General features: G+C 36.3%; 2 protein-coding genes and 3 pseudogenes across 3 annotated transcripts; 4 read left to right on the forward strand and 1 right to left on the reverse strand.

Annotated features, from left to right (window-relative positions):
- Positions 1–5,134: 5,134 nt before the first annotated feature.
- On the forward strand, positions 5,135–9,857 carry LOC149001469 (beta-glucosidase 12-like). The gene is made up of 13 exons (XM_089137724.1): positions 5,135–5,386; positions 5,475–5,544; positions 5,929–5,987; positions 6,071–6,146; positions 6,255–6,332; positions 6,452–6,539; positions 6,846–7,101; positions 7,633–7,748; positions 8,344–8,570; positions 8,811–8,842; positions 8,933–9,035; positions 9,129–9,237; positions 9,469–9,857. The coding sequence occupies exons 1-13, from the start codon at positions 5,228–5,230 to the stop codon at positions 9,635–9,637; spliced, it is 1,542 nt and encodes a 513-aa protein (XP_088993850.1). The 5' UTR covers positions 5,135–5,227; the 3' UTR covers positions 9,638–9,857.
- Positions 9,858–12,294: 2,437 nt separating this feature from the next.
- LOC149001470 (beta-glucosidase 13-like) lies at positions 12,295–20,137 on the forward strand (annotated as a pseudogene). Its single transcript, XR_016170295.1, has 13 exons — positions 12,295–12,491; positions 12,602–12,671; positions 13,099–13,157; positions 13,246–13,321; positions 13,407–13,484; positions 13,558–13,645; positions 13,909–14,166; positions 18,792–18,907; positions 18,984–19,207; positions 19,305–19,336; positions 19,429–19,531; positions 19,627–19,735; positions 19,951–20,137. The product of XR_016170295.1 is annotated as a beta-glucosidase 13-like (transcript).
- A 13,275-nt stretch (positions 20,138–33,412) lies between these two features.
- Positions 33,413–37,288, forward strand: LOC149001471 (O-fucosyltransferase 20-like). The gene is made up of 6 exons (XM_089137722.1): positions 33,413–34,308; positions 34,507–34,675; positions 35,241–35,330; positions 35,469–35,752; positions 35,835–36,093; positions 36,479–37,288. The coding sequence occupies exons 1-6, from the start codon at positions 33,692–33,694 to the stop codon at positions 36,713–36,715; spliced, it is 1,656 nt and encodes a 551-aa protein (XP_088993848.1). The 5' UTR covers positions 33,413–33,691; the 3' UTR covers positions 36,716–37,288.
- Positions 37,289–38,047: 759 nt separating this feature from the next.
- On the reverse strand, positions 38,048–40,708 carry LOC149001472 (linoleate 13S-lipoxygenase 2-1, chloroplastic-like; annotated as a pseudogene).
- A 6,118-nt stretch (positions 40,709–46,826) lies between these two features.
- LOC149001473 (beta-glucosidase 12-like) lies at positions 46,827–51,253 on the forward strand (annotated as a pseudogene).
- Positions 51,254–60,948: the final 9,695 nt, after the last annotated feature.

Genomic DNA, 60,948 nt, shown 5'->3' on the forward strand with positions numbered 1-60,948 from the left:
GTTTTGAGTTTTCCCAAAATCTGAACGAATAAAGGTCGAATTGATGGGTAAAGAGGATGAATTCATTGTGTGCGGGATATATAAAAAGGAGAAGCCAGCCGCGGAAAAAAGAAAGACGGCGAACATGGATCTTGGCTTTCATCTCTCTCTCTCTCTCTCTCTCTCTCTCACATTGTGCAAGAAGAAGACCACAACCCTCTCACTTAATTTCATCTTTATTTGTTTTATGAGGTTTGTTATAATGAGTAGCTACTTCCTTTTCTTTGGGATGTAGATGAACCATTGTTGGTTTCATTAATCTGATTCTTCTATGTCTTCTAGTTGATGTTTCTAATTTTGTTTGACTCTAGCCAAAGATGCTCTATAGCTAAGCAAACTAAGTGTGCCAAGTTTCAGCGAATGACGATAGTCTTGCTAAGATAGGGCATATCTAGAAAGATCATCCTTTATTTTGAAGCGTAGAGTTATATCAATTAATGAAAAGAATTGGAGATTCGAAATCCCAAAGATCTTTATGTATTCATAGTTAAAGTTTTTGCATTGGTTAATAGTTCATTTCTTTGTGTTTTTCTTGAGTAGAATAAAAAGAATTCAGATTTACTTTAAATTAGGTTTTGTTGAATTCAATCTTAGTAACTTAGCCTTTAAGTTCCCCGTAGTTTGACCCCGTACTTTTTGCTAGCTAGATTAGGATAGGATTTTATTTTTGATTGGTTAGCGACATGATCAGAGAAGCTTCTTAAGACAGCTGCACCTTACCCCTCATTAATTAGAGGATCAGAATCATGTGGGTGCAGAGTGATGCAGAGAGATAGTTGTCCCTTACTTTGGCAGACAAAACGTAAGGAACAGAGCTCAAGGAAGCTCGAGCAAAGGAGAAGCTTCTTGATAAGTGTTCGGCATTTATTGAGTCTTAGAGCATTAAATGTTGAATCTAATGACTTGATTGACATGCAGATAAGGATATGTTGAATCCCCTTACAGTGTTACTTTTGCTGAGATGAAGCTTCTCGGGCACTTGACAAGGGTTATCCTAGAAATGCCTAGTGTCAGGTGGAAAGCACAAAGACACCTCCTTTAGAGCTAGTATCTTCCAAAGTAGCAACCTTCTGAGAAGTGATGTGCTGAGAAGTGGCAGACGAACATAACCAACTAGAACACAACACCAGTGGCAATTCACCGTGAGTGTCCTTCTCGGCAAGTATTCTACCATAAGTTCCCTGCCGTGAAGTATCTGAGGAACCCTTTGAACTGGGTCTAAGCCAAACGAATTGGTCTGTGTGGCTCACTTGGGTCCAAGGAGTTAAACCAAAATATCCATAACAACACCAAAACTCAGTACTTCCTAATCATAGCGATGTGCTCACAAACTGGTCGATGCTCAAAAGAAGTGGCTTCAAATTGTATTCCTGGGAACTCTGGAACTAAGTCCTACATGGTGGCTCACCATCAGCTTCTATCTCATGCTTTTGTGGTAAGACTTTTACAAGAAAAATTACTAGGTGAGTGGGACCTGCATAAGCTTCTCATTATCTATATATGATTTTATAGATTTTGAGATCGGTTCATTATTTTGATAGCTATGCTTATCCTACGTGCTCCATTTGGTAGAATGGTGTCCTCCTCATTCTGGAATTTGATTTTAGGACCACCCATTTTCTGAATAGGAAAGGAAAATATGAATACATACCCTAATGCTTTTATTACTAGGACATATGGAGAGTTCGGATCCTTTATCCCTTAGGGTAGAGGTTTGTGTTCTCCTCACACTTCTTCGTCATGGTGAGCATTGTCTGTTTGAGCTAGATTAGCCAAAAGTGAAGAGAAGTCATAGGCTAAGTCATCCTTAGGACAAATTTCTTGAGTGAGTAATATTCATTTTAACTCAGCAAAAGTGATAGGGAAGCCACAAGTGGTTATAGAAGTAACAAAGGCTGAATAATCAGGGCTCAAACCATTGATAACATGCTGAAAAATGTCATCATTTGAAACAGTCTTACCGGTAATTGCAAGTTGAGAAGTAGTATGCTTAATGTGAAGAAAGTAGTCATGTATTGTATTGTTACCTCGTTTTATGTTTTGTTACTGAAGACGAAATTGCATAATCTTCGTTCTAGATGGTGTTGCATAAGTAGTTTCAAGGTGTCGCCAGACTGCTCTGGCGGTAAAACATCCAACAACTTGAGCATGAACAGATTAAATCAGCGAGGCAATAAGCCAACACATGAGAAGTTGGTCCTGATGAATCCATGAATTATAGGCCGGATTTGGTTTGCATACAGAAATATAGTCTTCTTCAATGATGATAGTTGCAGGAGGGCATATTGAGGAGCCATCCACAAGAGGAAATAAGTGATCATAAGTCTTCAAGAGAGGAACAAGTTGCAACCTCCATAGTAAGTAGTTTTTGTCTGTGAGCTTAATGGTCAGGAGATTGTTGAGGGAGGGAAGCGAAGCAAGGGGGAAGAAAGAACCTGGTGCTCGATGCCATGCTAGACACGTGGAATGAAGAGAGAGAGAGAGAGAGAGAGAGAGAGAGAGAGAGAGAGAGAGAGAGAGAGAGAGAGAGAGAGAGAGAGAGAGAGAGAGAAGGCAACAAACCAATATTTACGTGGTTCGGTTGAATTCAATCTACGTCCACAGGAGAGTTTTAGATATTTTCCACTATATTGAGAGTTGTGTACATGGCTTCTTTATATAGAGATAAAATCCTTGTTCTTCAGTGTTCTAAGAATTTTGTAGTTATGATCTTCTAGATTCCCTTAGTTACAGTGTTTTGATTTACATAAAATATTGACCAGGGTTTTGTAGTAATTGTAAATTGTATCAAACTCTTCTTTGGATTTGTTAAAATCTTTGTGACTACCAATTATAGAAGTCGATCTTAGTGGTTAGTGTTTGATCAGTTTTGGAACTCTTAGAAGCAACCCTAGCCCCATAAGCTTGAGATGGAGTGGCGGCTAGGGTTTTAGTGGTATAACTACAGCCATAGAAAATCTATCAAGTGTTAAATTCGAGTACTAAAGAAAGTGGATTTATTTTATCAACGACTCTGGATCTTCCACCTATCAAGGTAAAGATTTGTGCTCCCCTAACATATAGTGGAAAGATGTGAAGAAAGTACAGAAGTCATCAATCATTTCACATTACGAACACAAATGCCACATGCAACAATCTTAAATCCACTTATGTTGCTGTTGGTTCTAGTTTACACATACCCCATACCCCACGTTTCCATCATCTACTTTATATATATGGAGAGGAGGTGAAGCTCACAGTGAGATTTCTTCCAAAGTTATAAATTTTCTTTTGTCATCAGTGACAGAGCAGAAAAGAAAGGGGGAAAAAAAGTTAAGATTTTGGGTTCTCCGTTTTGTGATCCAGTTCTCTCGTAGTTGTCTCCTACGTGGCTTTGAGGTAAAGGTATTAAAATCTTGTGAATCCATCAACATTTGATGAGTTGTTTTATAATTCAAGATGTTTTTCTTTCTGTTTGGTTGCCTCTGACATTTATTAGAAATGAGATTAGTATTCTTACTTTGATTCTAATAAAATATTTTATTCCCTTTAACCTTGAAATTAAGACTTTCTAGGTGATCAAATGCTTGTGCCCGCTGATGTTTTAAGTCTGGTGCTGTAAATTATTCCGATGGAGAAGAGAGCCCCTAGAAATCTACCCGTAGAGCTGTGGGTCTGCAACTCCTTTGGATTTTTCCTGGAGTTTCTTACTTTCATTACAGATTGTCAGATTTCCTTTTAGGAGTTTTTTTCTTTCTTCTTCTTCTTGGTAAAAACCTTGGGGCTTTCTTTAGGTGCCTCTTTTGTTTGTGTACTTGTATTTGTCATCTTGCATTAAATTGATATTGCTTACCTTTTAAGAAAAATTACTTGATAAATTACCAAAAATCCGTATCTATTATGTCTAGTCAGAAGTATACTAATTGTAGCAAGCATTAAATGTGACAAACCTGTCGTTGAGTTTTCATTAACTCATTTTTTTTTTTGGGGTCAACCATTAACTCATATTGGTGTCGGGAGATAGAACCAACATATTTTAGTAGTTCACGCCATTAACACCATCACAGGTCCCCCTTCTCATTGGAAGAGCCTATTCATTGTTGGGATTGAGAATGCATGTCTTGTATTCTCCCATAATCATATAATTAGAGTTGTAATTAGAATGAGTTTTGGTCAATATTAGTAAAGGATTAGAATGGTAATTGTAATTGTAAGGGATTAGGGTTTTGATTTCTTATAAGTAGACTCTATGAGATAATTTAGGTGACAATGGAAATAAAGGGTGACATTTTGTAAGCTATGAGACTTGTGAAGTTACGTTTTTGAGAAATAGTGGAATTTTATTTTTATTTTTTATTTATTTTATTTATTGTTATTATGTTTCTTTTGTAACAAGTGAATTTTATATATTGGGGATATGAGTGTTACATAATATACCATTGGGTAGAATCAAACCCATGACATTTTCATTGAAAAGTGTTGGTCTTATCAACCGAGCAACCCTGCAATGATAATGGTAGAACTTCTTACCCTATGGTAAATGTAGGCTATTTAACTGAACCATAGCAAATTTTTCATTATAAATGTGATTTACTTGTGTTTTTCTTTTTGATTGTGCATCCGTCCCAATACCAATTTGAACAATTTGAACTTCCACATTGATAGTGAGCTGGGGATCAAGAAGATGCCGGAGACAACAGGTTTAGATCTACTCTTGCCAACCTAAAAGAGGCATCAGAATTGAAGACTCCAAAATAGCTGTTCGGTTATAAAATAAAGGCCACTGATGACCCTTTAATGTGATAATCTGACATGTAATACATGAAACTGTTCCATAAAGCTTACAAAGAGTTTAAAAAAAATATAAATAGAATATGAAGGATATGGAAGTCTAGCGAGGACACCTATGCCAATCATCAATGGGATGCTGCACGCCATCACCATGCATCGCAATATAATATAGCAATTTCAATCGATTACGTATGCACAACCAGATGTGATGATGATGCATGTGAAATCAAGATATTTGAATAATGTTGATTTCATTTAATTTTAAGATTTCAAGTTTTGTTATGACCATTCTCAGAGCCTGTAAGCCTCTCTCTCTCTCTCTCTCTCTCTCTCACAAACAAACACACACACATTAGCTTCTTTCAAATTTACAGATTATTTATATATAAGGATACAAGAGAACAGAAGAGAAGAGATAATGGCAGTTCAAGGTTCTCTGGTCTTGTTGAGTTTCATAGTGCTGGTGAACCTGCATGTTCAAGCAGCTGGAGTCATTCCAAGCAATGTCACAGTTCCTTTCAATCGGAGTAGCTTCCCAAGAGGTTTCATTTTTGGGACAGCATCTGCTGCTTACCAGGTATACCTATATCTTCACTGTTGTATTTGAAGATTTGAAGTTTCTCCTTACAGAATCTAAGAAGAATAACGTAGGTCTGGTTTTGCAGTATGAAGGAGCAGCATTTGAGGAGGGTAGAGGCCCAAGTAATTGGGACTATTTTACTCACAAATATCCAGGTTTTCTCCTATGTCATAATAAAAGATTCTTTCTGTTTTTTTTTTAAATAAAAATGTCTTTAATTGGTTTGTTGAATGAATACTACACAGGAGCTAATGTAAAATGTCATTTGACTAAATGATGTGAATCAAATCTTAGGGGTTTAAATGAAAATTAACCCTTTATTTTACTTCTTTCATGTTTTTATATGAAGATGTCCAAGACACTCTAGCAATCAATTTTATGAAATTTATCATAGAATTTAATATGAGATTAGTTTGGATTTTAAGTTTTCTTAAGTCCTTGTGCAAAGACATGATCCAAATTCCTTCGGATTTGTGCTATGGTTGTTCTTTGCATTGCTTTATGTCATTTACTGGCTATGTATATATCTGTGATGACAGATAAAGTAACAGATCACAGTAATGGAGATTTGGCTATTGATTCTTATCATCGCTATAAGGTAAGCTCAACACAATAATCCTCTTACAAGAAGATTCTATATTTTCCAGAAGAGTTAGATCATTTTAATACTCGATTTTGTAGGAAGATGTGAGAATACTGAAGCAAATGGGAATGGATGCCCATAGATTTTCCATCTCTTGGCCCAGATTACTACCCAGTATGTAAATCACCCTCTCTCTCTCTCTCTCTCTCTCTCTCTCTCTCTCTCATACACACACAAATAAGCACCTTTCTGTCGTTCTTTCTCAAACAAATTAACTCCCAGAGGGAAAGCTTAGTGGAGGAGTGAACAAGGCTGGCATCAGATATTATAACAACCTCATCAATGAGCTTTTATCCAACGGTAACTACTCTTTTTCTCTCTCTCTCTCTCTCGGAATCCAGCCCTGCGTGACTATTTTTCACTCTCTCTCTCTCTCTCACTCATATTTTTTAAACCATGAAATCATTCACGAGGTGCAGGAATCGAGCCCTTTGTGACTATTTTTCACTGGGATTGTCCCTTAGCACTTGAAAAGGAGTATGGTGGTTTCTTAAGCCCTCGCATCATGTAAGTAGCACTTCTGAAAATAAAATAATAATAATAATAATAATTTATTAATTACTTAATAAATAAATAAAAGATTTAAATAAAAAAAAGGGTTTTCTACAATGCTGCAAATGATATTGGTGTCATTTTTAATGTTAGTATTAGGATTTAAGCAAAAGGTTGGCATTAAGTCATGAATATCTATTCAACACATGATCAAATGACCAAATAGAAATTGAGATTTCACTTCAATAATTAATGCATGGTTAAATTAAATTCAAAACCATAAACCTGATGGACAAAGTGGATTTCTGATTTCCTATACAGAAAGGACTATCGGGACTTTGCAGATCTTTGCTTTAGAGAATTTGGTGATCGTGTGAAGCACTGGATCACCTTCAATGAGCCATATATCTATAGTACGTTTGGATATGCAAGTGGCATTTTAGCCCCTGGTAGATGCTCAAAGGAGGTGACTTCAAATTGTATTCCTGGGAACTCTGGAACTGAGCCCTACATGGTGGCTCACCACCAGCTTCTATCTCATGCTTCTGCTGTAAGACTTTACAAGAAAAAGTACCAGGTGAGTGGGATCTGCATAAGCTTCTCACTAAGTATGGTAGCAAATTTTAACCAGTTTAGTCTTTTGAATTGATAGTTATTCTTTGTCAAAAACGCCCCATTTGGTTGGAATATGTCCTTATTTTGGAATTTGATTCTAAGACCACCGTTTTCCTAGCTAGTATTTATTACGAAGACATATAGAGGGTTTGGATCCTTTTTCTGTTATGATAGAGATATATATTCGCCTCACACTTCTTCACCACACATTAGAGATGGGATCTACTGAGAATCCCACTTCTGATTAAGTTTCTCAACACTTATAGGTAGACCCCACTCTTAATATTTGATAGATTAGAGTGAGAAAATACAAACCTCTACTCTAATCGATAGAAATTATCGATTAAACATCATATGGAATCTGTACAAGGGCATTGTAACAATTTCTTTACTGTACAAAAATTTTTGCTAGCATTTGAAATTATGCAAAAGGAAAATCCATTTTCATGTAAGAAGATTACAGCCTAACAGCATGTTGAATTTGTGAAAACAGAGATCACAAAAGGGTAAGATAGGAATCACACTAGTGTTAACATGGATGATACCCTTCTCCAACAGCAAATCTGACACTGCTGCTGCCAATCGGGCTCTTGATTTCATGTTTGGATGGTAAGTATCAGTTAATTAGGAGTTTTTTTTTGGTTAATTAGGAGTTCTGTGCCAACAATTTTGGTCTGTTTCCATGTCTTAAGTATAGAAAAAAATAAAATTTTTTTCTATCTCTATACATTTTCATTGATTCTCACTGTCTTCCATGTGTTGAAAACATGTATGGTTACATAAGAAAAAAATCATTTATATAACCAAAAAAAAAAGAAAAAAATTAAAAACATAGAAAATTTGAAATTTTAAGTTTTCAAAATTGAATGTTGTGTTGGGATACAAAAAAAGACATGCCCCTTTGCCTTGTCAAGAGAATTTTTTTTTTCTTTGTGAGAAACACCAATTTCTTGCAGTTGGCTCAAAACTATGCCAAAGTGTGTGCGTTTCAAAAATGAAGAGAAAAAAAAAAAAAAGAATACAAAAAGTAAACCGATCAGATTGAGATCTGCATGATTTCGGTTGTTTATATTCTAAAAATATAAAAAATAAAAAATAAATAAAAAACACAAGAAACAAGAACAAGAACGTTGCCATACAACACCTTAATTAGTTGTTACATCATCAAACATGAAACTAGGCTAATCTGAGTTTGTCTGAACAGGTTCATGAATCCATTGACCTATGGTGATTATCCTGATAGCATGAGATCCCTTGTTGGTGATCGGCTACCGAAATTCTCGAAGAAACAATCTCACATGGTGAAAGGATCATTAGACTTCCTTGGACTAAACTATTATACTGCAAATTATGCAGCTGATGCTCCCTACTTGAGCAGCACTGGTGATAACCTAATCTCATCAACAACTGATGCTCGTGTTAACCTCACAAGTAAGTCCAGTCAAAACCCTTCAGGAGTAAGAATCTACTTGGTTTATGTCATAACCATATTCACGATAGAAATGAATGATAAGAGTGAAACTAAGGTTAAACAAATTGCATGTTAGGGTTGTGTCTCTTTGAGTTTAAGTTTGAATGCGATTCCGATCATATGTCTATGAAGATTAAGTAGAACTCTGATCATTATCGTCTACAACAATAATATTAAAAATTCTTCTATCATTTTGACAGCTTCAAAGAATGGGGTTCTCATTGGTCCAGTGGTATGAGTATCTTACTGCCAGCATTAATCCAAGTTGATCATTTATCACTTGCGCAGTCTGTTCAAAGTATATATTTGATTTATTTTGCAGACTGGATCAGCTGCTTTCTTTGTCTATCCGAAGGGAATTCAGAAAGTATTGAAGTATACAAAGAAAAAATATAAAAATCCAACTATCTTCATCACAGAAAACGGTAAGCTTTATAGATCCAATTAGGAATCTCTATGTCATCCTCGTTTTCGTCTTGTACAGTGGATCAAGTTTTATGTTTAATTTCTGTTTCTAGGGTTTGCTGAATTGAATAACAACAGCTTACCTTTGCAAGAAGCTCTGAAAGATGACAGAAGAGTTGACTTTTACCACCGCCATCTATGGTACCTTAGAAAGGCCATCAGGTAAGCATTAATTTTCTCTGTATTCCTTAGGATTATAAGTTTGCCAAAAGACCATTTGATTATCAAGGACATATATAATAACTTCAAGTGGGTATGAAATTAACTCAAAGTTGAGTTCCATTCCTCAAGTAGATAGGATTCTTATCTCTGACAAAGACAAACCATTCTCACGCATGCATGGATTCCATCACTGTGCAGTTCACACATCTGATAGATCTGACTTTGTTGCAGGGATGGTGTGGATGTGAGGGGATACTTTGCATGGTCATTGTTGGACAACTTTGAATGGAACAGTGGCTATACAATTAGATTCGGCATTAATTATGTAGATTATCAGGATGGATTAAAGAGATACCCAAAGCGTTCGGCCATTTGGTTCAAGAAATTCCTCAAGAAATAACTTTTTTTGATTAAATTGAGAATTATGTCTAATTGTCTATGTATGTTCTCCTTAATTTCCTGTGGTCTATCAAGAACTAGATTGTCGTTTAATATACCATCTCATCTTAACCTCTCTACCTAACTGATTGGGATTTGGATGTGTTGATTGCTTTCTCGGCTAGTTTTCTTATTGTTAAAATCAAATTGCAATCATACAACAAAAGAAAAGAAGAAAAATTGAACACAAAGACATGCAAGATTTACATGGAAAACCTCAGAGTGAAGGAAATCTACGGTCATCAATAGTTCACTATTCTCAAGTACCAAAAGTCAAGTCACAAAAGAGAAAAATTACATAATCATACCAAAACCTTAATCGAAATATAATCAACACCATACATCTCTCAGAGTAATCTGAGCTATCAAATTAATAATGAATTTGAATGCAATTTGGGCTCCTGATCTCCGTAAGGGACTGTTACCCCCACATTTACGCAAAATCAGGTCCACATACATAACACTTACAAAGTCTAACAATCATCCTTTCAGCAACTGAATTTCAAGAAATACTTTTTTTTTAGGTGCAATAAACAATTCATGTCTTTAGAAAGATAGATTTGGGAAGGGGGGGGGGGGGGGGGGGGGGGGGGGGGTGAATGAAAGCAGACATGTTACCATGTTGCCAGGGTTTTCAAAACATGCATCCCTAATTCAACATGGAAGCAAACATGTCGTCCAGCTTGTCAAAACATTCTTAATTAATCCCAGTAATGCATCCACATTTCATACACAAGTAAGCCTTAATTCTAATCTTATCCTAATTTAATATCTGAAGAGAAAACTGTCAAAGTTGCACATAGAAAGTAAACAAATACGATCCAATACCCATGGATGCCTAGAAGATAATAGTATCTTAATGCAGATTAATAACATAATTGAGCTTTACCACGTATTCTAACATGAAGTTTGTACAGGACTGGTTCAGTTAGGGCTGTCAACTTATTATTCACAGGAAAGTTAAAGGCTGGACCCCCCCCCCCCCCCACCCCTCTCTTGTTTGGGAAGATGTGAGGAAATTAGTTCCCAAGAAATTCTCTTGGATCAAAGGTTCTTTTAAAAGTCTTCACATTTGGAGTAAGTTTCAACTCCCAATAACAAGTATTAATATCTTGGGGATGGGTTTCTATGTATTTGAATATAAAGAAGTTTTTTTTTTTGATGTGTGTGTTTCAGTTTTTCTGTCTAATTGCAGTAGGGCAATTTCACTTGCAAGTCACTCCCGTGTAAATTTAAATACATGTCGCTCCAAGCACTTTCTCACAGAACCAAGCTATACTGCCCTCCTCCTAATGCAAGCTGTGTTTTCAATTGAGTCTCAAAAGAGTTGGAGCTTTCATGGTGGTCAAGTAATGGGGATTGATAGGATTGTATCATCTTTCTGTCTCTTCAGTTCTTTATTTCTTCAATTTTAGGTATTTTATCATCATCGGGACCCTTTAGACCTCATTGTGGAATTTTATCTCTTTCACCTTGTTAGTTGCACAAAATATATTGATTTTTATTATTTTTTATTTTTTTTTAATTTTTGTACGAGTGCTTTTTTAATACTAGAAATATTAATGCCGCCGGATCCAAGACCTCTCTACTGAGAAGTATGAATATTTACCACTCAACCAATCCTACATTGGCATATTAACTATTTATTACTCCAAGCATCACGATATATATGATCAAAATGACGCTTCAGCTAACAGCCTAATAAGTTGTTTTTTACTCTTTTATTCTCTATCCATCCAGTTCCTTATTTTTCTCTAGTACAATTGCGTAAGGGGGAAGAAACTATATATCCACGTGTGCAATCATTTTGACCAATTTCAGCATATCCATCCTTTCAGCCAAAACTCTAATATAGTTATTTAGTTATAATATAAAGGCCACTTTGGGGCCCTTGATGTGATGGTCTAAAATATTACAGATTATTAAAAATGTTCTCATAAACCTAAAATTGGGATTCCTCAAAATAAATAGAAAATAGAATAAGAAGAAAAGGAAAGTCTAAGTAGGATACTTTATGAGTTGTCAACGGGATGATGCACGTCATGAACATGTACGTATATAATGTATGAGACGTGAGAAATTACAAGAAAGAATGAAGTATAACTATCAATACAATCAGTGGAATTCCACTCTTAAAAGAGTTGGGATCCAGTTTGTGTTCTTTTTATACTTCTCTACCATATATTAGAAGAGGTTCACCTCTGAATTCTAACGAGATAAATCAAAAGCACCTCTTAAAATACATTGACTGCATTAATCATGGTAAATAAAAGTATAAAACCATCTTGTGGTCAATATTGAAATACTCAAATTTTCCTTTTTCTAAAAAAATAAGAATGGGTACTCTGGCAAAGTGGCAAGACCCTCAAATTTGGTTGAATTTAGATAAAATATGTGAAAAAACAGCACTGCTGGGGACCCTTCTCCCGAACCCAACAACCAAAGTTCTGACTAAATAAGGTAGATAATATCAAAAGTATATACAATAGAAAAATCACAATGAATCAGCTTCGACTCACTGTGGGGATTTTGAATTTTGCATTAGCAAAGGCCAAACTCAAATCTAAGTCTATTTATAGCTCTTATGCGCATCTTTAAAATTTGCAAGCACAAGGAAACCAGAAAGCAAAAGGGAGAAGTAAGAAGTAATGGCAGTTCAAAGATCTCTGGTCTTCGTGTTGGGTTTCACAGTTCTAGCAGTGAACCTGTTTGTTCCTTCAGTAGGTGAGATCATTCCAAGTAATGTCACTGTTCCATTCAGTCGCAGTAGCTTCCCAATAGATTTCATTTTTGGGGCAGCATCTGCTGCGTACCAGGTATACCTAAAGTCTCCATTGTTCGTATTTAAAGATTTCTCACTTTCAGAACTTCAAAAATAGTAACATGACTGACGACCGTGCTTATATGTTTTGTCTGATATTTGCAGTATGAAGGTGCTGCATTTGAAGATGGTAAAGGCCCCAGTAATTGGGACTATTTCACTCACGAATATCCAGGTTTTCTCCTATATCTTACAAAGAATGTATGTGTTTGTTGCTTAAACTTGTGGACATATAGATTCTAAGTTCTCCTGCAAAATATGTCAAGTTTTGAATTCAAGACTTTAAGAAGGTGCATGGAGGTAGGAGTGTGGATTCTTTACCTCAACAGGTAGAGAGATGTATGTTTGCTTGACATTTTTTCTATCACACAATAGGTGTGAAGCCTATTGTGAATTTTAAATTTAATTCATTTTATCAGCATTTAGGGGTGAGCTCTGCCTTTATTATGTGATGGATAAATGTCAGAGAATATATACCTTATTCCTCTATCCCAACTGATAGAGGATCCGACTCTAAAGCTACATTAGGTTGCATTCAAATAGGAGGATAATATTTTCACGAAAGTAACTATTTTTTGTTCTTTTTGTGTTGGTGGTGATAGATAAAATAACGGATCATAGCAATGGAGATGTCGCAGTTGATTCTTATCATCGCTATAAGGTAACATTAAAACCCTAATTTTTCCATTTACACAAATTGTTTCATATCACCTGGTAACGCTGACCATTTTAATACTCATATTTTCTAGGAAGACGTGAGTATATTGAAGAAAATAGGAATGGATGCCTATAGATTCTCTATCTCTTGGCCCAGACTACTACCTAGTATGTGAATCGTCACCCTCTCTCTCTCTATACAGAAAAATATAAGGCCCTTGCTTTGTTCCTTATGAAACCATTTAAATCTCAGAGGGAAAGCTTAGTGGAGGAGTGAACAAGGCTGGGATCAGATATTATAATAACCTTATCAACAAGCTTCTGTCCAATGGTAGATTCTCTCTCTCTCTCTCTCTCTCTTAGTCTCTACACTATATAAGCTGTACGTCTCTCGTCATGTACAGGAATACAGCCCTTCGTCACTCTCTTCCACTGGGATTCTCCACTAGCACTTGAAAAGGAGTATGGTGGTTTCTTGAGTCCTCTCATAATGTAAGTAACCAAAAATTTTTTGTTTTCCTGCAGCTAATTATGATACACGAGCACCATTAAAATTCCCCTAGGTGAGTGTCTTATATATAATCAACGTATGACTATATCAAACAAGATTAAATGACCCATTAGAGACTAAGCATCTTTACTTGATGCTACTAACTACCCATATTTTTCCAAGATTTCACTTTGATAATCCATATTTGGATTCAAAATATGGACCCAGACCTGATGGACAAAGTGGATTTCTGATTCCTACACAGAAAGGACTATCGAGACTATGCAGAGCTTTGCTTTAAAGAATTTGGGGACCGTGTGAAGCACTGGATTACCTTCAATGAGCCATTTGTCTACAGTACTTTTGGATATGCAACAGGAGCTTTGGCTCCGGGTCGATGCTCTAAAGATGTGGATTCAAATTGTATTCCTGGGAACTCTGGAACTGAGCCCTATTGGGTGGCTCACACCACCAGCTTCTGTCTCACGCTTCTGCAGTAAATTTGTACAAGAAAAAGTACCAGGTTAGTAGGATCTGCGTAAGCTTTTCAATAAGTTTGATTTCATTGATTTTAAGACTGGTTTATCATTTCGATGGCTATTCTTTGTCCTTTCATGCCACATTTGGTTGGAATCTGTAGTTCTCACTATTCTGGAAAATTTAATTTGAGGACCACCCATGTGGTGGATCAATGGTTCGATTTTCTTTTTATTCTTAGAATGGTCCCATGTAGTAATTGTTGAAGTCCGAAATCAGTTTTTCATTGTGGATTCATGGGTAAAATCAAGCATTTAGTGTTTAAGAATCTGTGAGGTGTCCAAGAATCTCAATGTTAGAATTTCATCTAAAGAGAATAAATATTTTACTGTTCTTATAATTTTATTTTTTTTTGCTGGAAGATCACTAATATTAAAATTATAGAAGAGAAAAATTTTACGATTGAGTTGTGATTTGAATACAGATCAATTGGGGTTCCCAATGGAGGACATAGAAGCTTCAAGAAACTCGGATGAGAGAAAAAAAATTTTGGTGATAGGCGGAAATTTGTAGCCACCAGGGAGTGAAGGACCTCCGATTTGCTCGGGGGGTGGTAGGCAAGTTTCTTTTGCTAGAATGGCATGGAGTGGATTCAGGAGTTTCCCTAGAAAATCTTTCAAAACTTATTTAGGCTAGAAAATACAAGTGTGTGGTGATCCCCTGGGTAGAGTATGAGATGCAACCTAACCAATTCAGCTTTGCTCTGTCTGATTGGTAGGTTTCATTTCCAGAGAACCACTATGGAAGAGGTGTGGAAGGAAGTGAAAGCATGGAAAGTGGGGGTGGCAATCAGCCTGTGTTCCATAGAGAAGGGGTTTGTAATTTATCAATTCAGTTCTTAGGGCCATATGGCCAATGTTTGGAAACGTTGTCCATGTAGGATTGGTTTGCAATTGGTGTGGTTTCAACAATGGAGGCCAAACTTTAACATTAATGTTGTCCAACCTTCTATGAAATTGATTTGTGGGCATTTCCCAGAGTTGCCGCTAGACTACTTGCATGTTCTCATATTGTTTTCGACTACAAAGCCAGTAGGTCGTCTTGTTGCTCTAGACAATAGAACCAAGGAATATTTGGGAATCTTTGTCCGTATCCTGGTAGAAATGGACAAGGAATCGAAGTGAGTGAATGAAGTTCAAGTTAAGCAAAATGAACCTAGATCAAGGAAGTTCTTCAGTTTTATTTGAAGCATAGTATTTGAGGAGGGGAGAAAATTTGTTCCTATGGGTGATTTAATCACTTGGCAGCCTAGTGTACCTTCAAAAAATCTTGATCTTCTATGGTGGCGGAGCTGCCAATGACGGGGAAGAACACACTTGACGGAGCTCTAGTGGTACAAGATGCATTGGCTAGCATGGATAGGGAGGAGTCCACTAAGTAGAACTTTGGTAAATTTGGTGGAACCTATTTTCTCAGTCCTTTGATGCTCAGAAGCCGTCAGATGAATCTAGGTCCATGAGGAAGAGATGGATAATGAAGTGGATTCCAGAGTTTTGAACTTTCAAAATTTTGGAAAGGATAGAATGGTAGTCATGTTGCCAGTAGAGGGGGCCAACACAAAGCCATTTGCACAAGAAGGGGATTCTAAAAATTAGGTTTCTTGGGAGAACTTGGATGATGAAGTGGATTCCAGAGTTCTAAATTTTAAAACTTCAATAAATATGAAAATTTTGGAAATGATTTGAGTGGTAAACACGTTGCCTAAAGAGGGGCCCACAAAAAGCAATTTCCATGGGAGGGGGATTCTTAGAATTCGGTTTCTAGGTAGAACTTGGAGTCTACCACAAATTCAATTGAGGGATCCCACGTGGAGGGTCTTGTACACATGAAGGGTGAGTTGGACATTGATAAAGTATCTCATGAATTAGGGGTCGATCCAATGGATCAGTTGGGTGTTGAGAGAAGGCCAAGACATTCTAGTACGAACTATGTGATTAATCGGGGAAAAAATTTGGGCATATTGGTAGGCAAGGGGGAAGGAATCAACCTCACTCAATGTCTGCAAATCTAGATGAAGAAAGGGAGATCTTAAACAGTAGGCAAAGCAAGATTGCTTGTGAAGAATTTGTGAAAATTGATCGACTCTTGGTGGAGAAAGAAAACAATGGGATGAACTATCGAACTTAGATCATTGGCTCTTCTAATAGCAAAGAGGTTTTTCTATATTAAAATATTTCTTATAAAGCTATTCTTTTAGAATACCATGGGTGTGAGGCAGAAGGCAGAGATCAATGCTCTACAAATGTAATTTTTTTCTTAATTTTTCCTTTTTCTTTTTTCTCTTTTTATATTTTTCTTATTCTTAATGCAAGATATTTATTTAGAAAATAAACATCGATCGCATTAAGAATGGGAAAAAAACAAAAAAGCATCATGAAAAATTACATTTGCACAGCATTGATCCCTACCTTTTGCCTCACACCCGTGAAATTCCAAAAGAATATCTTCATTAAAAATTCTAAGATAAAAACCCCTTTCTTATCAGAAGATCCAATGATCAAAAATTAATTGTTCATCCCATTGCTTTCTTTCTCCACCAACATTCGATCAATTTTTGCAAATTCTTCAAAAGCAATCTCAATTCGCCCAAGTGATGATATAGTACAACTATGGAAGTTTGAGATCTCCCTCTTCATCTAGACTAGTAGACACTAAGTGAAGTTGATTCCTTCCACCTTTCCTACCAACCTGTTTACCACCAGTAATCCCATAGCTTGTGCAAGTCTCAACCTCACCGCAACCCCAACCACTGTAGACGGACCCTAGATCTTGGGCCACTTTCTCATCATTGAATTCGGCTGACTCACTCCCCCTTGGATTAGCATCCATGTCATTAGATAGAACAATGGCCGAATCCTCTACAGTAGCGGGGCCTCCGTGGGCCACCTCAACTGATGGCGGAAATCCTACTCCCCCAACTTGTAGTGATCCCCCCTATGCATTACTTTGTATGAGCCCCTCTATTGGTAAGGTGGCTACCACTTTGTCATTTTCAAAATTTCCTGAATTCTCAAATTTTGAAACTCTAGAATCCATTTCATTATCCATCTCTTCCTCGTGGGACTAGATATCTCCAAATTCTTCCAAGAAGTCAAATTCTTGAGTATGTGTGGACCCCGTCTATTGGCAACATGGCTACCTCTCTCTCATTTTCAAAATTTTCAAACTTTTAAATTATGGAATCCACTTCATCATCCATCTCTTCCTTGCTGGGCCTAGATACATTTGACAACATCTAAACATCGAAGGACTGAGGAATTTTTTTTCCCAATTTACCAATGCTCCGCTCGAAGTGGAGTCCTCTTTTTCGATGCCAGCCAAGGCATCCTGTACCACCGGAGCTCAAACCAAGGTCTTATTCCCCCTCACTGGTAGCTCTTAAGCCACCATAGAAGGTCCAGAATTTTTAAAGGTACACTAGGCTGCCAAGTGACCAAATTGCCTATAGAAGAAACACATTTCCACCCAATCCTCATACACTACATTTTGAATAAAACTAAAGACCTTCCCTAATCGAGGTTCACAGCGCTCAACTTGAGCCTCATTCACACTCAAATTCCTTGTCTACTTCTACCAGGATATAGCCAAAGTTCCCAAACATTCCCTGCTTCGTCCGATTGTCCAGAGTTACAGGATGACCACTGCCTTCACAATCAAAAGCAATACACAAACTTGTTAGTAGTCTAGCAACAACTCTAGGAAATGCACCCAAACCAATCTGGTAGAAGGTTGGGCAGCATTACTATTAAAGCCTAACCTCCATCATTAAAACCACACCAATTGCAATCCAATCCTAGATGGACCTTATCTTCATATATCAGCCATATAGCCTTCAGAATCGAATTGAAAAATTACAAACCTGTTTAACCTCTGAAAATCTTGTGTTAAAAAAAAATATTTAGTGCAAAATATGTTAGGTTGCTTTACATTGTCATGTAAACTATTCAAAGTTTTAAAAGAATATTAAATAAACAATTTTGCATTCATCGAATATTGAAGTTAATGAAAACACAAACAGGTCTGATTTTTTTTTTTTTAAACAGATTTTGTCACTTAAACTAATTTTAATATCCTCCATTTTAAAAAAATAATTCTTGTGAAAACATACGACCATTACCAGATGGTAAATGGTTTTCTGAACTTACAACCCATCTGACATTGATTCATTATCCATTGCTTGAAGATGGTTATCTTATCTATTTAATATCTGAAAATCTTGTGTTAAAAAAAAATATATTTAGTGCAAAATATGTTAGGTTCCATTACATTGTCATGTAAACTATTCAAAGTTTTAAAGAATATTAAATAAAAAGAAATTTGCATCCATGGTATAACTAAGTTAATGAAAACACAAGTAGGTCTGAATTTTAATTTTTTTTAACAGACATTTTGTCATTTAAACTAATTTTAGTAACCTCCTTTTAAAAATAAATCTCATAATTCTTGTGAAAACATAAGATCACGCAAGGAAAAGGAAAAAAGAAGTGGAAGAAATAATATATTTTCTTCTGCAAAGATGCTGCGGATGTGAGGTTTTAGTTTTTTTGTTTTTTTTTTTAAGACTGGATTTTGAAAGATCACTAAGTAACCATCTTGCATTTTTGAAACCAGAAATCACAAAAGGGAAAGATAGGAATCACACTGGTGTGTCATTGGATGGTTCCCTACTCCAACAGCAAATCTGACATTGCTGCCGCCCATCGAGCTCTTGATTTCATGATTGGATGGTAAGTAACACTTCATTAGTCGTTGCTACATCATCAACCATGAAGGTAGGCTAATCTTAGAATATTGTCTGAACAGGTTCATGAACCCATTGACCTATGGTCATTATCCTGATATCATGCGATCTCTTGTTGGTGATCGGCTACCAAAATTCTCAAAGAAACAATCTCACATGGTGAAAGGATCACTAGACTTCCTTGGATTGAACTACTATACTGCAAATTATGCAGCTGATGCTCACTTGAACAGTACTAGTAATAACGTAATCTCATCAACAACTGATTCTCGTGTTAACCTCACAGGTGAGTCTGGTTAAAACCCTTCATGAATTTCAATCTAGTTGTTATGATACCAAAATCCCTTCATGATAAAGATATGAAATTCTTCTATGATTTACAGTTTCAAAGAATGGGGCTTTCATTGGTCCAGCGGTATGACTTCAGCTTACAGACTCTGCAGTTCATGTTCATCACCTTCATTGTAGTAAATATTTAATTAAGTTCAGATTTGATGCATTTCACAGACTGCTTCAGCTGCATTCTATGTCTATCCGAAAGGAATTGAAGAGCTTTTGATCTACATAAAGAAGCAATATGAAAATCCAACTATTTTCATTACTGAAAACGGTAAGTTTTATCAATTCAGTTCCGTCTCTGAACATCCATATATGTTGTCTTTTACAGAATTTTGAATGGATCAACATTTATGTTTCTGTTTTTAGGGTTTGGGGAGGCGAACAACAGTAGCTTACCTTTGCAAGAAGCTCTCAAGGATGACAAAAGAGTTGACTTTTACGATCGCCATCTGTGGTACATTAGAAAAGCCATCAAGTAAGCGTTTTATTATTTGTTTTGGAATACTAGACTGCTAAAAATAGCTTAACCCAAGTGGAATATTTGACTTCTGTGTGGCTTAAGGCCGTATAAAAATATTATTGAAATTTAAATTGCTGACTGAATTGTCGAGGAGTTCTTGTGCAACAGGAATGTTAACGAGTAGCTTTAAATTGCTTGGGCTTCTCATATTGAATCTGACTCTGGTGCAGGTATGGCGTGGATGTGAAGGGATATTTTGCATGGTCATTATTAGACAATTTTGAATGGAGCAGTGGTTATACGATTAGATTCGGCATGAACTTTGTAGATTATAAAAATGGGTTGAAGAGATACGCAAAGCGCTCTGCTCTTTGGTTCAAAGAATTTCTCAAGAACTAGTGTTTTTTTTTTTTTTTTTTTCTTTTTCCTTCCGTCCCTCAAGAGCTGGATGGAATGATTCTTTTGCGGTTTCAAGTCTAGCATTAATCAATTTTTCCAATATGAAGTTCATAATTATTTTGTACGGTTTATTAACCAAATTTGAAATATTTATCAAAAAATTAAAAAGTAAAATTCTTTGGTAAGTTCTTCAGGATTAATTCCATCAGTTATCAAATTTTTTTGTATGTCAATGGAAATTCTCCTCTCAATTATCCGAAGGTCCTCATTAAATGAGTATATCACAAGAGATATTAATGCACTTCTTTTCATGGATTTCTAACATATTATTATTATTATTATTATCTATTCATATTTTTTTCAAAATCTTAAATCTATTCAAATACTCGACAAACTTGGACAACTGGGTGTAGGTCCAACAATTGAATACTTTGAGAATAGTCAGAATGAAAATTTTTCTAAACATGATATGCTTTGGGAATAAAAATATGTGTGTGAATAATTTATTATTTTTAAATTATCATGATGTGAATGAACAGGAACCATGGTGAAGTTGGCAAACACAAAATATAAAGCACTAAGCTAGCACAGGCTTGTGGTGGGAATAAAATGATCAAGCCCACAATTCAAGAGTGTAGTTCTTAATTAATTTATTTTTTTAATATAAGTCATCTTTTAGAATGGAAAAATGAAAAAAAAAAAAAGGGAGGGTGTCGAAACCTAATAATTCTCTAACTATCACACTCTATCTCCCACCATTCATGAAATGTGAATCACCTGTGAACAATTTAACATTGACTCTGATGGATGAATATCATTAAAAAAGATCAAAGTTCTTAAAAGTAAATCATTAATTCTCTTACTGAGAAGTGAGAACTTGTGCATCCGATTCTAAGTAAACTTTGTCCCTAAACATGTCAAAAAACATTTTATTCACAAGTGTTTTTTGAAGTTAAAATTTTATTCACAGGATATTTTGCTTCACAAAACTAGCATGTCTATAATATATTTCACATCAAAGATTTGGATTCTCTTCAATTGTGCTTCCTGAACTTCCTGGACCATTGGGTCCTCCATGGAGTTTTCATTTGTCCAAAACTTTTAACTCTCTTTTCAATTGAAATTTTTTCAATTTTCTTGAAATGTACAATAGTTCTTCAGAGTCTTTTAGTTGTTTAGCAGTTGAAAATCATGGACGGAGCTACATCCCCCCCCCCCCCCCCCCCACAATTTTTTGAAATTTTCGTTTTCATTTTTTAATATCTTGAATTTTTTTCTATAATATTTTTTTCATGAGTAAAATGTTAGCACTTGGTCCCCTTATTCAATTTTTTTTACATTTTTTTCATTTTTTTTTCAAAATTTTAAATTTTTTCTTTGACTCTCTTTCTATGTATAAAATATTAGTACTTGGCTCCCGATTAGATAAAATTTTTCACGATAAAGATTTAAGATTTTTTTTTTTTTTTTTTTTTTTTTGATAGGAGTTATCCAAAAGTAAAAAAGATTTGGCCTGAAGATCCTCTCTAAGAGTCACAAGGATAATTAGAATAATAATTAATAAGCGAAAACTTTCACACCAATGCCTGATTGGGGCGTGCAAACTCAGATACATATAATATGTACACACCCACACAGATGTGATGATGATGATGATGCTAAATCAAGAGTCCATCAAATGATGATTTCACTTTTCAATGTATACTGGAAGGTAATTCTTAATGGAAAGTGAATGGCAGACACGAAGGGTTGTGTAAAAGAAATAATGCTGTCCCCATTAAATAAATCTGAAGATGAAAACGCTATTAACATCTGGTTTTAGAATTGTTAATTCTGACTTCTCATGAAGTAGTCAATTTCTTGTGCTCTCCCATCTGATTCATGGAGTAATTAATGGTAGTTCAAGGCTCTATGGTGATGGTGTTGGGCTTTACTGTGCTGGTGAACCTGTATGTTCATGATGCAGCAGGTGTCTTTCCAACTAATGTCACCATTGCTGATCAGTCGGAGTAGCTTCCCAAGAAGGCTTCATTTTCGTTACATCATCTGCTGCTTACCAGGAATTTCAGTAGGCTTCATGACTATTGTGGTTGAAGAATTCTCTGCTCATGGAAGCTAGATACCTGGGTGTGCTTGTTTCTTGCTAGTGCATCTTGAAGTATGAAGGTGCTGCATTTATAGTTGCAATATTGGGAACAAAAAGCCCATCTAGAAAATTGGGCTAAACACAGATACAACAAAATGGTTTTACATGGTTTATCTAAAATGAGCGACTTGACCACCACCAAATCATACATTAAAGTTTCCATTATTCTGGTATAAAAATTGTAAAACTCCCCATAGAATTTCAAGACACATTAAAATATAGAGAAACCCTAAATAGAAGGTAATGTAGATAATAGGCCCAAAGACATCAGGGCTTCGTGGTACAGAAATAAAGCTTTTGGGAAGTTGAATGGCAGAGTCTGTATACAATGTTTTCACATAGAGACTACCACTCACATGCACATTCCACATGGAAGGGAAGACACAGAGAGTGAAGGTCTAGTAGCTATGGTGATTGAAATCAATTAATTCTTCACTAAAATTTCAATAATTAGTAATATAAGTTTTCGGACAATCACAATACAAAAAAACCCATTTTTGGCGACGGTCCTTATTGTAATCGTCGCCATATAAATGGTTCTCGGTGAATATTGTTGAAGGCTTTCATAGAAGCAAAATCTCAAGGGTAATTTATTTTTGGCTTAGCCTTATAGTAGCAATTTTTGCCAAGAGACTCTTTTGATACCTTGACACATGATCCAGTTACTTAGTTTTCAATGGAAAATCTCACCAGTACTTAGAATTAATTACTGCAATGCAGTGTTGATCGATTGGTAAGAGGTTGTGGGTTCAACTGTTACTGACGGCATACGTAATGTCCTCATTCCCTAAATATAAAAAGCGCCCTTGTACCCAAAAATAAAAAATAAAATAATTACATTGCCATGGGGTTGTGTGAACATATGGACCATGCTTTCTGAAAAACTGACCCGATTTTCAGATACACTTGTCTCTTATTTCAACCAGACTTTTTACAATCAAGGGATCAGATGTAGGGAACATGAACTTGCTTCTGGATATTGAAGCAATTCCAAAAAATAGTTAGATTTTGTCAGTTCACTAGTGAAGAATACATATTAAACAGAACTATAGCAGCATTGAAGACAGTTTGGGATCAGTGGAACATTAGCCTCCTTTACTAGCCGATTCCGACAACCTGTTCAGTGACTGATTTCTTGGGACAGAGGAAGCTCTTCACTGATCACTGTGAAGATCATGGGTACCCCCATGCAAGTGTAGTTTTTTCAAAAGAACTAGTTGGGATCTTTTATATTTGGTAGTAAAGGACTATGCTCTTTTTACATTCTTTCACCACATATTCAAGAGAGGGATCCACCTTTGATACATCTTGTCAGTGTTCAGAGATCGATGGACTTCCATCGACATGTATAGTAGAGGAGTGTGAGAAAAGCATAGTCCTCTAACCGCATGGATAAAAGATCTAAACTCTTAAAGAACATTGTGAAAAAGCATGTTCACAATTGATTGAATTGAGAATCACTAAGAATTTGTTCAATAATAAAATTTTGGTTCTTGGATACCAGAGGGAGTATGCTTTAGGTAGTAGTGGTGGATGACAAAGCCGAGTACCCCATGGTCAGGTTAGCCTGCATCCTTATTGGGAAACAAGTGAAGAACCTCCATGTCAAGGAAGGTACGAAAAACCTCCCCCATCGGGAAAGGCACAAAAATTGCCCATCTGGGAAGATATGAAGAACCTCCTCCTTGGGGGAAGGCACAAGGAATCCCCCCAACGAGGTATGCATGAAATATTCCTCTCGAGATAAATATAAAGAACTCTCCATCGGGAAGGACCTAGGTCAGGGAGCAAGTACTCCCAATCTGGAGAACCACATTTGGAGAAGTCTTCGAAGAAAGAATAAGTCAAAGGAGCTAGTTATAGAAGTAACCACCCCATGCACTCATAGTGAAGCATGGGGGAGTGACTCTCGGAGTAATGGCTCCATTAGAGTCCATTAAGGGAACCACCAAGGAAATGGAAATGTGCTTTCTAAAGAAACCCATGCCACTTCTCATTATTGAGCAAAATCTACGGAGAAACCGCATAGAGTAACCACTATATGAAGTCAACTCAAAAGACTTGTGAGGTATGAAGAACTATCTACTACTAAAACTTACACTCTGAGAAACCCTCTCAAAGCCTTCAATTGTTGTGCTTAGATTAAATTGAGTGTCGGAGGCGGCTCCCCAACCTACACTAGGTCAGGCCACTCTAACTTCCATTGTGAGTGCAGGTCATCTCCTACTCAGGTATTGTTGAAGAAGCCCCTGAGGCGGTCATCCAACTACCCGCAAAGCCCCAAGAAGGTCTAGACACAACATATAGGGTGAGTAGAGGTGCATCATGCCTTCAGGGATAAAAACCGTGATGTGGAAAAAATGTCTGGAACCCAAATCCCCTATAAGAGGAGTGAATCTTCTTCCAAAACCCCCAGATTGATCTAATGGAGATTTTCCAAGTAGATGACGTTCAAGACTTAATGCCTCCCAGTAGCAGTGCTTGGTTATTTTCTTTGGGCTGTAAGCCCCATTTATGTACAGAAAATAAGGTGTCTGCCATTGAATTTGCTAATGACGATCAGTTCATGAAGAGCTAGGTTTGCATTAAGAGAGCCAATTTGCCATTAAAATCAAATTTTGAGAGTAGTGGTTGGACATTATTGGACATAAGTCATCCATCTCAAAACTCTTTTGACTATGAGCATTAGTAATATATATGCCCTCATTGAAGAAAATGAAAATAAAATTATTTATTTAAGAATTATATGGTTTAGAAGGAAAAATGATGAAGGAAAATTATACATAATGGCTCAATATCTAGGGAGTCAAATTTTGGCTCCAAATTCATATGTGACAATTTTTAGTTATGAGGGATATTTTTGGGACATCAATCAAAATTCTAGCTGCCACTCCATCTCAAGCTTATGCGGTTAGGGTTGCTTCCAAAAATTCCACAACTAATCAAACACTAACTATTATATCTAGAGACTCTACAATTAGTATTCACAAAGACTCTAACCAACCCAAAGAAGAGTTTGATACATATTACAACTGCTACAAAATCCTGGTCAATATTTTATGTAATCTAAAACACCTATCTTTATGTAAATCTAAATATTGTAACTCAAGGGTATCTAGAATACCACAATTACAAGAGTCTTAAAACACTGATGAACAAAGACTCTATTTCTATATAAGGAAGTCATTTACACAATTCTTAATGATAGTGAAAACATCTGAAACTCTCTTGTAGACGTAGGTTGAATTCAACCGAACTACATAAATCCTAGTGCCTCTTTCTCTCTGTCTCTCACACGCACACACTCTCTCTCCCTCCTTCTCCTTGGATGTCTCTCTATATCTCTTTCTATCTTCAGCCATCATTCTCTTACATTACTCATATCAAAAACTCTTTTCGAGTAGTTGTGTGGTAGCTTTCTATTCTTTATAGAATCTTATCCATAAGAATTTTCAATATTAATAAAAACCCAGTTTAAATTTGTTGAAGATAACCAACTCTGAACCAACCGTGCATAATGAAAAGACAACCACAGATATGCATATCATACATTAAAGAACAACCCATGACATATACCAACTTAAAAAGAAGGTTAGGTTATCTTCCATTAGAATTCATATATAACAAACCCAAAAGCATGTAAATGATTGAAACCATTACTATCTCTTACCTTGCAATCCAGTAAAAAGAAGAAGGACTATTAATAATAAGCACCATAATTGAACTAAGGTACTTAAAAAGACATTTTGGTAATAGGTTATCTTCCATTAGAATCCATATAGGACAACCTCAAAAGCATTTAAATGATTGAAACCATTACTATCTCTTACCTTGCAATCCAGTAAAAAGAAAAAGGACTATTAATAATAAGCACCATAATTGAACTAAGGCACTTAAAAAAGACAATTTTGGTATTAAAGTGAATCTAATTCAGTTAGTGATGATTCCACAATGAAATGATTCTTCTCCTATAATCCAATAAATCTAATTCCTACTTCTCTAAGTTTTGAAAAAACTATTATAGTGATTGAAGGAGCCACCACACGTTAGATTTTAGGATTACTTCGAATATAAAGTATTTTTTCTCCGTCGTATGCTGTACAAATTTGTGTTCAATCTCAAGTTAGTGATTAAGTCGACCGGATTAAATCAGCTAGGTGGACTTACGACAGCTAGGGGTTCGACCACAACATAAAATCATAACAATTCAGCCTATAAGGGGAAACGATTCGCAAGAACAAACTTACCGGACTCATACTATCTATGGTTCCCTATAAGAGGCGAGGGAGGGAAAGTGCAATAAGAATTGGGCTGGAAACGGGATATCAAGCCATAACTAACCCTAATAAGGACTCTAATGCGTCGAGATTGGGACGAGTCATGAAAGACCTAATGACTAAGATTAAACAAGTTCAACGATAAATATCAAAAACTAATTCTAATAAAGCTAACTGATTATTCACTCCAATATTAGTGATTTCATCTCTGTCTACAACTTCTTAGTTCAAGACAAGTAGTCTCCACTCATTAGGGAAATGTATTGCTTCTATTTATTGACTTGATCGTCGGAGGTGGTAGTTTGGCTGTCCTTCAGATCGAATCGTTCTCACCTTTTTGTTCATGTAAACAAGTTCAAATCAAGCTGAAGAAGATTCACCCATAGTTTGTCAAAAGTGTCAATTTGAACACAACATCACAGGTGGAGAAAAGCTTGATGTATGTCGTCATTTTTACTCCTTATGAGTAAATTGGCGGTGTGGTGCAATATTGACATTCTAGAACATTCTATTTGGAAAAGAATAGAAGATTGAAGTCAAAAAAAAAAACCATTCACACATATGGCTTTGTATGAATAATGACACGTACGTTGCACTATTGACATCTAAAAGATAAAGTCAAAAAGATAGGCATCAAGAACAGTAAATCCATTCTTGAGTAGTGAGGTTGGTTGGATTGAGTCGTTAGCTTCCAAACTCAACTACTTCGATTACTTCAAAGTTACATGTTGGACATGGAACTTAACTACTTCGATGGCTTCAAACATGTCAAACAAGGAGCTTTATTCAACCTTCCCATTTGTATTGATTTATATCCAAGAAAAAGAATCTCTTCATTATATTCATTGCATCATTGATGTATTTTCTTATGTGAAAAAGATTGATTAGTCTTTTACCGAAATTTAAAAAAATATAACGAATTGTGATATGTTGGCATGTAGCACGAAAGAATCATCTGTCTCACTCTCGTGAAAGTAATGGATCTTAACTAGTTGATGTGTTATCTGTATGTTTTGGTTGGTTCTCTTATTGATTGAGGAGACACTCTCTTCCACACAAAAAAAAACTTTTCTTTTTTGTGTTCATTATGATAAAGTTTGCTTCCATCCATCAAAGAGAATGAACAAACTCTGAGATAGTCCTATCTCTTCCCTTGTTTGTCACTTTTGAAATATAATTCATTGTCGGAGAAAAGAAAAAGAAATTCAATCAGAAAATATACATCATGCAAGGGCCCATGCCCTTAGAGGTGGAATCGTCGGCTTCACAGTGTTATTAATCATTTATCATGACTGGAAGAAAACGTATTTGGCTCATCTCTTCAAATAAAATCTCCCACTAAGTGTTCAATAAAGTATAAGATGCATTCATGTGTAATATTCTATTCCAAGAGCATTTATTGGATTAACACTTATAGTTTTTGGATTGTCACACGGCTAAATTCTATAACTTATTCAACACTATAAGAAAATTTCCTACAAAGAGAAGATCTAAACTTGAGAAAAACTCAAACATTATTTATTATAATGATCAATAATATCGAAATGTGATTTCTCAATTGAGCCTGTTTGGTTACATGAGTCTGGAGATTTCAAACATCTAGAGATTTCAAATCTATGGAGTCATAACTCAGAAAATTGATTATTTGGTTATGGAATAAAATCTGTGTATTCATACTAAAAAACTATTTGGTCAACATGATTTTGTAAATGCACAAATGTGTAGCGCTTTTATAATAGCAATAAAATCTTTGAATTTTACCCCATACCTATAAATCTATAGATTCACGTTTTTAGTGTAAAAAGATTAATTTCTAGATTTCATGAATCTAAAGATTTTAACAACCAAAATGGTATAAATCTCAAATTCATGAATTAAGAGATTTGAAATCTCGAGATTCATATTACCAAACAAGCCCTTAAACCAAATGAAACCAAATGGGCATAATAACAAAGATTGTCATTTTCCTTGTCACCATCTTTCTCCTTGTCACCATCTTTCTCCGATAAGCTTTACCCCAAAAAAAATCTTTCTTCGATAAGCCACAAGGTGTCAAGGAGGCCTTCATTTCTAATTTAGGAAGAAAAGTGGATTTAAAGGTAATTAACTCTTCCACGTGTTCTATATGAGTTTAAACTTGATAGGGACTGGAATGAGTTGTGTGGTTTATAGGATATTGACAAGAAAACCCAAATGTTGGACGTTTTTGACTTTCCAGACCAATTATATATGGCAGCTAGTGGCGGTAGACGTAACTACCAAAATTGCCAGCTGTACCTAAAGCCACCAGAATGGCGTATTCTAGACGCCACCAACTTTGGTCAAAAAATCGCTGTCCTTATTGGTCTCTCAAAGTCTTAAGTCAGTTACTTAATTGTTGGGCCCACTAAGGCCTATAATTACAAGATCCAAAAAAGCCTATCCTGAATGGTTAGATGAAAAAAAGTCTATTTGATTTTTGTTCTCATTCGTTTATAAAATTGGGTCCCACAGAAAGTAGTTGTAAATTAGCTTAAGCAACTATAATATAGTATATATATATAGAGAGAGAGGGACAGCAACAAGAGCAACTAGAACACTACAACGTTATGGCCAGGCTATGCCACTACAACTCCATCAATGTGTGAACCTAATCATACTTCACATTATTTTTCTCTAATTCACATGCATGATTAGAAATGTATTATAATGTTCTTCATGTAGGGGTAAGATTGTCATTCCAAGTGTTGTTACATAATCATCACATTAAATACATATACAAATTTTTATCGAGGCTTCAGACTGTCAAAGGGCTTGACCGAAAAAGTGAAGTATGGTTTATACGTTTTAACTGAAACGAATATGACCATCTAGGCTAGTGATGAGTTGCACTATTACCGTGTTTGGTACAAAAAATAAAAATTACAAATACTGAAATGGATTTGAAGTATTTCAATTTTGTTCGAAACCACTGGATGAGAGGGAGAAAATTATTTTTTTTTCTTAAAATTGATCTTTCCCTTTAACATTGGACAAAGGATTTGGTGCATTATTTGTAGAATTAGTTTATGTAAGATTCACTTTATTGAGTTGGCCCTAGTTTTGTTTAGCTAGCTAGGTCGAGTCTTCTTCACTCAATTATCCATTGTTATTGAAAAAAAAATTTCAATCATTGAATAATTAATTAGAAAATGATTTTACTAACTTATTGATATTATAATAGAATTTGTCATCATTACCTAAAATACAAAATGATAAAGCCAATCACTTTAATAAGCTCTCTTTCAATTGTTTTATATTGAAAGACAAAGTTCTCTAAGCATCAATAATGAAGAATATATCAATAAAATATAATGAAATGTTTGTTTATAGGGTAGAGGCAAAGTATTGGTAATTACAATAAGAACGAAACCTAAGGTCGAGGCTAAACCACTTGTTAAAATCATGGGAAGAATAATAGAATGGAATAGAAGTGTAAATAATAATTCTCATTATCCAATTTAATTACGCGAGTAATTTATACAAACGAGGAGGAAAAACTAAATAAAAACATGGGTTACACACGTAATCCTCATGCAAATTAAGAATAAGCAAACAAATAAGTGAAAAGATGGATGAAGTCATGAAGATGCAAAAAATAGCTTCAAACCTAATCTTTTATGTGATTTGGTGGACGTCGGTGCTTTGTGGATGGTGGTTGAATTTCTATAGCGTCTCATATCTTGTCAAGGGTGGGTGTAATAGTATCAATATCATTGTCACACATAAATAAAAGAAATAAACTACAAAGATAGTATTTTTTTTTGTAGGAAAATCTCCGAGTATAGCTTAGGCCTAATATATCAAACAATAAAACCCAGAATAGAGGGGGGGGGGGATTTTTATTGTTAACAAGACACCTTGGGTAAGAACAGTTTCCTTCTCTAGTACATCTGCCACCATGTTAGCTTCACGATATACATGCCGAAAAATGATAGATTCAATTGAAGTCTTTAAGTGTATAATATCCGCTATGATTGGGAATACCTTTCAAGGAGTTTCATGTGAATGATGTTTCAGGATGCAAATGAGAGCTTAATTGTCAGTCTCTACTTCAATCTTGAGCAGTTTAAAATCAAGAGCTCACAATAACACTTGTCTTATTGCCAAAGCTTTGATGGTGAAAATGTCTTGAGCATCGATTCCCCGACCAAAACAAAATAGCATACAGCCTCAATGGTCCTTTGTAATTCCTCCATAACCTGTAGCTCTTTGATCTTTAAAAATGAATCCGTCACATTCAATTTGAAACAAAGAGGAGTTGGAGTTTTCCATTTAATTCGACTTCTATTAGCATTGGGTATCTTCACTTTCAACTATAGTCATATAGTCATGCGTGTCTTGGTAAGTTAGAGCACTTCTTCCCCCTTTTCTTAAGAAAAATTATATATTGAGAAAATACAAGGATGTCCTTAAGGCCTTATAAATACTCATGAAAGCCTACTTGAAAACAAAAATGATTTTTCATCTCATTTGTGAAATACATAAAATTCAAAACAGAAAGAAACTAAATGAATGAGAAAGATAACCATGGAAAGAGTTGATGGTCCCAAATGGGAGATAATTTTGTATTCTTGCAATCTTCATTGTGTTCTAGACTTCTAGTTTAAGTGCTTTCTAGTTCACCAAATCCTTGAAAATTGTAATATTGTTGGTTGAACCAAGGAATGACATTTCTCCTGAAGTTCGCTACCTGGCGAACCGGCGAACCGGCAAAATGCCATTGCAAGCAAGTCTGCAACCAGATTTCGCCAACCACTGTTTCTTTCTCTTTAGCTCTTTCTTCTTCTTCTTCTTTTCCTTTTCGGCAAAAATAGCAGTAACTGCTCATTCTGTTTTTTTCTGTTTCTATCTTTTTTTCTTTCTTTCTTCTTCTTCTTGTCCTTTCCGGCGAATCTAGTAGCGGCTGCTATTGCTTGTCTTCTACTTCAACTTCAATGATTTGGCAGCGACGAAGATAAAACTTAAAAGGGTTTGATGCAATAAAGTAAAAAAAAAAAATTCGAAATTTCGATTTCAATGCCTCTTTTATTTATTTCGCCCAGTGGCGAACTGGGCGAATTTCGCCGAAACGCCGAAATATAATTCCTTCGGTTGAAGTGAAGAAGTGGGTAGAATAATCACCTCAAACAAACAGATCCCAAGGGCCAGATGAGAAAATTTAAAAAAGTCAAAAGTGAAGAAGTTGAGAAGTTGATAAGTTGATAAGTAGGTCAGTGGTCCCCACAGTTTTCTTTTCTTGTTCTTCCTTGTCGAGTTATAGCCAGGAATGAAAGTGGCAGAGAATCTAGTACACAAACAAAACGTGGAGACGATCAGTTCCAGCGTGTAAAGATTGCCAGCTGGCAACCATTATTGAACCCTCTGAATCATCTTTGTCTTTCTGTTGACCTGATTAATGTGGGCTTGAGATTCCTCCTGCAACGGCGGCGTGGAAACCCATGTATCTTTTTTAATTTTCGGAAAAGAAGACGGAGGATTAATAGAAACCCGTTGTGGGGGCACGGGTAGTACACGTGGACCAATGGAATTTGCTGCTAGTTAAATATGTGGTCCCAGTGTCACTGGAATAGAGACAAGAGGAGAGAGAAGAGCCATTATTGGAAGGGCACGGGGGATTTTGTATAATGAAGTCGCCATGTCGGAAAATGCAAACTGGAATTGGCGGCAGGTCACATGGACAGCTGGCCCGCACCACATTGGCATTTGGCAGTTGGCACACCCTGACATGTCCAATGACCATATTGCCCTCATATGTCCACTTTTGATCAAATCCTGCTCCCCATCATCATATCAATGGACCGGGTTTGAGTTGGGTGAAGTAGTGTCGGTTAGTTATTAGACCAATTTGAAGTTGAGCCGTTAGAGAAAGTTGGTGTTTGGTACCTAACTCACCAATTCATTATTAGGTTTGGTTACTATAAATTTCATAAGACTCCAACACGAAACCAAATTATAATGGAGTAGTTGATTATTCTTTTTCATTCCCTTTTTGGGTAAAGGGACTGGTTGGTTTAGGGTGAACCAGTTGTTTGGTTTGATTGATTTAAATTCCATCCGTTTTATGTGTGAATACATATGGACAGTGTTGTCCCTTTGCTGGCATTAGACTTTTTCTTACCCATTGCCATAAAGTTGGACCAACACGTTTAGGACTTGTTAATATAAATACAAGTGTTGAATGAAAAGTATAATTTTAATGAATATTTTCTCACTTAATGAAATGTGGGGTCCATGCATAAAGCCTCTATCTTGGTAACCATATGTGGACGGTACTATTACTTCCACCGTCAGTGGCTTTATAGGCCCCGGAGATGTAAATGGAAGGTGGTAGAAGGGGTCAAGGATGGAGGTTTGAATCTAATAATTTGTTAGTCCTACAATTTTTACACAATAGGCTAAAACCACACTATTAGAAGTATATGTACGTGGATTTGAATTCTCTATGCATTGGTGTCGGTCGATAGATGCCCTACCGGTGCTACTTGAGTTGGTTCTTAATACCATAGATAATGAATCCAACGATGCTGCTATGATACACCTTGCATGGACAAGAGTGTGGACCATCACCCTTGACGAAGAGCACTCTGTGTTCTTCCGATTGCTTTACAACTACAAACTATATGGCGCGTATAAGTAAAAAATAATAAAATAATAAAAAAATTGAATTCTATCCCCGTTAGACATGGTGTTGACATGAATATAGAGAAAATGATATCTCACCCCTTACTCCTTGCAAAAGATGAAATTCCACATGCAGCTATTGCGCGCGTTTTTTACTTTCTTTCTTCTTATTCGCAAATTAGGAGTTTAGCAGGGGGATTGTCTTAAATCTAGTTTAAATATGGACTGTTTCATGGGTAAGGAAAACGAGCGACATGGAAAAGAGATTTCAATTTGAAAACCTTCTATAGAAAGAAACCAACCATTCATTCTGCTCAACACGGAATCTCTGAAATGCTCAACCCTTTCTGCCATTCCCGCCGCCTGCAACGTTTTTTCTTATTAAAACCCCACAGCACCCAGTCTCTCTCTTCTTAAATACCCTGTTTTTCAGCTTTTCTTTTACAGCCCAAGCTCGTTTGTTGAGCTGCTGACTCTCTCTCTCTCTCTCTCTCTCTCTCAGGTCTCATGGCCAAATGGAAGAACCACTCGCACAAGCTCGCGTACATCTCTGTTCCATCTCAGATTGGCAACTCTCTTGCTGTTTCCTCTCTTCAATCTCTGCTCCTTTCGCCACCAAAGAAGTCGTCAAAGAACAATGCAAGCAAGTTTTTCGGCAACTCAAGGAAACCAAGATTCTGGGTTTTCTGGGTCTTTTTCTTCTCTTTACTTGGAATGTTGAAGTTGAGCTTCAATCTCGACCCTTTACTTCCTTTCTGGTCGAACCTGTGTCCAATGGGTCGTCAGGCTCCGACTTTGACCCCAAAGGGCAACTCGGTTCTGCCATCGAGCTTTGGTTTCAGAGGGGCGAAACTTGGTGTAGATGGAGAAGAAACTAACGAAATGGAGTTCTGGAAGCAACCTGACGGTTTGGGTTATCGTCCCCGCTTGGATTTCAGTCAAGATTATCGACGTTATACCCAAGGGATTGTGAAGGATCGAACAAAGTACCTGATGGTTGTGGTTTCTGGTGGGTTGAACCAGCAGAGGAACCAAATCATCGATGCCGTTGTCATTGCTCGTATTCTTGGAGCTGCTTTGGTTGTTCCGGTCTTGCAAGTGAACGTGATCTGGGGAGATGAAAGGTAAAAACAGAGTGTCAGCAAGACTGGTTAATTGAACAGAAAGAGTCCGTTTTTTAAATGGAAAAGAAATTAAGAAAATGAAATCCTATCCAATTAAGTAAGCAAATGCTCTGATGGGTGTTCTTGATTGCAGCTTTTTGGATACATAACAGACTAATTAATTGAATCTTTTCTCGAATTTCTTTTTGGTGGATGCAGTGAATTTTCTGATATTTTTGATCTGGTTCATTTCAAAAGAGTTCTTGCTAATGATGTACGAATAGTTTCATCATTGCCGTCGACCCATCTGATGTCAAGGCCCGTGGAGGAGAAGCGGACCCCTCTTCATGTCTCTCCACGCTGGATTCGACAACGCTACCTCAGTCGGGTAAGAAATACACTAAGCCTCCATGAAGAATCCATTTGAACACTTGCTGTGTTTACTCGTTCTGGAAGAAACCAGTATCCAGGAATGATAAAGCTATGATTTTTCATCAGTAGCTCATTTTTTAACTTCACTTGGTTTAATATTTTGGAAGTGTGTATCTGTTCTTCTGTGAATCAGAAGCCATGAAAGCCTTGTACCCTTAAGTTTCCACATTCTGTGACTAGACCTTACTCAATCCAAGAATTAAACAAACTCTTACTGATCTCTAACTTAGAACTTTCTGATTGGAACGATTTTAAATGAATAAATCTTTTTTAGAAGTTGATTCCCAACTGGGTTAATGGATTCTATGACTTGCCTAACAAGTCACAGTGATGGGCATTTATAATGCGGCTTCTACATTGTCTCCTTGGGAATTCTCATTTTCATTATAGCCCTCTTTCCAACTGGTGATTATATTAATTAGCTTACAAGTTACTTAGTAATTTCTTTGCTCAAACAGTTATTTCAGTGCACGAATTTGGCAGAAAGATATGATTATTTTTTTTTCTGTACCAATTTGCAGCTAAGGAGGGATGGCGTTTTGCTTTTACGAGGTTTGGATTCTAGACTCTCAAAGGATCTTCCCTCTGATCTGCAGAAGCTCCGGTGCAAGGTATTTGCTGGTCTGATATTGGTTCTACTTCTTTCTGACCCCCCAAACAACAACCCCCCTCCGGCACCGCTTTTTTATTCTGGTTAGATTTTGACTCTTTAGTGGTGCATTCTCTTATTTGGTATTGTGTTGTGTTAGGTGGCATTTCATGCATTGAGGTTTGCCCCACCCATTTTAGATCTTGGTAACAAGCTAGCTGAGAGGATGCGGAGCAAAGGGCCATATCTTGCACTCCATCTACGCATGGAGAAAGATGTTTGGGTGAGAACTGGCTGTCTTCCTGGTTTGACAGATGAGTATGATGAGATAATTCGAAATGAGAGAAAGTTAAGGCCAGAGCTCCTTACTGCGAGATCAAACATGACTTACCATGATCGCAAGCTTGCAGGGCTCTGCCCTTTGAATGCACTGGAGGTTACCAGGTAGGATTTTAAACCCTATATTGCAGAATTTTAAAGTCATGTTGTTTCTTCTGTCCTGAAGGTCATCTTACTTTATGTTTAGGCTGCTTAAAGCACTTGGAGCCCCAAGAAATGCAAGGATATATTGGGCAGGAGGCCCTCCATTGGGTGGACCAGAAGCTTTGCTACCTTTGATTCGAGAATTTCCTCATTTCTACAACAAGAATGACCTTGCCTTGACTGGTGAATTGGAGCCATTAGCAAACAAAGCTTCCCTTCTGGCTGCTATTGATTATATAGTTTCTGAAAATAGTGATGTCTTCATGCCGTCTCATGGTGGGAATATGGGCCACGCCATTCAGGTATTACTAGTTTGGGGCCATCATGTTGGTGAAAGCACTTCTGCTAGTTATGTTGGAACTATGCATCCAACCCCACTAATTCTTACCTTCTCCTTGGGTAGAGTAGTGCAATACCTAGTGAAATCATTGAATTTTAGGAAAAATATCAATTTGCTAAATTAACTCAGCAATTCAATTCTGAGTTGAAAGGTCCTATCTTGTAGCCAGTTATATGTGGATAAATGCTTCTATTAGTGACACCAGACATGCTTCTGAAAGGCTATTCTAGGATTGGGAACCATTTCTGCAAATTAGCATCACTGAGAAATGAGGCCCTTCATTTTAATTAAAGAACATTCTAGGTTCTTACTTGAGTCTAACAGCGGTAAATATGTTGTTGAAACAGGGACACAGGGCCTATGCAGGGCACAAGAAGTATATAACCCCGAACAAAAGGCAGATGCTTCCATTTTTCTTGAATTCTTCTTTACCAGACTCTGAGTTCAATAGGATTATCAGAGACCTGCACCATGATTCACTGGGGCAACCGGAATTCAGGACAAGCAAGGCTGGAAGAGATGTAACAAAGTATCCTGTTCCTGAGTGTATGTGCAATGATGCTACCCCAGGATCTGTGGCTTGATTTGAATATGAAAGGCTTCCCATGGGATTGGAATTCAACAGCTTTCTTTATCGGAAAACTTGGCTCACCACCATTCTTGATTGAGTTGTACGTTTAGGGGCTTGATAGCCTCCATTCTCTGAGGCACCATAGCTGCTGCACGACGCATCTTCAGCAAGTACCAATCTTATACATGATTACATATTACCACCTATGCATGTGAAAAGGAACGAAAAACCATTTTTTTATTCTTTTTAGTATAGTTTCACCTAGGAGATTATTTGTTCCTGTTTCATTCTTTTTGAACTCACTGGTATCATGGTTGATCACTACTTGTACATATATGTATAAATGAGTATAAATTGATGTTATTCCATGTCTGCACATCTTGTAGCCACTGTTCTCTTCCTACTTCATCTAATGATAGGAAATTTGGTTTAGGTTTAGTGTTTGCTTATTAAGTGAATGAAATTGGGTTTTGAAAACTCACAAAGCAATGGACAAAGAGAGGCTTTTGATTGCATTTCCTGTGTCAACTTCTCTTTTTGATACGAGTAGTGATCAAGTAAACAAGACAGGTCCTGAAGTTGGCTCTAGCAAACTAACTAGCCCTGAAAATAAATTGAAAAGGGGTTCACTATATGAGATGGCAAATGGGATGCACCATGTTCTGTTGAACCTATGCTTTTCCCTTCTGCATTAAAAGAAAGAGGAGTTCTCTTACTTGCTCTTTCTTGCATTGGATAGAGCACAAGATGCATTGGAAGATATAGCTTGGAATATGTGATCCCTCTTGTGATCTCACACTTGTAGCATAGGAAAGATTAGTCTTCTATGTTATGAACCAAGTTGAGCAACTCACATATGTTTCAGAAGCTGCACCAGTCATATTGTGCATGCTGATGCCAGTTATTGTGGTTTGGATTCTCCTGAAACCAGAAGGAATTAGGGGAGATGGCTTAAGAGTATATCAAGGTAGTAGTCCCAGCCCTGTATCGTTTACAGCAATGAAAATGGGTTCATGAACACAATGATAATTAGTCGAAAGCAAACCTACAGTTCCCATTCTATACGAAGATGCTGTCATCCCTGTCAATCCAGAGGGTTTTAGCCTAATCAACTAATCCTCTGTGCATTAAAGGAATTGAAAGTGGCATGAGAAAAGGGTAATCCACAAGGTGCAGACTGGTAGCATGAGAAAGGGGCATCAGGAAGCAAAGAATTTCTACTCATTTATTCATCTTTCTTGTTAATTTATTGACATTGTAATCCAAAGACTGACCATGGGACTAATCAAGTCCGTGTAGTAGTCAGTGAAAAAGAAACCATCGGATCGACCAAGTTCAAGTAGTCTTAAATGGAGATGCTATAAGGAACTCCTTTTCCTGTGACTCCAGCCTCTGAGAATGGCTTCAATAGCTCGTAGGGTGTCATTCCTAGCATCAATTATCACTTCAAGCTTCTCTAATTTTCTACTAAACCTCTAAAATGCTGCCTTTATGACTGGATTCTCAGTCCAAGATGGTTCAATCTCTTTTCCGAGGTACTCCTCATCCCATGAATGGTTGGACAACATGTCTAATACTGCCATCACCTTAGCAGCCTGAAGTTGTGCAGGGAAACACTTTAATAGTTCACTCTCTGGTTTGGCCATGAATTTCTTGAATTCTTCCTCTGATGGCTCCTCGGTGGGCATGTTTGCCCTCGCGATGGACGGTCTATTCAGGAAATACCCGGCATAGTGGTATTGGCCAAAGTTGACAGCGGCATGGTGGCCAGAACCAACCCAGATAATTGTTGTCACCACTTGGATTAGATCATCTTGAGTTTAGAGAATGGGCCACCATGGCTCATCTTTCTTGTCTTCATGGCCCTTGGTTCTTACCTCATTCCACCATGCTATGAGTTCTTCCTCTGATTCAACGAGGCTGGCTTCTGGGTAGTAGTGTTTGACATACTCACTAACCCATTGCTTAAGAGCATCCCAGAGGATGAGACCATCATTGGCAAATGGGTAGTCTTCAATTGTCAATCTTACACCATGCTCTGCCATTGGGTCTTCAACTGCCATTCCTCTGACCATCAAAGGAAACAAAGAACTGATCAAAATATGCCTTTATTAGTGAATTAGGATAATCACTTCATCGGTCAATCTACCTTCTAATCAAATCTGCAGGCAAAGATTCCATATTAAACCTCCAATACTTGTCATCATGCACAGAGCTGAGCTCCATCGAATACTTTCCTGGAAAGAAGGAGCTCTCTATGATCCCACCTGCATTTATAAGGGATTCCCGACCAAAAGCATTGATCTCCATCGTGTAGCGGAAATGGGGAAACAACAGCCTGTAAATCGGGTGCATCTGGCTTAGCTGCCGATTTGCAGCGATTATATAAGGCTCAGTACAACAGTGTGTTCTTAACCTGCAAAAATTCCCATTGCATTAGAGTTCTTCCTGTTTGTCATGAAGTCCTAAGATAGATACATAAGCTTCTATCTTACCAGTGGACAACAAGTTGGTGAAAGCCAGCGTCATGGGCACAGACATGAGCTTTAGCAAATCTCCATAGCCAGTAGCTTGTGGCATCCCAATCACTAGTGAATACTTGCCTCCACATAGGCTTTATTCGTTATTGAACTTGCTGTGAACAAATGAATCACAGGCAAAGTTGACAGGGCCACTAGGCAAGCCTTCAAGAACAATAGTTTTGACATACATCTCCTTGCCAAGCTCGTTCTGCACCAGAACGGCCTCAACTTTCCCAAAACTCTCTGGAACCACTGTTGTGCTTTCATACTTTATTTCCTTATCCTTTCCACCAAGGCAATGAGCATAACCCTTGATGGTCTCCTTCTCTAACCCGGTCTCTGCAACATCAAATATTAGTTTTTATTGTTAAATTTCATTACCAATCCTCTTATGAGTGGTTGTGTTGGTGATGCACGGATGCACAACCATGAAGAATTACATAAACAAAACATATTGAAGGAATAGAAGTTTACAACAAAATTACTTACATCCACCCAAGAGAAATGGACGGTTAGAAGTGTTGTAAATTGAAATGGACGGTTGAGATCGAAATCTCAGTCAAGATTTGATCTCGATTCGACAGCATAGTGCTGCACATTCAATGCACAATACTAAAGCTCAACAGGAAAAAAAAAGATTTTACTATTTCTTGAAAACTTCACCACTCTCACACAAGTGCTATCATTTTCTTGCCTTGTGGCCCTTAGATTATCCCACATAAACTATTTATGGAAAACCCCAAAATCTTCGTCTCATACAATTAGAATTCTACCTGTGTACAATTAATTTACCCAAAATTTGTTCCAATTATAATTACAGTGAAACTCTAATTATATGGATTTGGAGAATAGTATACTTTACCCAAAACCATCTTAGTGTTTATTATTAATGGATCCGATATCAATTAGTCAAACGTGATAACATATGTACTACTCTCTCTCCACATTGTTGCTTTCTAGCAAAACAATGCACCATGGAAGATTTCATGGATGTTCAATATAAAATGATCAGAAACCAATGTATAAAGGAAAGATGCAAAATTAAGATCAACGGCACTATTGGATCCATGCTTGACAAACCTAGATTCAATAGAGAGAGAATAAGTGAGAACAGTTACGGTTTCTGTTGGGAAATTAACTTACGAGGATCAAGCTCTGAGCAAACGAGCTCCAACAAGAACGTTCTACCGAGTAGTTCGATGATGTCATCTTGGTTTTTATCAAAGAAACCTTTTGAGAAGTTAGCGCAGACCATTTGTTGCACTGTAACTATTACCTTAACTTTCACAGATTTCTCTGAGACTGTTCCAGCGATCGCTTTAATGTTGCTAGAGACGGCCCTGATCACAGAGCAGTTATTTTGTTTTTGATGGAGAGCAAACGCTAGCCATAAGGGACGCTTTGCACTAACATGACCATAGAAGAAGTTAAGACTTATGAAACAACGCAAGAGATCGAGTAGACGCAGGTTGAGGCTTCAACATGTTCATTCTCTCTTTGTCCTTCTGGATTGGCTTGGTAATCTTAGCAACTGACTTGAGCTTTATATAGGAAAAAAAGAGAAGATTGAGAAACTAGGCTTGTTCTTATGTATGAATTAATTAAATTCATGTGACTCATGTCCCTCTTGTCAAGTTTGGATAATTTCCCGTTGATTCCTGCCCATGAATCTGTTAATGGATGGCAATACCGTTCTTGTCTCGATTTTCAGGTTCAACTATAGGGAAATAGCTAGACTAGGTCGATCGTCAGTGCTCTATATCTGGGGAAACCTTCATGTTTACTAGGAAATGTTATTGAAAATAAATTTTCATTTGTCAACACATCACAATTTCTGAATAGCCTCAAAGCCTGCCCACAACTTGAAAATTATAGTTTGGGCATACTTGTTGAGGACCAAAATTTTGGTGTACAGTGTAAAACAATCATGAAGTTCAACGACCATAGCTGCTGTAATTTATTTGAAATTTTAGTGATACGTACCCAGTAGAAGTGATAAAATGTTTTGGAGCAGCAGACCAAATAACCTTCAGTTCTTCGAAAACATAGGAAGAATCTCATTGAGCATTCTATGGAAATACGGGAAAGGTTCCATACAAAAGCAATATCTCACAAGATGGGAAGAATTTTAATTACTGTTTTTTGAAATTAAAGAAAAAAAAGTGAGATATTAAGAGCAAACAAGGAAAGTGTAGAAATTAACAAAGAAAATTTTTTTCTTTTGAATTTCTTATACGGCACCTACTATTTTTATGGTGAAATTAGTGATCACTCATTATTATGCTATAAATTACATAACACATACTTAAAAATTATAAGTTTCATAGTTAAGTTAACGGTTAAATGGTAGGTAGAATTACCTAAGTGCCCTCACCTTTATTCAAGTCATTCAAAAATTAATATTCAAATTAGGTATGTGCCGTCATCCTTATTCCTTTTATATTATGCGTAGGGAAATTACAAAAATACCCCAATCTCTCTCTCTGTGCAAACTATCTTCTCAGTATTGAATCCCTTTTCATATTCAGATCTATCACTCTTTGTTCTTTCCCATCTTCTTTTGATCTGCCGGTTTCAAAACCCTAAAACAAAACAATTTAAGAACACGTCGATTGAGCTACAACCCAAGCCAAAAGAATCTATGACATTTCAATTGGGTTGAGTTTGTGATAAGGTGGAAATCAACAACCCCATTTTATTCTTTGTCACCACTTGCAGTCTCTCTTCTTTGATCCAAAGGATCTAATGTTCCCAAATAAAACAGATCAGATGTTGTTCCTTCACGAATCTGTGAGAGTTGTTCTCTGGTAGTTTCATCAATGCCCCAAGATTAATCTCATGATAAGCTCTAATCGTTGTAAGGAACTCCATTTTTTAGTGACTCCAGATTCTGAGAATGGCTTCAATAACTCATAGAGTATCACTTTCTTCACGACCTCTGTTCTTCAACTTCAAATCTTTATTCTTTGAATCGATAATCCCTTCAAGCTCCTTCAATTTCCCATTAAACCTCTCAAATGCTGACTTTATAATTGGATTCTTAGACCAAGCTGGTTCAGCCTCACCTCCAAAGTACTCCTCATCCATAGAGTGGTTAGACAACACATCCAATATTTACATTATCTTAGTAGCTTGAATTTCTGAAGGGAAACACTTCAATAATGCAAACTCTAGCTTGGCCATGAAAATTCTTGAATTCTTCCTTTGATGGTTCCTCTGTGGGCAATGTTTGACCTCACAATAGACGGCTGATTGGGGAAACACTTGGTGCAGTGTTATTGGCCAAAGTTGACAGTGGCATGGTGGCCGGAGGTGACTCAAATGATGGCTGTCTATTGTAAATATGTTTAAAACTTATTTTATATATATAAATATCTGTTTTAATTGTGTCTTTTATCCATGATTTTATTTAGTCACACATCGGGTTGAGAGGATCTGATTATATGGTTTATATATAGTAAGGGCCCATGTATTATTAATTTGTGCGACACGAACCGAGCTTGAATCCTGTTGTGACCCTGCCATGATTATATATTAATATTAATATATTTATATATCTATATGACTTGGGCCGTGGGTCGTGGGCTTTGATCTGGAGGGCTCATTTTGTCATGGGCCCTATTCTGAAAAGCCCGTGGGTCGTGGGCTTTGATCCAGAAGGCCCATTTTGTCATGGGCTCTATTCTGGAAAGCCCGCTGCTGGGTGATTATGTGGAGATGTCATTAGAGAGGCACTCTCCTGTAGGGAGGTCAGCTGGATAGGTACCTTCTTGAAGGGAGTTGAGCTAAAAGGTGACTTTACCCTTTCACTCACAGCCTTTGGAGCTCTATATAAACCCATTTCCGAGTTCATTCTAAGTATTGAATTACCTCCTCCTCTTTCTTTCTCTCTCTTCCTACTGTTGTTCTGTCAAGCAGTGAACATTACCTGATATACCTTAAGTAACCTTTCTGGGGTGCAATTTTAAAGGTTGGGTTGACTAATTTTGGGGTGAAAACATGTAGAACCCGTATTGCACAGATCGGGGTATCTAAATACCTTAAAGAAAGTACCTTTGGTACGTTTCAGTTCTCAAGTAGAATTGTAAGATCAAGTGTATTTGCAGATTCCTCAACAATGTTTTAACACTGTCAGCCTTGGATTGATTTGGTTTTGACCTTAATAGGCTAGTTCAAAAAAAAATTTCGTCCAAATAGTTTCAACAGTTCAATCCCAAAATTGACTTTCCTACATGAGGTTTCAGTTCTCAAGTAGAATTGTAAGATCAAGTGTATTTGCAGATTCCTCAACAATGTTTTAACACTGTCAGCCTTGGATTGATTTGGTTTTGACCTTAATAGGCTGGTTCAAAAAAAAATTTCGTCCAAATAGTTTCAACAGTTCAATCCCAAAATTGACTTTCCTACATGAGGGTATCGAATTTGTTGGGTTTTAGTAATTTAATTGAATTTAAGATATAGAGTATGGAAATCAAACCCTAACCCTAATTTTGTTTCCCTTAACAAATTACTAATTTCAAAATTTATACCTAGGAATAAATTGCTTGTGCTTAACACATATATTAATTTGGAACTTGTACCGGGATGGTGTGAACATAAAGGGATACTTTAGCTGGTCATTCTTAGACAACTTTCAATGGGATAAAGGCTACACACTCAAATTTGGCCTTTACTACATAGATTACAAAGATGGATTGAAGAGATACCCAAAGTGCTCAGCCATTTGGTTCAAGAAGTTTCTCAGGAAATAGATCGTTTGTTATTAATCAATCTGTTGAATTCTATCTAGCCAATTAATTAGTTGTTTGATGGGATTTGTGTGTTGTAAGTTTGTTTTTAAGGAGTTGTATGGTAATGTTTAGGTCTTATGTTTCTTGTTTCTTGTGTGTTTTTACATTTGTGAAAATAGCCCAACTTTGTAATCCTATTTGTTCATTTTCTTATGTAACTATATATGATTTTAGTACCTAGAAACAATGAAAACGCATCAAAATGGGAAAAAATTGATTATCATGAAGAGGAGACAAAGATGTTACATACAACACCTAATTAACCTATCTAAAAAATGGGCTTGAAGATGAGCTTAGATTCTCAGAACTCAAAAGCTTCACCGAGTTACCCTATGAGGTGGGCTAAACACAGATAGAACAAAATGGTATTACATGCATGGTTTACCTAAAATGGCCAGGACCACCACGAAATGAAACACCAAAGTTTCCACTATTCTGGTACAGAAATTATAAAACCCCCCATGAATACACCCAAATATCACTCCAATTAATCTCTCTTTTTAGTTGAGCTTTGCTTTGATTTCTATCTTTTAAGTAATCACTCATTGTTTCCACTAATCAATTATGGGCTTATATATGAAATGATCATAGCCTTGCCAATCACACCCAAAGATCACGCCAATTAATCTATTTGACCTCCGAGTTGTCAAGCATTGGATACTACTATCACTCAAGTTGATACACATAGCTCCCAAGACAGTTGGTGATTCAATCAAGGGCTCAGTGTTAAGTTGATATTGATGAGACACTACACTCCAGTTGGGAGCGGGGAATGATGGTACACAGTACTCGAGGCAGGCTTTGGGCTAATGAGAAACTTATGGGTTATGCATGTGCATTTAATAAGACTCAGTGCATTCAATGTTGAATTAAATGCTGAGGTTTGACATCTGGATGAGGATGCGCCAAATCTTTAGCCAGCATTGTTTCTGTCGAAAAGTCATGTTGCGTGATTCTTGACTTTTCAGCTGGCATCTCCTCCGAGAAGCACCAAGACCGAGATTCATCAGTTGAATTATTTTGGACCAAGCTTGAGCCCCTGGTTTGGTTCAAGTGGTCTGATCCGGCTCAAGGATTTGAACTTTAATGACCATAACAGCTATAAATACATAAATGTATTAATGAAGCCATACATTGAGTGACCACATTGTACTTCACATTGAAACAATGGATATAGTTTAAATATTAGTTTTCTCTACATTCAAGTAGAATTTAAATTCAGACATTTCTTCATTTTTCAAGTCTTGAAAAGTGAACATTTAGCTTATATAGTTCCTATATTATTATTATTATTATTATTATTATTATTATTATTATTTGATAGGATTCCAACTATCCATTTCAATTCTACTAAAAAATTATCTTTCTTAATATAATACATATTAATTTCTTCATTCCATTGTTTTAACACATCCATTGTTTGCACTTTGTATTTCTACTAGTATAAAAATAATATAAGGTTTGGGAAGAAGGGAGGGTAAAGTTGGAGAGAAAAAGAAAGAGAGAGGGACTGAGGGAATGACTGCAGAAGGAAAGGAGTGATAGGTTTCGAATAGACCAGAATATAAAAGAAGAGAGAGAAAAACGAATAATAATAATAAAATAATCTAATGGGAAAATCCTAAACTTTTTGATTTACAAAAGAAAACAAAAGCGTGGATTAGAAGAGAGATTTGCTGGGGGAGAGAGTGAAAGGTTAAAAAGAAAATACATAGACGAGGGAAATTGAGAGATTCCTACACCAATATGATAGGTATGGTTTGATAATTAGATACTGTTGGGTATGGTATCAATTTTGAATACTGAAAATTAAAACCATACTGTATCGAATTTACATGTATAGTACAGTTTCAATATTTGCAAAAACAATTCAGTACAATTTCGCATTAAATTGGTGGAAAAAAACGGTTTAAACACAATATCTAATGTGGTCAACTTTGGTACAAACGAACCCATGCCACTTTTGTTATTAGTTCATTAGGACATTAATGAAATTGTGATCAAACAATCAATAGAATTTGACATTAATAGAGATAAAGCAAGTAAATTTAAGAACATGAGTGAAGGACGAAACGAAAGACTGAAATAGGGAATTAATGATAGGGTAAAGGTGAAGTGTTTTAATTGTAAAATTATATTTATATCCATTAATATGGTACGATATCATTTCGGTATGGTTTTGGTACATACCAATGGTATGAGTACCTGAAACTGGTACCAAACCGTAGGTTTCAATACGAATTGTACTGAATTTTAAACGATGAGGTTTTAGACAGCGCAGTTTAGTACGGTTAATTGGTTTCGATATGTAATTGACACCCTCTGTACCATCATTCCTCTTTTTTGTATTGCTTCCTTTTTTTGAATCATTCTTCTTTTTGTATAGTTTTCTCTTTTGTATCATTCTCTTTTTGTATCGTTCTCTTTTGATGTTTGTTTCCCACCAGCATCTGCTTTAATGAGTTCGGCCAGATCAGTGGGAACAGAATGAACATCAAAAACCAACTCCTGACAAGTGATCTTGAATTTCGTCTACCAGCCCACGAGAATCCCATGATAGTTCAACCACGAAGAGATTTTCAAATGGGGGAAAACAATCAATTTTTGGATGAGAGCATGAGATGTCACACTAGGTAAAATGGACTTTGATCCGTAATTTTACCATTTGTTTTATGGATTATTAAGTCTGATTTCTCAGAAAGCAGTCAATTTCTCCTCTCTTCTTTCTCTCTTTTCGGTTTCACTAACACTCTCTCATCTGATTCATCCGAATAAATGATAGAGGGAGTTAAAGAAAAATAGAGTTAAAATAATGGCAGTTCAAGGCTCTCTGGTGTTGGTGTTGGTGTTGAGCTTTACTGTGTTAGCGAACTGGTATGCTAACGTAGCAAGTGTCTTTCCAAGTGATATCAGTCGGAGCAGCTTCCCAGAAGGCTTCATTTTCGGTACAGCATCTGCTGCTTACCAGGTATTTTCAGTAGGCTTCATGACTATTGTGCTCGAAGAATTGAATTCTCTCTTCTGCTCATGGAAGCTAGACACCTGAGTGTTCTTATTTCTTGCTTGTGCATTTTGAAGTATGAAGGTGCTGCATTTATAGATGGGAAAGGCCCAAGTATATGGGATTTTTTCACACACAAATATCCAGGTCTTTCTCTTCTTCTCTCCCACCCAACTACCCAAGTCCAGTGTACTTCACTACTAATATATTTCTGGTGATAGATAAAATTACGGATCTAAGCAATGGAGATGTGGCTGTTGATTCTTATCATCGTTACAAGGTATGACTAATTACATGCAAGTATGATGTTGTCCTGGTGTGATGTAATGGGCAGCTTTTCTGATATTGAATTTAACAGGAAGATGTGAGTTTGCTGAAGCAACTAGGAATGGACGCTTATAGATTCTCCATCTCCTGGCCCAGATTATTACCTAGTATGTAAACCATCATTTTTTTTCTTCTTTTAATTTCTATTCTTTTTTATTTTATGTTGTGATTCAAATTCTTTTTTATCAGATTTTGAAGATGGATCTCCACCAACATATTTTGGTGGACGATCCAAATAACCCAATTTAAAAGCTCTATATGATGGAAACAGAAGATTTATGCAATAAAATTCTATATATGTACCCTATACTATGAGAAATCATACTGTGAAATTTAGGATTTTAATTTATCCTGAGATTTTGGGTGAAGATTGTGATAATGCCATCTAGATTGGTTGAAAAATCTCTATTATTTTCTTCTTCTATTAACTTATAGACATAATATATCAGTGTAAAATTTTGGTGTATTTCATTTTGTTTCTATTACTATTTCTAATTTGTTAGTATATTATTGGTGTTCGTTCTAGCATTTCTTTGTTACCTACTTCTGTCAAATTAATGATTTTAAAATTTGACTCAGAGGGATCTACTTCTGTCAAATTAATGATTTTAAAATTTGACTCAGAGGGAAAGCTTACTGGAGGTGTAAACAATGATGGGATCAGCTATTATAATAACCTAATCAATGAGCTTTTATCCAATGGTTAGCTCTCTCTCTCTCTGTCTGTTTCTCTCTCTCTGGCTTTCCAAACGTTCTCTCTCATCCTGTGCAGGCATCCAGCCCTTTGTGACTATCTATCACTGGGATTTCCCCCAAGCACTTGACAACGAATATGGTGGTTTCTTAAGCCCTCATGTCATGTAAGTAATCAAACCCCGAGCCAATATACCTGGGCACAGAGAGAAAACATCAAATGCCCTAAAGATGGTATCATACAATGACTTTGATAATACTTGGTCTCAAAGTATGGAGCCAAATCTGATGGAAAAATTGGATTTTGTGATTTCTTATACAGAGAAGACTATAGGGACTTTGCAGATCTTTGCTTTAAAGAATTTGGTGATCGTGTGAAGTATTGGATCACCTTCAATGAGCCATTTGTCTACAGTGTTTTTGGATGCGGTTTGGGGGATGCCCCTGTAGATTTATGGGTAAGGGCGCAGGTGATTTCAAAAAAGCTATACAATTGTCATTCACAAAAATCAGGTAGATCAAATAAATTTTTGGGAAGAATCCCAATTCTTCCACACAAAAAAAGCTCTTTAAATGGGTTAGTACAGGTTGATATTCCTGGGAATTCTGGGACTGAACCCTATGAGGTGGCTCACAATATGCTTTTATCTCATGCTTCTACGGTAGAGTTGTACAGGAAAAAATACCAGGTGAGTGAGATCTGCATTTAGTTCAAATTCTAGAACTAAGCAAAGGAGCGATTGCCACCAGATTCCTACAAATGATCCTTGATATATAGTTGCATCAAAATTGGCCAAAATTTTCAATAAATTTTTTGGGTGTCTACTTTATTTGTTTCTAAACCATACTGGATATGTGAGAGCAGAAGTCTCAAAAGGGAAAGATTGGAATGACGCATATATCAAATTGGAATATACCCTTTTCCCAGAGCCAATCTGACATTGATGCTGCCCATCGAGCTCTCGATTTCACACTTGGATGGTAAGCAGCTTTTCTGTTTTTTTCTTCCTGCAGATACTAAAATATGTTCCTTTCCTAAGACATCTCTTGCAGACTATATACAAAAAGGTTTCACATGTTTACTAGTTGATCTATGTATATCTTTATCAACCATGAGATTAATTTGTTTGAATAGGTTTATGAGGCCATTGATCTATGGTGATTATCCGGTTATCATGCGAGATCTTGTTGGTGATCGCCTACCAAAGTTCTCAAAGAAGCAGTCTCGCATGGTGAAAGGATCATTGGACTTCCTTGGACTCAACTACTACACCACAAATTATGCAGCTGATGTCACCAGAAGAGCTTTGGTAACATAAGCTGCATAACTGATTCTCGTGTTAACAGTACATGTAGGTTAAATCAATTCCCCTTGAGAAGTTCAATCACAACCTACTTGGTATGGTAATCATCTTCTTGCTAACAACAATCTCCTCCTTCTATTCGAACAGTTTCAAGGAACGGGACATTCATTGGTGCAGCGGTATGAATTCAACTCAGTCTTTGCATTTCATGTTAATCTTGTTAAGTTTGGGTGTCTTATATTCTATGGGTCTATATAATTAAAGTTTGGCTATTATTATAATTGGAACGATTTTTAGTTCAATTACTTGTACAGGGTAGACTTATAATTATATGAAGATTAGGGTTTTGGATCTTCTGATAAAATAGTCTCTACGGGATAATTTATAAAAATATAATAATATAAGACAAGCAACAAAAATAGCACTTTGTGAAGGTATGAGAATGGTGAGGTTTTCAGGAAATAATGAATTATCTTTTTCTCTTCTATAGACGCAAGTAATCTTGCCGAATAATCACGTTAAGTTCCTTATAGTTTTTATGAATGTGTTTTGTTTATATATCCTTCTTCATAGTTGTGTATCTAACCCCTACAAATCTCACCATCATAAAGTAAAACTTTATATTTTGTAGACTGGTTCAGCTTCATTCTACGTGTATCCAAGGGGACTTTGGGATATTCTGATCTACATAAAGAAGAAGTACGAAAATCCAGTTATTTTCGTCACTGAAAATGGTAAGTGATCCGATTGGGAGTAATTAACTATGTTTAACACCCATAACATTTATTATGTCATATAGTATGAACATGAAATTGATGGGTGTTGGTTTTTCATTGCAGGGTATGGTGAGTTGAACAACTTCAACCAATCCTTGAAAGAAGCTTTGAAAGATTACAAGAGAGTAGATTTCTATCGTCAACATCTTTGGCATCTTCGAAGAGCTATTGGGTAAGCATTCTCTTTGAACTCAACCTAGCCTCGCTTAGGTTGGCTGGTATCATGATGAGAATAGAGATGTCAATGGTTCGTCCAAATTTTGTTTCAGTTCGGTTTCAAGTTGCTGCTGTTTGGATTAACAGTTTGAGTTCAGATTGAATCAGTTTGAGACCATTATCAAACCATTTCAGGCTGTTCCAAAATAGAATTCTGTTAAAACCTTAGTTCTTACCTTTCATGCTTAAAGCCCAACCTCTTTAACCTCTTTAAATACTAAAATAAGCCAACCTTTTTAACCTATATTTCAAAATTCTATTAAAAGAACACATGAGATATATCGCATGCAGAATTTTTTTTATTAAGAATAAAAAAATTAAAAAACAAAAAAAAACAAAAACAAAAACACAGCTGTAGATTATAATGGGTTGGTTTCTTAATGGTTTGTTAGGTCAACAGAGTTTAGATTAGCCCAAAACCGATAGCTTTTTAATCCTCAATGTGTATCCCATCCAATTAGCCTGATCTGATTCTGATCTTAATAATATGGTTCAATTTGGTTTCAATGGTTTGGTTTTTTTTTAGGATCAAATGGTTTCAATAGTTTGATTACAAAATTGACATCCCTACATGAGGTGATGAGGGTCTCAAATTTGTTGGGTTTCAGTAATTTAGTTGAATTTAAGATATAAAGTGTGGAAATCAAACCCTAACCCATAATTTTGTTCCCTTTGACAAATTATTGATTTTAAAATTTGTAACTAAGAATAGATTGTTTGTGCTTAACACATATTAATTTGGAATTTGTACAGGGATGGTGTGAACATAAAGGGATACTTTGGCTGGTCATTCTTGGACAACTTTCAATGGGATAAAGGCTACACACTCAGATTTGGCCTTTACTACGTAGATTACATAGATGGACTGAAGAGATACCCAAAGAGCTCAGCCATTTGGTTCAAGAAGTTCCTCATGAAATAGATTTGTTATTAATTAATCCGTTGCTTGATGAGATTTGTGTGTTGAAAATTATTTTCTAAGATGTTGTATGGCAATGTTGAAAGTTGCTTGATGGGATTTGTGTGTTGAAAGTTAGCTTCTAAGATGTTGTATGGCAATGTTTCATGTTTCTTCTTTCTTGTTCCTTGTGTGTTTTGCATTTATGAAAATAGCCCAAAACATTATGTGTAATCCGATTTTTTTTTTCCTGTGTAAATATATATGATTTTACTACCGCATAGAATGCATGGAAACAGGAAAATTTGTTTCTTATCCAAAAACACAAAGGGAAACAAAAATGTTACCATACAATTCGTAATTAATCTATTTAAAAATCTGGGCTTGAATATGAGCTCGGATTATCGAAACTCAAAAGCTTCACCGAATTGCAAAATAGTGTGGGCACCATACCCCAAACAAATGCCCATCTAGAAAATTGGGCTAAAAACGAAATGATACACCAAAGTTTCCACTATTCTGGTAACGAAATTATAAAAACCCCCATGAATACACCTTAAATATAGAGTTTTAAGACACAGTAAAATATAGAGAAACCTTGGATAGAAGATAATGTATATAATAGGTCCACACTGCTTCAATGGCATCTGGGCTTCGTGGTACAAAAAATAAGGCTTTTGGGAACTAGAATGGAGGAAGCTTCTCCTCTACTAACCGATTCTGATAACCTACTCAGTAACTGACTTCTGGAATGGATCGAAGCTCTATATTGATTACAGAGAAGATCATGGGTAGTTTCACTTTCATGTAAGTATAGACTCTTCAAAAGAAGAGTTGGGCTCCTTTTACCTCTTTTGAGAGTAGAAAATTATGTTCTTTTTATATATTTTCATCAAATATTTAGAAGGGATCGAGGGTTCATTTTTAGCTCATTTTGTTAAAGCTTAGAGATAGACTTCCCCCTCTTACATCATATATAGAGGGGTATATATGAGGGCACAATCCTCCATCCATAGAGGTAGAGGATCTAAGCTCCTAAAGAACATCGTGAGAAATCATGTTCCCAAGTGATTGAGTTCATTTTTTCCGTCTTGGTGATTTTTTTTCATTATTTTTCATCCCTTCTACTAATTTAAAACCATAAAAGTGCACTTTGTTCGGTTAGACGATCAAATTGTAAATGTATTTACTAATGGCTTAACATCACAAGCTTTCTTCAAGCATAGAGACAAACTCTTGCACCTGCCAATACAGAGTTTGAGGGGGGATGAAAGACCATAACGGATCTGTTATGGTTTGAATTGAAAAAAACAAAGTAACGACGAGCAGAAATAAAAAAAAGACACCCACAAGGAAGAACAACAAAAAGAACACAGCAAACAAAAACAACAAATAAATTTTTTTTTCCGAAAAAAAAGGCAACCCCAAGCCCACGCTCGAACAAAAACGTGGTACAAAGGAAAACGAGCGAGCGAACAAACCCGGGGGGGACCCCAAGATCCCGTGATTAAGGAGCCCCATGCAAAGTGTCAAGGCACCCCCAATGTAAGTTTAGTTTTTTGGGCTGTGGCCCCATTTAGTAAAAATAGAAATGTGTTTCCAATTTGTATGCCGTAGTGAATTGGTTGCACTAGGAGAAGTAGTTTGCCATAAAAATCAAATACGAGAGTGGTAGTTGCATGTTATTAAACATAAGTCATGACAACTCCACGCTCTTTTAAATATGAGCATTAGTAATATATATATGCCCTCAATGGAAGAAAGAAAGTAAAATAATTTAAAAATTAAACGGGTTAGAATAAAAAATGATCAAGGATAAATCTATATAATGGCTAGATATCTAAGTAATCAAATTTCCGCTCCAAATTCATATGGGCACAAATTTTTTTAGTCATATCAACTCTTTCCGTATGGTTACGTGATAGTTTTCTATTTGTCTTATCCAAAAGAGTTTTTGTATTAAGAAAAACCCAGATTAAATTTGTGGAAGATAACCAACTATGAACCATCCATGCATAATGACCTAAAGAAAACAACCACGGATATGTATATCATGCATTAAATAACAACGTGTGACATATACCAACTTAAAAAAGTAGGTTGGTTGTCTTCCATACCAAACCCAAAAAACAAAGGGAAAACAACCCCCCCCCCAAAAAAAAAAAAATTGGGGGAAAAAAAAGGGGGAAAAAACCAAAAAAAAAAAAAAAAACAAAAAATCCATAGAGGATCCTTGTACACGTTGGATTTTAGGGTTAGTTTCGGATAAAAAGTATTTTCTCTCTTTGTCATATGTTGCACAAATTTAGGTTTAATATCAAGTTAGTGATTAAGTTGATCGGATTGAATCAACTAGGTGGACGAGGGGTTTGACCCCATGTCTCTAGGGGGGAAAAGTATGACATAAGATCCAAAGAATTCAGCCCATAATGGAAAATGACTCGTGAGAATGGACTTATTGGACTCCTGAAGATATTGTCCATGGAAAGAAACCGCAATCCACTGGATAAGCTAGAAAAGATGGATCCCTACAAGGGAAAGTCGATACAAATTGTGAAACAAGATATCAAGCCATAACTAACCCCAATAAAGACTCCAATGTGCTTGGATCAGACGAGTCATGAAATTTGTGGAAGATCTAATGACTAGGTTTAAACAAGTTCAACGATAAATACCAAAAACTAATTCTAGTCAAGCCAATTGACTATTCACTCCAATATTAGTGATTTAATTTCTTATGCTCTACAACTTCTCAATTCAGGATCAGTAATCCCCACTCATTGGGAAATTTGTGTCGCTTCTATTTGTTGACTTGATCTTTAAAAGCAACTTCTTAATCCTTGAGGTCAGCTCATTCTCACCTTTTTATGTTTGTAAACAAGTCCAAATCAGACTCAATATAGACATGATGAAAGGCTTTCACATTTGATTTTTACGGATGATTTAATTCTTTTTGGATTGAGCCACTCATTCAAAACAATTACTTTTTATAGACTCATACAGGAGTATTGCTCTTATATATTCGGGACAACAACTAAATATTGACAAAATAAGAGCTCACTATAGTGCAAGTATTCCAGCCTCTTTAAAAGGAGATTTAACATCTTGTTTCAATACTAAACTTACATTAGAGCTGGATATCTATTTGGGAATTTTCTTGGTTCATGGAAAGATGAAAAATAAGTATTGTGCCACTTTACTTCAACTACTGAACACTAAGTTACAGGGATGGAAACCAAGCTTCAAAGTGCAGGAGGGAAGTCGGTATTCATTCAATCTACGGTAGTAGCTCTACCATGTCATGTTTCAAGCTTCCTGCAACAGTGATACAAGACATGGAAAAGCAAGTCAAACACTTTTACTGGTCACATGGTGAACAAATTATGGTACATACCATTTGCTAGGAGTTGTTATGTCAATCCAAAAGAAATGGGGGACTTAATTTCAAGAAAATCCTTTTGGGGTCGTTTCATGAAGGCATAATACTTCCCAACCACCTCTTTTCTAGAAGCAAAGGAGATCACTGATGCTTCTTGGGGCTGGAAATCCATTTTAAAAACAAAACCTTGATCAAAGAGGGTCTCTTCATGCAGGTAGGGAATGGATCTCACATTCACCTTTGGTTACATCCAGAGGCGGACCTACATTGGAACCGGAGGGGAGCCATCTCCCCAATTTTTTGAAAATTTTGTAATTTTTTTAGTTATTTTCTCTTCCCACATGTGAAATATCATTATTTAACTCCCCTTTCAATATTGAGAATAATTTTTAAAGGTAAAATAATGGCTATAAATGTATTGCTGATTAAAAACTAACTCTTCAATAGGGGTGTATACAGATCAGATTTGGATAGTGGTAATACCATATCTGCAACCTATTATATTCGAACGAATTTGGATAATAACCTATCGGTTTTCGAATAGATTTAGTTGGATTCGGATGATAATCAGATAATTATTTTCTTAAGTAGATTCTTCTAAATGGCCATGTACATGGATTGAATATAAGTTTTACCATTTTATTTGTGAGGTTAGGTTTGAAATTTAAGATTTTAGCAACTTTGGTGGTTATTTTAATAGAAAGTCTATAAAAAATAGTCACATATCTCAAGTAGAAAATTATAAAATCAAGAAAAATAAATCCAAATAAGTAACTTAATCGGACAGATAATAATCGGTAAGAAAGGGTACATCATATCCGCATCCTATTAGTAATTGGACGGATTCGGATACCACTAAACGGATGCAAATGCCAATTCAGGAGCGGATTTCGGTTATCCATTTACACCCCCACTCCTCAATCCCTATTTATTCTCCCCTCTTCTCTCTCATCTTTTCTTCTTATTTATTCTCCCCTCTTCTCTCTCATCTTTTTTTCTTATTTATTCTCTACTCTTATAGCAAGACATTGGTTGTTTCCCATTTGCTCACCAGGTACCCCCAATACGGTGGATGCATTCATAAACCAACTCACAAAAGACTTGGAATTGGGAAGCTGTACTTCAATGATGGCCATCACAATTAGTCGAAGATCCTTCAATCCCACTCCCATTTCACATGTGAGGATCAAATAATTTGAATTTACTACAATGTGGGACTTCTCTGGAGCATTCCCCAACTTATCCAACTTTCGAATTTGGTTGGCAGAAGCTATGGAGATTGAAGCTACCCCTCAAATGTTACATTTCCTATGGAAGGTGATCCATCAAAAACTGCCCACAGCATCCTACTTTCACAAAAGGGTTGCAATATACCTGTACAATGCTTGATATGTGGAGCAGAGCCCACGCAAGATCATTCACTACTATGGTGCCCTATTGCAACTTCAGTGTGGGAACACTTTTCATTGCAAAATTGGGACAGCTCAAGCTCTCTTTCTGCTCAAATTCAAGACCTTATTGCACCATATAACTTCAGGGATGCCAATATTATAAAAGAATTAAAGGCTCTTCACTTATTAGGGTTATTATGGATCCACAACACTACTTTGATTGTGACTTCAACTCCTTTGATTGTGACTTCAACTCCACAACCACTAAGTGACTTGCTGGGAAAGAAGGCAGAAATTGGACATCCACAACAGTTTGCTCGTATACAGAATCGGCAACTCATTTGTTGATCTCCACCACCAGGAGATTGGATAAAACTGAATGTTGATGGATCCATGTTGGTGCATGGAAAGTCAAAATGATGTTCAATGATACAAGGGAGCTGGGAAATTCTTTCTCAGAAATCAAATTCCAGCATGTTAAGCGTGAAGCAAATAGCTAGGGCGGCTGATCTTCTGGCCAAAGAGGCAGCTTCTCTACAGCATTGAAGTCAAAAGAAAAAATCCATGGCTTTGTGCAAAGTAATGACACGTACGTTGCAATATTGACATTCTAAAAGAATGAAGTCAGAAAAAGAAACCAAAAACAACAGTAAATCCACACATTTAAGTACTGAGTTAGTTGAATTGATCGAATATTCAAAAAAAAAAAAAAAAAAAAGACATAACTAGGCTTTAGATAGTAAGAAAACGTTATTCTTGAATTTGATTTGAACTTCAAATGCAACAGCAAGACCACCAAAATTACTTCATACTCACTTCTTTTTTTGTGAACAAGTCCTAAGCCAAACTCACCGGATTTGATCGTGTTCATTAAGTGGTTAGATTTAGATGCAACAATGCTTTACTGTATATTTAGCTGGTTGTTGAATTGATCATTAATATCTAAATGTGATTTCCCATTTTGCAGTTGTAATTTGTTTATCATGATTTGGAAAAGTTCTTAGCAAAGATTGCCATTTTCCTTCACACCCTCTTTCTTCGTTAACAGCTACAAGGAGGCCTTCATTTCTAATTTGGAAAGAAAAGTGGATTCCAGCGTAATTAACTCTTCCACGTTTCTGAACGAGTTTGAACTTGATTAAGATGGGAGAGAGATGTGTGGCGATTAAAGATATTGATAAAAAAGCCCTTATGTTGGACTTGGACGTTTTTTGACCAACTTATATATTATATATGGCTGGCACTAGTGGCGGTAGACGTAACTACCAAAGCTGCCAGCTGTGCCTGTACGTGAAGACACGAGTATGGCGTCTTCTAGAGAGTCCGGATCTGCAACCGGCGGGGAGCACAAAGACGGTTTACCACCACAAAAAACAGGGGGGGCCGGGTGGTGATGGGAAGGTTTTTTTTTTTTTTTTTTTTTTCATTTTTGGGGTGGGGCCCACCACTTTTTGTGGTGGAAAAACCATCGCTTGTGCTCCCCGTTGGGGGTGATGATCCGGATTCTCTTCTAGACGCCACCAACTTTGGTCAAAAAATGGCTGTCCTCATTGGGCTCTCAAGTCAGTTACTTAATTCTTGGGCCCACTGAGGACTATACTTATAAAATGAATTTTTTTTTTTTTTCAAAGAATAATTTCCATTCATTTAACCTTTAAGGAATTAAAAACACACAAAAACAAAGAAATATAGAAAATTAGATGCATGAAAACACAGTATTTGAATTGAAACATTTGAAACCAAAGAAATGAATTTGAACAAGATATCAAACACACAGTAGACGAGGTCATCTAGACTAAGATATGGATTAATTCCAATAAAATCTTAGAAAGAAAGTTGTAACAACAACAATAACAAATAAACTGAATAATGCGAAATACACATCTACCATCACAAGCTCCCAAATAGGTGAAAACACGTTATAAAGGCGGAGACTAACATGCCACTAGGGCAGAGAGATAACAATCCACAAGGGCAAAGAAGCTACAGCTTGAACAACTACTGGATTGAGTTAGAAGTCGGAAGTGCAAGGAAGTTTAACCACTTGACTTCATGAGAAGTGCAAATAGGTTAGTGCTTTAACAGCGGTGACTTTTCCTTAGCCAAATCTGTGATAGGATGATGTTGCAGCAGGGGCTCTGGCAGAGGAAGTTACAGCGGTTGTGATGATGGTGACTAGTAGCATTAGAGAGGCTATAGCATGGTCTCACGGCATCAGAACTTTTAGATCAGGGGGATTTACTTCCAAATCTGACTTTTGCATCGAATGCCAATAAGTCTATCCTAAGTTTCTACCCAAAAGAATAAAAAATAAGTCTGTCCAAAGTGGTTAGATGAAAAATAATCTATTTTATTTTTGATAACATTCATTTATAAAGTAAGTCCCACAGGAAGTAGTTGCAAATTACCTTAATGAGACACTAATCAATAATTAAAATAATAAACATAAATAAATCACATAAATTAACAAAGCTACATGTAGTAATGAGGACCATAGAGTATTAAGCTAAATTAATATACTATTATATATATATGTATAGGGACAGCGACTAGAGCAACTAGAACACTACAACGTTATGGCCAGGCTATGCCACTACAGCTCCAACAATGTGAACCTAACTGCACGTCACATTATTTTTTGGAGGAGAGGTAAAAAGAAAATAATAGAATCATGTCACATTATTTTTCTCTAATTCACTTTCATAAACTGCTATTTGTTGATCTTTTGAGAATTGGATTCAATCATATTAATTCCTTTGTGTATCAATTATGCACATTTTGGATGTGCTTCTAGCATTGTAGCGGCAGCCTCCTTTATAAAGACAATTTAAGTTCAAGAAAATCATGAATTCAAACATCTGCCTCTATAACATCTTTCCTTTACCCCTGCATGCCCCCTGTCCCCTGGGGCTAGTCACTATAACTAGTTGACAATAGCTCCCAAATAAATAAATAATGCATGTTCCCTCGATGCTTAATAATTTTGAAGTGCATCATAAAATTCTTCATGCAAGGGTGAGACTATCATGTGAAGTGTCTTGACATGATCATCATATTACTAATAAATAGTAAAGTAAGCTCTAAACTTCTTTTTTTTCAATTCCTTTCCAAAATTGAAAGAGATAAACTATAAAAATTGAAGTATATTCATGTAAGTCGTGTCTAGCTAACTTATTATGTGTTTGGTAATGTTTTCGTTTTGAAATACTAGTTCTTATGCAAAATCTTTTTTTAATGTTTATGTGTTAAAAGACCATTATTTGCTTGAAAATGAGCGTTTAATAAATTCGTTTTAAAATTAATTACATAACACTATTAGAATAAGTTAGTAGTTGATAAATCCGTTTTAAGGTTTCAATCTGGACCAATTTTATTACTTCTGTTTCTATTCTTTTGATAAAAACACATTTTTTGTGTTCTCTAAAAGGCGTTTTTTAGAACGCATTTCTAATTGGTCCATTCTTAAATACTAGAAGAATGAATCGTTTTAACAAACATCTCTAACTCGTTCTTTCATTCCCAAAGAACAGAAGAACACAAAAAATGTTTCTTAAGAACGTTATCAAACATGCCATTAAAGTACCTCTTTCCCTCATTTTTTTAAGAAAAAAATATATATTGAGACACTACAAGGATGTCCTTAAGAACGTATACAATTACAAACTGTTAGGGATAAATCATTCACTACAAGTCCAACCTAGTTCAGCTAGTGGTCCTCTGATCTAATCGATATAATTCGAGAATTATATGACCAAACAAATCTGAGCCATACAAGAGTAATGGAGGTTTGACGGAAAAGAACAACCCAACATACAAACCAGACAATATAAATAGAGTAAGCGTGGAAACTAAGGTAAAACATGTTCAATACATTAGAGCTTTGTTTCAAATGGATCTCTTGCTTCTTTTGCAACTAGTTAGGGTTTGACTGAGCTGGTCTGCATCTTCTTCAACGATCCACACGTTGAAAGGCGAAGGAAAATAATTAATCATACAATCCGCCCACCACAAAATCAATATTTGAGTGAATACAATGTAGATCCATCTGGTGGAGATGCTACAAGCAATTCTCAAACCGAATCAATTCAATCGTTTACGTGTTATTTTAACTAGATCAAATCTCGAAGGAAGATTTGCAGCAACACAAACCTACATGATAACAAAAATCATTTCTCACTTTACTTATATTTTCATCCAATATGTAAAATACATAAAATCAATATGGAAACAAACTAAAGAAATGTTAGGAATGAAATAGAAAGACAGGAATGGAAAGAGTTATGGTCCCAAATAGGTGTTAATTTTGTATTCTTGCAATCTTAATCATGTTCCATTTCAAGTGCTTCTTGTTCACCAAATCTTTGGAGTGGGTAGAAGAATCCCCTCAAACAAACAGATCCTAAGGACAGATTAGAAAAGTTTTGAACTGAAAGTGGGGAAGGTCAGTGGTCCCCACACTTTTCCTTTTCTGTTCTTTCTTGTCGGGGTATAGCCGGGAATGAAAGTGGCAGAGAATCTAAGTACACAAACAAAACGTGGCGACGATCAGTTCCAGCGTGTAAAGATTGCCAGCTGGCAACGATTATTGAACCCAATAATCCTCTGAATCATCAATGTCTTTCTGTTGACCTGATTCTTCCAGTAGTGGCGGCGTGGAAACCCATGCATTATTTTATTTTAAGGTTCGAAAAGGAGATGGAGGATTATAAGATTATTAGATACTCGTTGTGGGGCCAGTGGTTGTACACGTGGAAGAATGGAATTGGTTGTTGGTTTGAATGTGTGGTCCAGAAGAGCCAGAAGAGTCATTATTAGAGGTGTAGGGGTTTTGAATCAAACAGGGATTGGCGACAGGTCACATGGACAGCTGGCCCGCACCACATTGGCACACTTGACACGGTACTCCTATGTCTAATTACTAAATTGCCCTCCCTTTCTGGTCCCTCCTC

The sequence above is a fragment of the Hakea prostrata genome, chromosome 10 (genome assembly GCF_041222555.1).
Source record: "Hakea prostrata isolate BN-2017 chromosome 10, UWA_Hpros_2, whole genome shotgun sequence".
Taxonomy (NCBI): Eukaryota; Viridiplantae; Streptophyta; class Magnoliopsida; order Proteales; family Proteaceae; genus Hakea; species Hakea prostrata.

Excerpts from the sequence above, each read along its gene's own strand:
- LOC149001469 (XM_089137724.1), top strand. The coding sequence starts at position 5,228 with ATGGCAGTTCAAGGTTCTCTGGTCTTGTTGAGTTTCATAGTGCTGGTG. Across the intron at positions 5,387-5,474 it reads CAGCATCTGCTGCTTACCAG|TATGAAGGAGCAGCATTTGA; the intron begins GTATACCTATAT and ends CTGGTTTTGCAG. Across the intron at positions 6,540-6,845 it reads TTCTTAAGCCCTCGCATCAT|AAAGGACTATCGGGACTTTG; the intron begins GTAAGTAGCACT and ends TTTCCTATACAG.
- LOC149001471 (XM_089137722.1), top strand. The coding sequence starts at position 33,692 with ATGGCCAAATGGAAGAACCACTCGCACAAGCTCGCGTACATCTCTGTT. Across the intron at positions 34,309-34,506 it reads GTGATCTGGGGAGATGAAAG|TGAATTTTCTGATATTTTTG; the intron begins GTAAAAACAGAG and ends TGGTGGATGCAG. Across the intron at positions 35,753-35,834 it reads AATGCACTGGAGGTTACCAG|GCTGCTTAAAGCACTTGGAG; the intron begins GTAGGATTTTAA and ends CTTTATGTTTAG.